The following is a 72089-nucleotide window of genomic DNA, read 5'->3' as shown; positions in this document are numbered from 1 at the left end:
ATGGATACCCCGAATCTATCTCGCATTCCTAAACTCTCCCAGAGTCAGGATATGATAGCCTTTGCATTCGAGCACCTCATCAACTCTGCTTCTACGACCCGAGTAAGCAGTGTGAGACTCGCACGTCATTTTGAGAGTCTTTACTTTCCTGATCCTATCGAGCGACGTCGGTATATGTGGTTCTTTGGAGGACGATGTATTAATGTCAGTACCAGTCAGCGTCAGAGGCTCAGGCAAAATATTTCCTTAGCCATGATTCTGATAAGGCTAGGGCTTGTTCAGCATGTACAACTCTTTGCCACTTTATCCCTAGAAGTAGAATTATAGCACCTCTTTCTATAATGAATCGTGTGTACCATGGTATGTCTCCTTTGCACTTTCACTTCTTTATGCGTATGCGATTGAGGCAGTGATTTTGGGAGCCGTGATGCTCTATGTATATATCGAAAACTTTTGATAATGAACGATGTTTTGCAAAAAATTTCCAAATTGTTTTCATGATTATGAATATGGTTAATAAAATTATCAGAGTAAATCTTGTTTCATGAAGTATGATGAAATAATTATTTGTTTAAAGAATAAATCGTAAAAATTAAATAATCATAAATTTATTGTCAAAGTTAAGTTGACAAAAATCTTGTTTTGTCAGAAATCATGAGGCGCACGGCCCGTGCAAGGCAACCGGATCCTTTAACCGATGTGACGAAGAGTTAGATCCGGATGTTCAAAAAGCCCTACACAGATCCCAACCTGGTCCCTTCAAGGGTGAAGGGGAGCAGTTAGGTGAAGTAGTGGAGAAGTGGATTGAGACTATGGAAGAATACTTTGATGTAACTAGCTACAATGAGAGAAGCAAGATGGCTCTCGCCAGGTTAAAGATTGTGGAAATGGCCAGGGTTGCTTGGAGGAATCATTGCGAGACTAACCGTCTCGACCAGAATACACAGACTTGGACCGATCTTAAAGCTTACCTCAGAAAGAGGTTTTGTCCTCCGAGCTTCCTTGAAACTAAAATGAATGAGTTCTTAGAACTAAAGCAGGATAGCCGGACAATGATAGCCGGACAATTGAAGAGAGTACCATCAAGCTTTTGCCCCTCTCCTCAAATATTCCCCGCAGTTAGATGAAGAGCAGCTTATGGCCAAATTCATTCGAGGAATGAACAAGCCATTGGACACCTTAGTGAAGAATGCCAAACCAATCTCAATGGCCGAAGCTGTAAGAATGGCAAGGGACTTTGCCAAAGACTTTGTTGTTAAGGTCTGCACCCTCTAACTTTAAAAGATTCCAAACCTCGGGAAGTACTTCAAACTTTCCTCCCCCAAAGAGGTAGTAAGGCCCAAATCAGAATCAAGATACTGGGAGATTCAAAAGTGAAGGAAGACCCACAGAACACTTTCTCAGGAGCCCCACCTCTTTCAAGGATTCAGAGGGATGAGCTTAGAAGTGAGAACCGGTGTTTTGGATGTCAGGGTTTTGGTCACCAGAGCTGAAAGACTGCCCGACTCCTACCATGTCAAGGGGACAAGGAAGTCAAGGAACGAGAGTGCAGAGACCAGCCCCTTCCTATCAGTCAAAATCAGGGTGGTCCATCTCGTCAAAATCAGGGTAATCCCAAAAGAACTCTAGCTCAGCCATCTGCCTCTATCCAAAGTAACCTCAGAACTCCTTCCCAGAACTCGGGGAACCAAAGAGAAAGAGTTCCACCTCAGGCTGCAACAGCTAGACCAGTCACAATAGCTGAAGTAGTGGAAGAGGAAAGAGGACAGATTTATGCACCAACTCCGCCATTCATACTCCAGCTGAGTATCAGGGTAAGCCTTTTAAGCTTTTGATTGATTCAGGTAGTACTCATTCATACTCCAGCTGAGTATCAGGGTAAGCCTTTTAAGCTTTTGATTGATTCAGGTAGTACTCATTCATACTCCAGCTGAGTATCAGGGTAAGTCTTTTAAGCTTTTGATTGATTCAGGTAGTACTCATTCTTTCATTTTCCCAGGATGCTTGCGTAAGCTAGTCTTAGAAGAGAAATCAGGGAAACCTATGCAAGTTGAATTGGCCAGTGGGAAACCTATGCAAGTTGAATTGGCCAGTGGGAAGATTCTTTTCTCACCTTGAGACAGATCATATTCAGTTCAATCTAGATGGGAATTTAACTGACTGTCAGTTCCAGAGTTATACCTTTGGGAGTTTTCGACGAGATCCTTCACAAAAATCAATTGAAGAGTACCATCAAGCTTTTGCCCTTCTCCTCAAATATTCCTCGTAATTGGATGAAGAGCAGCTGATGGCCAAATTCATTCGAGGAATGAACGAGCCATTGGACACCTTAGTGAAGAATGCCAAACCTATCTCAATGGCTGAAGCTGTAAGAATGGCAAACGACTTTGCCAAAGCCTTTGTTGTTAAGGTCTGCAGCCTCTAACTTTAAAAGATTCCAAACCTCGAGAAGTACTTCAAACTTTCCTCCCCCAAAGAGGCAGTAAGACCCAAATCAGAATCAGGATACTGGGAGATTCAAAAGTGAAGGAAGACCCACAGAACACTTTCTCAGGAGCCCCCACCTCTTTCAAGGATTTAGAGGGATGAGCTTAGAAGTGAGAACCGGTGTTTTGGATGTCAGGGTTTTGGTCACCAGCTGAAAGACTGCCCGACTCCTACCATGTCAAGGGGACATGGAAGTCAAGGATCGAGAGTGCAGAGACCAGCCCCTTCCTATCAGTCAAAATCAGGGTCCATCTCATCAAAATCAGGGCAATCCCAGGAGAACTCCAGCTCAGCCATCTGCCTCTATCCAGAGTAACCTCAGAACTCCTTCCCAGAACTCAGGGAACCAAAGAGAAAGAGTTCTGCCTCAGACTACAGCAGCCAGAGCAGTCACAATAGCTGAAGTAGTGGAAGAGGAAAGAGGACAGATTTATGCAGCAATTGAAAACCAAGGGCCAAATTGCCAATTCTCTGTCATTCATACTCCAGCTGAGTATCAGGGTAAGCCTTTTAAGCTTTTGATTGATTCAGGCAATACTCATTCTTTCATTTTCCCAAGATTCTTGCGTAAACTAGTCTTAGAAGAGAAATCAGGGAAACCTATGCAAGTTGAATTAGCCAGTGGGAAGATTCTTTTAACTCACCTTGAGACAGATCGTATTCAGTTCAATCTAGATGGGAATTTAACTGACTGTCAGTTCAGAGTTATACCTTTGGGAGTTTTCGACGGGATCCTTGGAATAGATTGGCTCCACAAAAATCAAGCTGACATTCACTCTCATAATGGAACCATTTCCTTCCGTGACCTTCACGGAAATAAAGTTTAAGGAACCGAAATTTCAGTATCCCAAGTCTGCAATTAGTAAAGGCTTCTAAGTTACTAAAAGGACTTAGAAAGAAGCAGCTCATTTATGTTGTCAAAATGAATCCAGTAGACACAAAGTTAAAAGCTAAAGAACCTGAATGGTTAATAGATTATGATGATTTATACCCAGCAGAATCAACAGAGATGCCTCCAATTCAGGAAGTAGATCATGTGATAGAATTGACCCCCGGAGCTCAGCCAGTAGCCCTACGCGCATGTACAAAATGCCAATTCTTGAAGCCATCGAACTCAAGGCGAATAGTTTAGACAGCTGTTAGAACAAGGGTTTGTAAGACCCAGTGTTTCACCTTGGGGTGCGCTAGTTCTCTTTCAGAAAAAGAAAGATGGAACGCTAAGACTCTGTGTGGACTACAGAGGCCTCAATCAGCTCTGATAGTTAAGAATAAGTATCCTATCCCCAGAATTGATGAGCTTTTTGACAGGCTAAGTGGAGCCCAGATTTTCACAAAGATAGATCTCAAATCAGGATATTATCAGATCAGGATTAATGAGCAAGATATCCTGAAGACAGCCATCAATACTCGGAATGGGCATTATAAATTCACTGTCATGTCGTTTGGATTGACAAATACCCTAGCTACATTCAATCGCTTAATGTAGGACATTCTCAAAGAATACTTGGATGATTTTGTTTTTGTTTTCTTTGATGATATTCTGATTTACTCAAAGAATGCAGCTAACCATGAAGCTATTATCAAAAAAGTTCTTGAGATTCTAAGGAAGCACCAACTCTTTGCAAAAAAGAGCAAATGCACTTTCTCTACCGACCATGTTGAATACTTGGGCTTTCTGGTATCCAAAGATGGAAATTCTCCACATTCCGCAAAAGTCCAAGAAGTCATAGATTGGCCTGAACCAAAACAGTGAAAGAAGTCAGGGGATTCTTGGGATTGACTGGTTGGTATAGAATTTTTATACCAAAGTATGCTCTCATAGCTTCCCCCCTGACTAATCTTCTCAAGAAGAATATTCCGTTTCAATGGTCTGCTAGGTGCTAGAGTGCTTTTGATAAGCTGAAGACCACCTTGGTAACCAATCCCATTCTGAAGTTACCAGATTTATCTCTACCCATTGAGGTAGTAAACTGATGCCAGTGGTTTTGCCCTACGAGGTGCGTTGGGATTCCCCCTCATGAAGGAGGCGCCTATTTCACGTGTGGTGGAGTTTTAAATTCTCAAATATTGAGATATTTCATCTCTCCTCTCTCCTAATTCAAGTCTAGTTCCAAAAAGTAAGCTCAAATATTGAGATATTTCATCTCTCCTAATTCAAGTCTAGTTCCAAAAAGTAAGCTAAACTGACCCAAAAATGGTCAAAAATTGACCAAACTGATCTGGAAAATTCTAGAATCAGTTTGCTTGGTTAGAAGCTCACCTTTTCCTATAAATAGAAGCCTTCCCCTTTGTAGAAGCTTAATAGTGTTTTATACACTATTACTCTACTCCATCCCAGAGCCAAAAACAGTGAATTTATTGATAATTCATTAGTTTTTGACCTTTCTCTCTTCAAAAGAATTGGGGGCCACTCTTGTTGTTGCAAACAAGAGTAGATCCCTCAAACCATCAAGCCAAACAAAAGCTCACAGAAATTCAAGTAAGCTAGAAATCTTACTTTTTCTTTATTCCTTTTAATGGTTTTCTAATTTTTGTTTTCTTTAAACTGAAAAAATGATGTTATGCCTTGTTGGAAAGGCTTTCCCCCTCTCTTCATTCTTAAATTCAGCCTTTCTTTATCCTAGATAAATAATCAAATTGTTAGAATTAAACTTTTCATATTGTTTCTCTTTTAAAAGTGGAATTTGATTAGTTTAGAATGTTTTAAACCAATTGGGATAATTTTTAAGTAACTTGAGGCTGGAAAAAAATAAAAAATGGTTAAATTTTTCTTAAATTTTATAAAATAAGTTTTATCTTTTTTTCAAAAAGAGTAATCCCCACCATTTGTGTATTCTAAAAGTGTTATTTTCATTCTAGGCATTAAAAAAATACATAGTAAAAATATTTTTATTATAAAAGTGTTATTTCCATTAAAATTTAAATTCTATGCATAGAAAGATGCATATTGGTTATATAAGTGTTACTTTCACTAATATTGATTTTTATGCATAAAAGATTTTTTATTATAAAAGTGTTACTTTCATCAAAATTGATTTTTATGCATAAATAGATGCATAAAAGAATTTTTTTATTATAAAAGTGTTACTTTCACCAATATTTATTTTTATGCATAAATAGATGCGTAAAAGAAATTTTTTTATTATAAAAGTGTTACTTTCATCAAAATTGATTTTTATGCATAAATAGATGCATAAAATAAAATTTTTATTGTAAAAGTGTTACTTTCATCAAAATTGATTTTTATGTATAAATAGATGCATAAAAGATATTTTTTAATTATAAAAGTGTTACTTTTATCAAAATTGATTTTTATGCATAAATAGATGCATAAAAGAATTTTTTTATTATAAAAGTGTTACTTTCATCAAAATTGATTTTTATGCATAAATAGATGCATAAAAGAATTTTTTTAATTATAAAAGTGTTATTTTCATTAAAATTGATTTTTATGCATAAATAGATGCATAAAAGGATTTTCTTTTATATAAAGTGTTATTTCCATAGAAGTTGGATTTTATGCATAAATAGATGCATACAGAATTTTTATATCAAAATAAGAGTTCTCTTTCATCCTAAATCCCATGAATATTGGTAAATGAATAAGTAAATACTCTGTGTGAGAGAAAATTCTATCATTTCATATTCTCTAGGATGGTAATGAGAAAACTCAGAAAAACTATCGAAGTCAGAATTTTAGATAAATGATTAATTTATTCCTCATAGGAATTCATGATTACTTTTAAATTCAGTTAAGCAAAATACTCAATGAATGAAATTCAGTAAAGTAGTAATTGAAATATTACCCTTCAAGAAAGATAGTTCAGGAGAACCTTTCCAGACTCAAACCCTCAATCAGACTATGACCAAGACATAACTCCTTCATCAGTTTTTCAAGAAAAGATGATGTGACCAGTTCAAAAAAATTCACTCAAATCACCCACTGAATCTGAAACTAAGTTGAGACCCTTTTATTTTGATCTGAGGATCAAGGTTACAGAATTCGAGGAATTCTGTTTGGAATTCAGACATGCGATCAGAAAGTCTTGGGATATGGCTTTAAGATATACTCATTGTATTCAAAAGAAACTCAAAACTGAAAACTTGCATAGAAACCTTGTTTTCTTAAAGGACTGTCTTACGCCAGAATGCTGGAGGGAGCATTTGGTATATGTGTTAGGCATTAAACATAAGCTCTCACACAGCCAAGTGAGTGTGCATTAGGTTGTACATATAGGCCAATATATATAGGCCACCTAGAGGGAGGCACCAAGATCCACGATCTCCACCTCTCCTCCTACATCTACTCCACCTCCCCTACATCAATGGGAGGTGCCTAGGATCAAGGGGATTCCACATCAAGTTTCATTAAGTCTACTCTGGTAAATCAAGAGCTTAATAACAGATGTGCAACCTTCACTAAGACTCACACTAGGGCTATATGGATGCTAAATCACCCATATTTCTCAGCATTCTCTCTACGCAACCTTCACTAAGACATAGGGATATATGGATCTCAGGTCACAATTTTTTGCTTCTTATCAAGCATGGGTCTTCCTTAACTCATCTTTTTCCTTGACTACTTTCTTATCATATGCAGCTTGTAAGGCCTCTTCAGTGAGATGGCCATAATACGTTTTAAATTTACTCCCATTAAGGAAACCTATTGTTTCAACTCCATCTAGAGTTTCAACATGCATTGATGTGCAACTTAGAACACCTAAAAATAATTCAAAGGACAACCAAAACACGTAACAATGTTTTCATAAAGAAACTTAGTTGTGGCTAGCATCTGTCACCAACCCTCTTGCTTTTGATCCTTTTTTGATAGTCTATAGCTATTAAAATGTGTCTTTCTCTCATGGGTGCTACATGTGGCTAGACTGATGGGTCCCACAAAATCAATGCCCCATTTCATAAAAGGTTTTAAAACTTTGACAAAGTGCAAAGGTATCATGTCCTTTTTTTGTGGTTTGTTGGCACTCATCATATCCTCTGATAGATAATATGTAGCATGGGCCACCAATACCTAGATTAAAGTATCTTTCTTACAATAATGTCTGCCAATGAAGTGTCTACTAGCTAGCCCTAGTGTGCTTGTTCTAAGATGTATAAGTATTCATTCTCTTTAGGCAACATTTTAGTATGTCATCCTTACCTCTTCTATAAAGGGTTCCAATAATCAATTGGTAAATTTCCTTACTAGATCTTGCCTTAACTTCTTTAATTTTGAAAAACCATTAGCTAGAAAGTTAATGGTTTTCTCACTCCACTCTATTATAGCTTCAACCTTGAACAGTGTAACATCAGGTAGATCATCATCTACTCTAACTAGTGCTTCACCATTAAGTACACAAGATAGATGATCAACCATGATGTTTTTTGCCACGTCTCAAAATCACTGTAAAAGCAAATTTAAGAAGGATCTACAATTTCCTTACTAGATCTCGCCTTAACTTCTTCAATTTTGGAAAACCATTAGCTAGAAAGTTAATGATTTTTTCACTCCACTCTAGTATAGCTTCAACCATGAACAGTGTAGCATCAGGTAGATTATCATCTACTCTAACTAGTGCTTTACCATTAGGTACATAAGATAGATGATCAACCATGATGTTTTTTTCCACATCTCACAACCACTGTAAAATCAAATTTAAGAAGGATCAACAACCACCACTACTAGTGATTCTCCCTATAGGGCATGGTAATCTAGATGGTAATCTAGATGGTCAACATAGAAAACAAATTTATTAGCTAATAGGTAATGTCAAAATTTCTTCATCGCATGAACCATAGCTAGTCCTTCAAATTTCATGGTGGTATAGTTTATCTCAACCTCACACAATTATTTTCGTGAAGACACATCCAATAGTAAAGTTAGAAGCATCTATACATGCACATGGAATATAATATCCCATTTGGCACTTGCAAGATTGGAGAGCTAGCCAAAGCTTGCTTAGCATATCATAGGCATGTTGGCACTCTTCCATCCACTCAAATACAATGACAAACTTATATAGTTGATAAGCAATCTCGGCATAGAAGAGTATAAACTGTTTGTAGTAACCTACATGCGCCATAAACCTTTAGACTTGCTTATAATTTATAGGTGGGGGTAATTTTAAGATAATCTGTATCTTTCTCTCATCCATGGAGATCCCATTTTTTGACACTAAATGACCTAAGATGATTCCATGTCTTACCCAAAGTTGGCACTTTTTGAAAGTTGGCTAAGGTTTGTTTCATCAATGATATCCATTTTATCTTTCTTGCATAAGATGTCATTTTTCTTTCTCTCACAAGAATTCTGCTTGTAGAATCCTTTACTCTCTAGATATCTTTGCATCAATATTCAAAAATAATTCTAATTATTTCTCTAAATTATTTTTAATTAATCTACCTTTAAATTATTAGAAGTATAATGTTAACCCTTCTTATTCTTGTGATAATTTCAATAAATGATTTGCCATCCCACATGGCCAGTTTTGCTTACCAAAAATGGCCTACTTGGAGATCCCATTCTACATACATGGAGTTTAATAGAGCAACCTCAACTATGTACCTATTTAAAATTTGAGAATAGGTCAAGGGTATTTCACCTCATTGATACCTCTAATCATTCGCTTTACCTGATAAAAATGTGTGATGAGCTCCAACTATCCTGAGTGAAATTTTGGAGGGAACTAGCTACTACTACATAGTTCAATTAGTTTTTCACCCAAGTGGTGGGGGAGAAGGGCACTTCTTCTCCAACACTATCCGGAGGGTTCATGGGTGTTGCACCTAACAAGGCAATAGCAGCAAAAGGACCAGTGGTGGCAGCAGCAGTAGGCAGGGGCAAAGCATAACCCACGACACACGATGTGGGCACCACCTCGGTAGCACATGTGTGAAGGTGGTAGACTGTAATCACCATGGAGCCGTTGCCAAGATCAAGAAGGCACTATTTAAAAAGGGTGACCAACTATTGTAGAAACAGAAGATGCTCGGTGTGTAGAAGAATGCTAATAGTAGTGTGAGCCAACTTAGCATGATGAAGTGTAGTTTTGTAAAACCTTCATTGTTATTGCATGAAGCTTGTAGCATGTAGAATTTGGCAACTGTTTATCTAAGTTGGGTACCAATTCTTCTGTGTCACTATGTAATCTATCTTAAATAGTGTAAGAGAGAGAGAGAGTGTGTGCGAGTGTGATGTAGAATAATATGAGTTGGGAAACACTATGCATGAGCCTATCTAGTTGACCAGAGTCTCTAATGTTCCTCATGACCACATAAGGGTTGGTGATTTGAATCCAGAATTTCTAGCGAGAGTCTACTCATCTCCCACCATGGCATTGCCTGACTAGTCTGATACATCAGATTGATGTCCTACCATTCCACTATTAGGAAAAATAGCAAGAAACACCCAACGATCTTGCTAGGGAACAAAACCTCTACTAGGAACATGCTCTACTAGGAACATGCTCTACTAGTAAGTAGGTAGCATTCTACACTAGTAAGCAAGGGAGAGTGAAATCCACTTCAAGCAAAACCACGGTGAAACCACAGTAGTATGAAAGATTTTTTTTTGGAAAAATCAACATGAAGAGCTTTTCACCATAATACCCAACCAGATTCAAGCATGTTTCACACATGTTCATGAATTTAAAGAGGGTAAAAAGTAATGTCTACCAAGAGACCCTCGAGGAAGCTCACAATAAGGAGTACTTCGCACCATCATAACTAAGAAGACAGTGCGGAAACATCTGCTAACCCGCACGAGCAAGAAGTAGCATCAAAATTTAGGTACAACTTGGACCAAGAAAAGGAGTGCCAAGAACAAGAAGCAGTGCACAATCCAGGTCCAAAAGATTTGGAAAGGGTGGAGCAACCAAACCAAGAATAACAACTTAAAGGAAACCCCTGAAAACAGTTCAAGGGAGCCATGGCATCATTAGCCAGAAATTTCTTCCTATTCTCATGTGATAAAGGGGAAGATGCAGACCTGCATGTGAGGTGGTTTGAGCAATACTGGAAAGTGGCCAGACCCCGGGATTCAAAAGAACTAGAGCTGAGTGAAATCTACAGAGATGCCTTCATGAATACCTTCAAGGACAAAGCCACGGAGTGGGTGTCAAGATATCAGGACAACCATTTCCAGACCTATGAAGAAGTCATGATTGCCTTCCTAGGGAGATTTCACAAGATAAATTCTGCAAATCAACTTTGTGATCAAATGAGAGAGCTCTGACAAGAGGACATGGATGTGGAAGCTTATGCAACAAAATTGTTAAGCTTGAGGTAGAGAGTGGCAGAACAAACCCGACCCTTGATACAAATAGTTGTCGATTGGTTTGTCCAAGGGCTCAAGCCAGACATCCACACAGGAGTTAGCACAAAGCAAGCGAAAACTGATGAAGAATTTGAGGAATTAGTGGAGCTAGCCAAAAGGGTGGAAAAAAGAAGTCGGGAAAGGAGACCAAAAAGGAAGCCCAGGAAGATTATCACCATTGAAGAATATGACTCGCGTGACTCCTCACATGACACTTTAGTGGGCAAAAGAAAGACCAAAAGAAGAAATCTGGGAAGGTGCCAGCAAGTTCTGGAGAATTGATGCAGCAGATAAAGCAGCTAGTGTGTAAGAAATGAAAAAGTGCAAAGGCACAGATTTCTTGAAGAATGTGTTCTATTCCCAATGCAAGCAAGAAGGTCACCTCAAAGAGGAATGCACTATGCTTCTACCTTGCTCTATTTGTAACATGTACAACCACAATACATGGAATTGTAAATATAACATGAAGAATAGAGCTCCTATGTTGAACAACATAGAGGGAGTGGAAAGAAGACCCCCTGGAATGGGAAGGTATGGGAATAGAGGTCGCGAAAATTTTTTCAAGAGAAGAGGTCAAGGACGTTCCGAAGGAACCACCAACTTCACATGCTACTATTGTCATCAACAGCCCGGACATACCAAAGCAGAATGTGCCATAAAGAAAAGACATCATGAAGAAAGACAAGCAGAATTGATACAGCTCAAGGAGAATCTGCCAAGTGCCAACATGATGCAAGCAGAGGACGCACAGTTAGAAATTCATGATATCCTAGCAGTAAGAAGGGCTAAGGCAAGTGAATCAGGAGTGGTGATAACACCACTTGGTGATCAAGGCTCACCCAAAGGCTACAAAAAGGTAGCTGTGGACTGGGAACAATAGCAGAAGGTAAGGATTTAAATGGCCAGGGAAATAGAAAGAACGCAAGGTAAGAAAAAAGAGGATGACTCAAGAGAAGTCACTAAAAATTTTCTGGAGGCAAGTGGAAGCAAGCACATGGAGCACTTCGTCCAAGGAATGCCTAGAAGAAAACTAGAAAAATGCTAACTGGTTGCAAACAAATGTGATGTCAATGCTACTGGATAGATAGGTTTACTGAAACAAGTATTGGATTTATGTCCAAGGTTCAAAGCCAAAATTCTGATGGCAAGCATTAAAGGGCTGAGTAAAGAACTAAAGCACATGGTAGAGGAAGAAACCCTAGAATGTGGAAATATGCAAGAAGAAGAACCACCACCATCCAGAGATGATGAAGTGGCCAAAGTCACAATTCAACTCAACAATGTTCTCATTAATGGTGCAATGCTAGATGGAGGGTCCGAAGTGAATGTTGTCACTGAAGAAACTGCATTAGGATTGGGCCTCAAGTGGGAGCCCATCCAGTTCAACATAAGAATGGCTGACAACAAGGTGGTGGTACTAAAAGGAATCATCAAAAATGTCTCAATGGGATCAAACAAGTTGACTTCAAGATCCACTTAGTAGTTATCACCACAAAAAACAACACCAGGTGTTACTAGGTATTATTAGGAAGGCCTTGACTAAGATATGAAAAGGTAAAACATGACTGGGGCAAGAACAGAATCACCATCAGAAGGGGAAAGAGGAAGGTACATGTGGATCTCACTAATGCAAAGAAACTAGTGAAACCTGCTCAAGCTAGTCCATGCCAAAACTTTCAACATGTAAGGCCTCAAGTGGGAACCCATCCAATTCAACATAAGAATGGCTGACAATAGGGTGGTTGATACCAAAAGGAATCATCAAAAATGTCTCAATGAGGATCATATAGGTTGACTTTAAGGTCAACTTAGTAGTTATCACCACAGAACACCACAGTCGAGTCTTACTAGGTATTATTAGGAAGGCCCTAGATAAGACATGGAAAGGTAAAATAGGACTGGGATAGGAACAAAATCAGAAGGGAAAAATGGAAGGTACATGTGGATCTCACTGATGCAAAGAAACCAGTGAAACCTACTCACACAGAGGCCAGTCCATGCCAAAATTTTCAACATGTCAAAAGGCTTTGATGACGATGAAGAGACCAAAATACTTAGTGAACATCCAGATCTGGTACCCTTGTACATGATAAATGTGGGGGAAGCAATAAGGCATCATGCATAAATGAAGGGCAAAAATGCGGAAGTGGTAGATGATCAAATATAGAATGCAGAAGAAGATTCCGAGAAAATAGAAAAATAAAAACTAAGCAAAACATTTCAAAAGAAGGCCTCAGAAGAAATTAAGTGGGCCTGGAATCTAGAGCAAGCAGAAGAGATCCAAGAAACCCGGGAATGGGTGCAAAAGCAAAAGGAGAACCAGAAAAACAATGCTACAAAAATCAACCAAGACAAGTAACAGGAGGTCAATCTAGGGGAAGAAAAAGATGAAAAGCATGTGAAAATCGGTCTTGAGCTAGAGGAAGAGCTCAAAAAAGAGCTGGTATCCTTACTTAAGGAATACCAATACGTCCAACTCTATAAAAGAAGCATAGACAAGATACTACGTAGATGTGTTCTGGACCATGAGCAGTAAGCAGTGTTAAGAGAAGCACATTGCGGCATCACCAAAGGGCACATGGGTGGTGAAATAACAAGTAGGCCTGTGGTGGCCGACTTTGTGCCTATATAGCCGACAAAACAAGGTGCCAGATACAATAATCGTATCACCAGAAGTCAAATCATGAACAGTACATCTGTCATCCACAAATTTGACTACAAGTCCAAGTCTAGCAAGCGCAGAGACAGACAATAGATTCTTCTTTATCCCTGGCACATACAAAGCATCTGAAAGTGTGAAAGCACTGCCATTTGCAGCCGTAAGCATAATTTTACCAACGCCCTTCACTGGGTAAGAAGCATTATTGGCACATGTGACAATATTCCCATTAGGGACAGCCTCAAGAGAAGTGAACATATCACGATGCGAGGTAATGTGCTTTGTAGCACCACTGTCAAAATACCAAATATGAGAGTCAACAGAAATAGAAGCATCCGCTATTGTGGCTGCATTTGACTCTTTCTTCTTTGCCTCTTTAGCCTTTAGCTTAGGGCAATTCTTAATGACATGATCATTTGCCTTATAGTAGTTGCACCTAGTCTTTTTCTTGCCTTTATCAAGAGCCTTCTCAGACTTATTGTTGCTACCTGTGGAAGGAGAAGAAGTTGCAGACCTACTAATAGGAGAAGAAACAGTGGAAGGGACTACCTTACCACTTCTTCTCTGCTTCTGCTGGGTAGCAATAAATGCTTGATCAACTGCACGCTGCCTGGCCCTGTTTTGCTTGGACTGCGCTTCTTGCAAGAGCTTGTTGACTAAAGTATCATACTTGACAGCATCAGGTCTGTCCTCAGTAAGAAGTCTCCACGTGGAAGCAAAAGTCTGATATGTCTCAAGTAAAGCATCAAGAACAATCTGCACAAGAGAATGATCAGGAATAATCTCACCTGCAGAAATCAACTGTTCTTTGAGATCTTTAATCTTAGCAAGAAAAACATTCATGTCATCATCTTCCTGCATAATCTTCAATTCTAGCTCTTTACGCAGGTAAGCGATTTTTGCCTCGTTACGACTTGCATACAAACTAGCTAGAATATCCCAAGCCTGTTTTGCTGTTTTAGCTGAACGAATATGTGGGGTGATGTTACGTTTGACAGAAAGTGCAATCAAGGTATGAGCCTGTGCATCTTTACCATCCCAATGAGCTTGTTCAGCAGTGGGTAAAACAGCAGCAACAGTAGAGCTGCTAGAACCTGCAACATCCTCAACAGATCCTACATCCACAGAACCTGGATGTACATCCATACCCTCCACAATGTTCCACACTCCTTTTGCAACCAAAACATGCTGCATCATGTATGCCCAAAGTGGGTAGTTGCTGTCTCCATCCAATTTGTCATCAGCAGATAACATGCAAAATACATCATTGATGTTATCAGCCATGGCCACTAACTGAAACTGATGCAAAAGCTACTTGTAATGAAGCAAAGACTGAACAGAAAACAACTCGTGCTATGTAGCACGGTCCACAATAGAGTACGTATGCCTGTTTTGCAGAAAACTGCACTGTCGAAATTTCTGCAGAAAATGACGAAAACACCTGTGCAGAACTTGAAATGCAAAAATGGAGCTCAAAACGACCTCAGATGCAATTTTTGAGAACGCACAGCCTTACAGGCTAGTTTGCAGAGTATAGGGACCTGCAAAAGCGCTCATGAAAGCTCACCTTAATCGGAGAACGTGAGTCGGAGGGTGCTGGTGGCGTAGCCCTGAGAGCCGATGCCTGCTCTGATACCAATTGTTGGAATTAGGGTTGCAGGAAAGCACACAAATCTTGGAGAAGAAGAAGCAAGAATGCACACAACACAAAGTGTATTAGATTGTGTCAATGTACAAAAGATAAGTTAGCCCTAGAATGATGGGCGTATATACAAGCCGAGGGAAAAAACCTCCTAAAGAGGGAAAAAGTGCCCCGGCGGTCCTAAGTGTGTTCACACACATCACTGCCTATGTATATGGCAACAAATAAGAGCTTATGTGTTCTAGCAACCCCAATGGTAACTAACCAGCAGTCTTACCTACCACCTCGACAAGATGGAAACCCAAGCAACACTAAGCAAGTCACTCAACCACTCGTGCATTCAGCACCTACACAAGATCTTATGTGTTTAAGCAACCCCAATGGTAACTAACCAGCAGTCTTACCTACCACCTCGACAACATTTGAGCCAAAAATTGTCGTACCTACCACCTCGACAAGATGGAAACCCAAGCAACACTAAGAAAGTCACTCAACCACTCGTGTATTCAACACCTACACAAGAGCTTATGTGTTCAAGTAACCCCAATGGTAACTAACCAGCAGTCTTACCTACCACCTCGATAACATTTGAGCCAAAAATTCAAGAATCAATTCCCACATCTGCACGAAAACTTATGAGCGAATCAAAGACAAACTCACAATGCTCTTTTCACCCCTCTAGATGTGAAGTGTAAGTGCAAAAGCTATGCGGCAAACATAAGAACCTATCCTCTCAAAAAGGAGAGGAGCCACAAGAACTTGTTGCTTGCAAGGTGGTAACCCAAAAAAAAAAAAACACAAACACAAGGGAGTCACACATATCAGAAGGAACTCCCACAACGATCGTTAATATAGCCAATACAATTTTGTTAAGCTTATAGCTTACTATTCATTTGGCTAAGTTAATGTAGCAGTTGCTCCATGAGTACATATCCATACTCATGCACTGGAGGACATTTGCACCAACGCCTCACCATCAACAACTTTCCAAGTACATTTGTGGATGGGGGAGCCATCGTGGGAGTGAAAGCCTGGTCAATGGTACAACCCATTGTCTGGAATTTTTCTTCAAAATACAAACCTCTCCAAACGACACTATCATCTTCACAAATCAATGATCTCCAATCCTTAGTGAAGATATCTATATTAGCCTCGCAAGTCAACGTAATTCTTTCAATCCTCACCAACAAGTGGCTACTTCAACACATAGCAGTTCAATAAGAGCCTATATGACTTAAGTCTTGTACTTCATGTATATTTGCTCCATAAGAGCACCTAAATATATATAAAAACATAAAAAGCACATGGAAAGAAGCATGTAGGAATAGACCCTACTCAACAACATTTGACAAGAATCCTACCACACAAAGGGATATCATCGAAAGCTAATTTCTTCAAATAATGAATGTCTCTTCAATTAATCAAATGAGGAACTGAGAAACATAATCTCATTCTGATGATTATGTCTACATTCCTCCGTATCCTTCCTTTTCTTCTTTCTCATCATTAACATCTCTTAGCTTCCCCACCAACACAAATCACATATAACCTAGCTTATGATTGCCAAAAACAAAGTGAGCCGAAAAAAAAACCATGCTCACAAAAATATAAAAAATGTAATCATTCACAAAAACCCCACCTCCCAAACCTATTAGGAATTCCCAATAAACCACTAACCTTTTCATTTACTAACAATAGAGTCTTGCTCATACTAATCTCTCTCTCTAATGCATGCTAGTATGTGTGTGTGAGGTGAGAGGAGGGACGGGTACTCGTAGTGCAACACGGCGATGTGACAAAACGGGCGTGGTGGAATTTCTTCTCAAGGAGTTGTAGAGCTTGGAGACCTCAAGGGTTACGAGCTCGGCTATTGGAAAGATCCTCATGACAGTTCAGTTCACCAGGTAATCTCTTTTTGGATATGTTTCAAGGGGGGTTAGGGTGAGCCATAACAATTGCATCCCAAAAGAAGGCCTCCTTCTTGAGTTTGTCAATGAGGGGCGCTACCACTTGTGCATACCTCTCAATGAATCCTTTATAGAAAGAAGTTAAACCCAATAATCCTTTTAATTGAGTAGTACTTTCAGGTTTTGGCCAATTTCTCACACATTCCACCTTCTTGGTATCAACCTTCATTCTATCTTTGCTCACGATGTGCCCAAGGTGTTCCACATCAATAGCCCATCAAAGTGCTTTTGCTTTTCTTTGCATGTAACTGGTTGGCTCTTAATGCAACACTTCTTTTACATATTGCTAGTGAGCATCCATGTTCTTAGTATACACTAAGAGATAATCAAAGAATACAAATACCAATTTAAACAAGTATGGTTGTAGTACCTTGTTCAGCAACACTTGAAATGTAGCAGGTGAATTGCAAGCGGCTTCACCACATACTTTTGGTCCTAAATGTAGTTTTGTACTCATCACCCTCTATGCGAATTTGATGATACCCTGATCTCAAATCAATCTTAATAAAAATAATGGCACCTTTGAGCTCATCAAGTAGAGCATCAATCTTGGTAAACACACTTACACCTTTGAGCTCATCAAGTAGATCATAAATCCTAGGTATTGGGTACCTATTCTTAATTGTGATCTTGTTGAGATCCCTATAGTCAATGCACATCTAAAGAGATCCATCTTGCTTCTTCACCAACAAGATGGGTGAAGCAAATGCTGATTGACTAGACTCAACCCATCTTGTTTCTATGAGCTCCTTAACTTACTTTGCTACTTTATTTGTCTCTACTTTAGAAAGGTGACACGGAGGTTTGTTCACTAGTTTTGCATTCGGCTCAAGCTCCACACACCATGATCTACATCTCTCCTTGGTAGCAAACATTTAGGCATGTCGAATACATCCTTCTACTCTTCAAGAAACTTTTTCATGCCATCATGATTCACTGTTTTGGCCCTCATTTTTAGCACTAGCACAAAGCTATAATGCATATATATAGATAGCTCTGTTTCTTGAGCTCACGCTTGAGCTGAGCGGCATTAATCAATAGAAGCTTTTGCACACAAGGTGACCATTTCCATGTGAATATAGCTCATAAAACTTTTCTAATAATCCATGACAATCGGCCCAATTGATGCAAGCCAATCACAACCCAACACCACATCGACTGGTCCCAACTCAAGCACTCTCAAATCCACCATGCAAGTGTAGTCCTTTGAGAGCATAAGCTTTACATTTGGGCAAACCATATTGCATTCCAAACGATCATCATTAGCCACTTACACTTGTGACACTCAAGGTAGGCTAATTGTTAGAAACACATGGATCTAAGTATGGCTATGGTGGCTTAAAGATAATCACAACCATAATGATGAGATTAATTCCTTGATTAAAATTTAATTAAGCTAGTGACTAAGCACTATAATGGGACCATAAGATAAACACAAAACCACACATAATCTCACATTAATCACACACTTAAATGAGCCAAGAGTACATCATTTTATAGCTCTCATGGAGCTCCTAAATCACACTAGGTGTGCTACCTTGTGCCAACCATTCCATAAATGCTCACACTACATGTGTCTCCTTGCACTTTCCATGTGCTACCTCTTTGACCTTAACTTCAGCTTTTACATTAATCCATTCACTTCCCCTAATAACCTTATCTTTCATCCATTCCAATTTCATATCATCCTAGGATCCATCTACCTTACTCCCACATACATGTGCCCCATACATGACATGACATGAAACACCCCCCCTTGGTGCCCAAGGGGATCTTATCCCAAGAAGGTAATGTGACATACATAGACATGAAATCCCCCCCCCCTTAATGGTGGAGACACACACATATATCACTTAGCCTATATCATTGGTGGCTAGAGGTGATTACATCATCATGAACATACATCGGCATAACTACCCATTTCCAGCTTGTCTCACTCACACTGAGCTTAGAGGTTGGTATACATCAACCATACATTGTCATACAACTATATCATGGCACCAACATCATAAAAATCATGGACATTAACATAGACATCATCACGTCCACACACATATGGGCACATGTTGACCAAGGGTTGCACATAAGACATTAACATAGACATTATCACATCCACACACATATGGGCACATGTTGACCAAGGGTTGCACATAAGACATTAACATAGACATTATCACATCCACACACATATGGGCACATGTTGACCAAGGGTTGCACATAAGACATGACATGAAACATCATCACATACATGATCATACCTAGAAAAGGTGTTCTTATGGGGCATCCTCATGAGTTGCTTCCATCATCAAGTTACTTTTTTGCTTCTCCTTTGACCAACATTTCTTCTGAAGGTGGCCTTCATTTGTTGGGCTCTTTGACTTGTTCTCCACCTTGGACTCAGAGGCTTTTAGTTTTTTCCTTTTACCTCTGGAAGACTTAGTGGCTCTTGCCCATTCGAGATCTTTTTGTTCACTCTCACATACTCGCACTCATTCCACACGTGCTCATTTGGCCATGGAATTACCACACTTTTTGACTCGTGGTTGATTCTGTGCTTGCTCATATTGCATAATTTATAAAGGTTATACAAACTTTTGATATTTTGTCAATGTTAATGATTGTTGTCTCACCCTAACTCTCCTTTGAAACACATCTAACAAGAGATTACTTGGTGAACCGCAACTATCGTGAGGATATTTCCAATGGCTAAGCTCGTAACCCTCGAGTCCTCCAAGTTCTACAACTCCTTGAGAAGCAATTCCACTATGCCTCCCGCGAGCATTGTCACACCACCGTCGCAATTGCACTACGTGTACTCGTCCCTCCTCTCATCTCACATCACTCACACACACTCACTAGCATGCATTAGAGAGAGAGATTAGCAAGATCAAGACTCTATTGCACAATGGGAGAGTCCTTGTATTATGAGAGATATTCACTTATATACATGGCCATAAGTGTTCACACTCAATTAAACTATGGCCGGTCGGGCACTTTAGGCTCATAAGAGGCCTAATGCTATTACAATGACTACTCTCATAATATATCCATAAAGTACATCACTTGAGAGTTCATCCTAACTCACTACCACACGCTATTGAATTGGGAATTGCCATAGATATTCCATCAGACCATTACGGGCACCCGTCCAAGTTGTAGATTTGGACACCATTGCTTCATATCTTGAATGTATGACCTTTTGGTGTATCTACCTTAACTCCTTGATATAAGATAATGGTAGTAGCTCTAATTAACCCTAAGAATGGGTTAACAATGATGCACAAGATTCAGAATGATGTCCTTGACTCCTTTATATAAGAAAATGGTAGTAGCTCTTGTTAACCCTAAGAATGGGTTAACAATGATGCACACGATTCAGAACATGCTGATGATGTCCTTGTCAAAGACATGTAAATGGACCCCATGATAGCCATGTATATTAGGATTTTATTTCCCATGTGGACAAGGCCCTTTTTAAAGCCCTTTCACACTTTCCCATGATAGCCATGTATATTAGGATTTTATTTCCCATGTGGACCTTTTTAAAGCCCTTTCACACTTTCCCTTAGTGTTTATTTTCAAGAATGAAAGAGGAGAGAAAGAACTGCCTTTTATTGGTGGTGCTCAATGGCCTGTAAATCTATGGTAACATGTGTATCTGCGTTGAGATTTGTGCACGGCTACCCACGCAATGGTGCTAATGGTGCACGGCTACCCACGCAATGGTGCTAATGTGATGCTTGCTTTTGTGATGATGCCGTTTTTGCTGTGCTATAGATTTAATGAGGGATACCTCTCTCTCTCTCTCTCTCTCTCTCTCTCTCTCTCTCTCTCTCTCTCTCTCTCTCTCAATTTGCTGTTAACTCAGCTCTACCAACAAGGAGGATGCGTTGAATGCCACTCTATTCTGACTCTGCACTTTTCTACCCAAGCTCCTATTGTTAGCTGCATGATATGCTTGATATGCACGATGTTGCCTAAGATATGCTTCTTGTTTTCTCGTCTAATGGTGGGCACCTTGTTGTTGGTCTATTTCTTGTGTCTTGCACATTGCAGATAATGCGGCCAGCACAACATAAGGACACCATACCAATGATCTTGTTGCTACTATGATGCCAATATAAAAAATGCGATGTCTATAGAGCTTGTTATACTGAGATGAAGACTATGTCACGAACTGCACGATAACTCCTCTTCTTTCTCTCTAAATACAAGAAGGAAGTTAATGAAATGGAGGCTTAATCACATGCTAACTAAGACTTTAATGATAAGAGAAATCCTAATCTTATCCTCCTAACCATAGCTTATGGACCACCATGGCTATGATACCATGTTAGGAAACATATGGATCTAAGCATGGCTATGGTGGCTCAAAGATAATCATAGACATAATAATGAGATTAACACCTTGATTAAAATGTAATTAACCTAGTGACTAAGCACTATACTGGGAGCATAAGATAGACACAAAAGCACACATAATCTCACATTAATCACACACTCAAATGAGCCAAGAATATATCATTTTATAGCTCTCATGAAGCTCCCAAATGTGCTACTTTGTGCCATCCATGTGTCCATAAATTCTCATACTACATGTGCCTCTTTGCACTTTCCATGTGCTACCTCTTTGACCTTTGACTTCACCCTTTACATTCATCCATTCATCCATTCACATCCCCTAATAACCTTAGCTTTCACCCATTCCAGTTTCATATCATCCTAGGCTCCATCTACCTTACTCTCACATACATGTGCCCCATACATAACATGACGGGCACCATATTTCAACACTAATGGGTTGCATTCTCAACTTTTGCAAGAACTTTTAATTCAAAAAACTACGCAAGCTTCCACAATCAACAACTATATATGCCACTCTTCCATCAATGCTTCCCTTGAGATGCATAGTTTTATCACTTTTGTATCCCGCAAATGCTTCATAGGATAAGGCACATAACTTGGCATCTTCATACACATAGTTGGATATCCATCATCATAATCCGATTTTTTGTTGCATTTACCACTTGGATCAAAAGGAAATCTTCCTCCACCATCTCATAGCAATTATCAAAGATTTTAGCATCTTCTTCCACACATTCATGATTGGCTTCTGTGAGGATCAGGATCAATGACATTTCCTTTGCCTTGCAAACCTTGAAGTGCTCCTTATTCCACTTCTTGCCACATTCATAGCATAGGCCCTTGCTCTTTAAGTCATGGATCTTGTCTTCCTGAAGTACAATGCTCTTGTTAACCACATTTGAAAACTTGTGATCACCATGATTTGACTTTTGGGTAGTGCCACTAAATCTGAAATTTCCTTTGTCACCCTTACTATACGTTGTAGGGTGCTTAAGAATAGGATTATTTACATGAAAACCACTTTCCCAAGAGAGTAGATGATGAATCCCCTTTGATTGAGGCTTTGGGAACATAGAAGTGGTATACTTGTTCTCATAAATCTCGGCCAACATCATAGCTTCACTCAAGCTTTAGGGTCATTGAGCTTTGACATCCACCCTTATGTCCCTTCATAGCCCTTTGACAGAGTTCATCATCTTTGTTGTTTCATTGATGCCTTCCACCTCCAAAGATAGCTTAAAAAATTATTGTGAGTACTCTCTCACACTCTCATAAAGTTGTTCCAAATTGTACCATTGAGGAAGTAGATTCTCCTTTTAAAGCTTTGAGGTGAATGTGTTGCACATTTTCTCCTTGAAGACATCCCATGAACTGATCACGTAGTTGTTGGTGCTAAGATGTCACAACCCTAGTGTTAGCATAACCCCCAAGATGCAAAATGGCATACCACACCTTGGCCCTCTCTATACGGGGGTTAAGTTTAAAGTACAAGTCCATCTTGTTTCAAACTCCTCGTTTGTATTGCCTTCACCATTGAACTTGGGCAATACTAACTTGTCTTTGATGCCCTTAAACTCATCTTCATGGTCTCAGGTAGGAGCATTGTGCATCCTTGGATGTTGGTCTACCATTAAGCCTTTCTCCCAAGAATTATCTATTGGCTCAATCACTACACCCTCCCTTTGTTCCTTATTTACGAAGCACCACTTGGAGGGAATGTAAGCGAGAGATTCTCCTTGTTTGCAAACCTTACTTGGGAAGTAAATGTGACTTGTGGATTGAAGCCCATATTTGCATGGTCATCCCTTCTTGGCATCTCATGTGTGCAAGTTGCCTCAGCATGTTGGAGGGTGGGCTTTGTAATGAATGTAAGCCATCATGCAAATGATCAAAACCCTTCACCATAGTGTCCATCATAGCTTGCATCATTGTCATCATTGTGCAATGGTGCCACTTGTCCACTATTATTTGAAGGCCATTGACTCACTTGACCGACATCATGAACATTGTCATTTGGCTCTTGTGCTCTCTCTCTCTCTCTCTCTCTCTCTCTCTCTCTCTCTCTCTCTCTCTCTCTCTCTCTCTCTCTTACACACACACACACACACACACACACACACACACAAATGTATACACACATGAACATTGTCATTTGACTCTTCTCTCTTGCCAGCTTAAACAAAAAGTTTTCAGGCTTCCTACTATTGTTAAATGTTTTCCTCCTAATCCAATTTCCTTCCTTTCTAGCAGCCATCTCATCCTCTTGTTTCAAAGCATTCTAACATCTAAAAAATTAAGTGACTTCCTCTTCAGTAAGACCATCAACTTGTCTTTTCCTTTGAAGATATTCCAACTGTCTAGTCCAATATCTCCTTTCATGTCTCTTCTCCTCAACTCTTAATTTCCCTACAACCCTAATGACTCCTTGCATCTCATTAGCAAACCTTCTCCATGACCCTGCAATCATTCCTATGACGTTTAACCTGTTAATGGCTTGTTTAGTATAGTCAATAAAAAGATTATCCTTTAGCAAGAGGTTATTAACTCTCAACTTTCTAGTTGGAAACTGATCCATCTCAGCCTTTCCCAAATCCTTATAATGCCAGCTCCACTTTAGAGACATATGATCAGACATCACTGAGCTTAAGTCAATTACCACCCTTAAAGTGTGTGGTACCCATGAAGCTTGTTGATTGAAGAATAGTTTATCAAGTCTATAAGAGGAGCTCAAATATTGAAAACTAAAATATGTGTGTCCAGGAGAATCCCTCCAATCCCCTAAAGACCACCCATCCACCAACCCCATTTCCCCTCTCAGCTCATCCCATTTACCTTTCTCATGCCCCATCAAAATGGAACTCCCTCCACTCCTATCTACTACAAGATTATCCACCATATTAAAGTTTAAGATTCATCCTTAGTATGTTTAAGATTCAATTTCCCTTTTGGCTTAACCCAATTCCCCTCTGAATGCCCCTTCTCATCTTCAGAAACTTTCTCCTTACCTTTACCCTCCTCCACTTGATCGGCAATAGGCTAAGTCTCTCGAACACTATTTTCACTCCCTACCTCTCCTATAATATTTCCCTCACCTTCAAGTTTTTCAAGCACCGCCTCAACATAGTTTCTAACAATGTGACCAAAACCCCCACACTTAAAACAGGCTCCCAAGAAAGGGCCAAACTTAAGACCTAGTTCCAACTTGCCCAACTCTCCCAAATCAATTTCTATTGACTTCGGAGTCTCAATCCTAGTGTTCCACAATATACAAACAATGTTGGCCTACCTACCCCCTGTGTTGTCACAAGGTAAATATAGAACATGATCCAGTGTTCTAGCTACATCCCATAAGGGGCCCATAAGGCAGGTCTAAGCTAGGGAGGAAGATCGGACATTTCCACCCAAACAAGGCAGGCTTCCCGAAGGCTCCTACTCACATCAAACAAAGGATCAAAAGGGAAGAAATGCACCAATCTATGACCCCTCCTCCACTTGACCAGCAATAGGTTGAGTCTCTCTAACACTATTTTCACCCCCTATCCTATTGTCTTTCCCTCACCTTAAGGTTTTTCAAGCACCTCCTCAACACAGTTTCTAGCGATGTGACCAAAACCCCCCCACTTAAAAAAAATAGGCTCTCGAGAAAGGGCCAAACTTAAGACCTAGTTTCAACTTGCCCAACTCTCTCAAATTAATTTCTATTGACTTTGGAGTCTCAATCCTGGTGTTCCACGATATACAAAACACTGTTGGCCTACCTACCCCCTGCGTCGTCACACCAGGTAAATATAGCACAGGGCCCAGTGCTCTAGCTACATCCCGTAATGTAGGTCTAAGCTAGGGAGGAAGACCGGATATTTCCACCTAAATAGGGCAGGCTTCCTGAAGGCTCCTCCTCACATTAAACAAAGGATCAAAAGGGAAGACATGCACCAATCTATGACCCATGAAAAGTGGCGACTTCAGAAACAACTCTAAAACAGATTGTGCTTTGATGAACAACACGTTAAAAAAACCTTTCCCGAGATAAAACACATAGGATACCACTCTATTATGCACATTCTCTTCTTGCAACCACCTACCTACCTCAGACTTAGCAGGAGGTTTACCAGGACATAATAAAATCATGGTACATTGCGAAAACAGAGAAACAGATCAATATGATGCTTGGTAAGCTCAGGATTCACCCTCAAGCATACCTTGCTTTCTTGAATTTGGGCATGCGCTTGAAGCCTTTCGTTAAGCTAGTCGGGAGCGTTCTTCTTTCTCTCCCTCTCACCAGCTTCTTCTTCGCGATGCCTCTTCATGTCCTCTGTCTCCTCAAGACCCTAATCCCCCTAGCCCTCGCCATCCTCCTCAACACCATGCATCTAAGAATCCTGGGCGTGCATGCACGCACAATGCATCCCCACAAGTGTCGAATTAACTCCCCACTCCCCAACTAATAATAATGATTACTCACCCTTCACACACGATAACACGTCCCCTCTTCTCTAAGAATTCTCTCCTCCTCCTTTCTCTCCCACTCGTAGAATAAGCCCTTTCAGGCCTTTCTGTAGAGAATTGTGAGACCTTTTACAGAAAGGATATGGGTGAATGCATGTAGATAGAAAAGGGTAAGGAGGGTCATCATTTCATTGACTTTTTCAAGCATTAATCATTACATACTAAATAAATTATGAGACCTTAAATAGAAAGGATGGGGATAATTGCATGCAAATAGAAAGCATGATTGTATTGACTTTTTAAAAGCATTAATCATTACATACTAAAATGAAACCTTAAAAAAATACTCTTATTCTTGAAAAACTAAAGTAATGTATTTAATGGAAATGCAATTTTATTTGGTTCCCTATTATTAACTGGTAGCATAAAGCTTCATTAAATTTTTTTATATATTTTATTGTGCAAGCGGTTGTGTGTTGTGTTGTACTTTCTAATTTCAGCCAATTTAAAAAAATAATAATTAGAGTTTTGATGCTCATTAGGCGATAGACGAGACTCGAGAGCGCGCGCCGCGAGAGCGAGCCATGGCGGGGGAGGCTTGCTTCTCCGTTCTGAGTACCCCAATTCCTCAATATTCCAAGCAGCTTTCCAGCAGCTGCTCTTTTTCTGGTTATTTGAAGACCTCATTGAATTCCGCTCTCTCTGCCCGACCCTTCATCGTTTCAGCTTCTCAAAGAAAGAGCAAAAGCAAGTCTACTGTATCTACAGGGTTTGGCAAGGCGTGTCTCTCTGTCTCTCCGTGCGTTTACGTGTATGTATTATGTTGTGTGTATGTATGTACATTTGTGTGTATGTGCCCACTTATGTATGTATGCGCGCATGCTTTTATGCATTTATGCGTACGTGTGTGCACGTATGTATGTATTATCATTACAAGAACCTGACAATGGATGTGTATGTACGTTCAAATTTAGCACTTTTTTTTCCACACACGCACAGAGAGAGAGAGAGAGAGAGAGAGAGAGAGAGAGAGAGAGAGATTCTTCATCTTTGGAAGACCCAAAAAACCTATGAGGCCAAGCAGTAGACTGTGGTACAAGTGTGCCATGAATAGGCTAAAAATCAGAACATGGAAAGAGGAAAAAAGGGGCTGCATACTACGTAAGCCCAGAGAGAGAGAGAGAGAGAGAGAGAGAGAGAGAGATGCATTTAATGCATTATACTGTAAGCTAGCTCTCTTATATAACCTTGGATCTGTGAACTTTGCAGAAGCCGAAAAAAGTAAGCACTGATGATGCGTGGGAATCTTTGTTCCAACAACTAGAGATAGATTTAGAGAATGACACCGAGGATGTTGATGGCGAAGACATAACAGAAGAAGATGTGGTGAACTTTGAAAGAGAGCTGGACTCGGTTATTACGGAGTTATCAAGTGCTTCAAGCATTGATACAGCTGACAAGCTGAATAATGTTGTACGAGCTCATGGCAAAGACATGGTAGAAGAGTTTGATAATGGTGATGATGAGAACAATGATGAGGAAGACAATGTGTATGATGATGAGGATGATGAAGAAGATTTTAGTGACGATGATTTCGAAGAACCCAGGAAAGTCAGTTTGCAGAGGTGGCAGCTCAAAAAATTGGCAGCTGCCGCAGAGCTTGGCAGAAGGAAAGTAAATGTGAGTCTTCATGCTTGGCTACTTTCAAGACCCTAAGCATTTCTTTGCAGAATAAAATTATTTTTCTTGCTTTTTGAAGATCGCTGTAGGCTGTCATGCACAGTAGGTACAATCAAGATATTTTCATGTAAAATACATCGATGGGGAGAAACTGGATGCCCATGTTCAATTGCATTTTTTGGCCTTTGAATCTGACTGTGCTAATTTTTATTGAGCAAGCTGTATATTGGTAGTCTCCATCCCTTTTATACAGATAACTACTTTACACCTCTAGATGCAAGCATTGAGGAGACTTTAGACTTGACTTTCGTAAGAACTGATCGCGATCTTCTGACTAGCACAGATTACCTGCAATCACAAAAGTCCCAATATCATCTTTGTAAAGTTTTCCAAGAGCAAAACATGAGCATCGGTTCACATGAATTTTATGCCAAGGGAGTGTAATATCCTAAGGCATCATGCACATGCCATAGGAGAAGGCTAATGAGAACTGAGAAAATGATTAGCAAAAATGGCACAATGAGGGTATAGATCAAAAGCCCCAATTTCCATTAGCTTGGGCCTCTTTAAATAGGTTCAGAGTACATGTGATTCGCTCAATGGCTTGTCTCTAATCGTGCTTAATTAGCTCCCTTGCATCTAGCCTTTACCTCCATGATTGTAGCCCTCATCAATGCTGATTGAAGACTTTCTGGCACCTACCATCCACTTGCACTTCACGAGTTGCTCCAGGTAGATTCCTGGCTGGGTAAATGCTCTGCTTGCTACCTTTTACATGCTAGTTTGACCTTTGGACCATACATTATCATTTATCTAATTCTTCTCTCCATCTAGTAAGGCTACATGCTCCCGGTTGCATCCTTCATCCCTTGACTTCTGACATGTCTGAGTATATGTGCAAAAGTGAAAAGAAAGCTTAATGGACAACAATTAATATCTCATTAGTGAATGTCGATGACCGGTTATTGCTGTCAAGTCCCTGTGACTCTGCATAAGAGAACACTGTATGTCTTTGTGAAGTTGCCTAAGGCAACTCTATGGGACTGTTCCAGATATCTGTTGGAGAAAATGCCCATCCTCAACCCCTCCCCTCAGCTTCTTTTTCAAGACAAGTCAACCCTGATTTTGGGGTCTCTTTGTGCACGATTCCATAAACTGGTCAGTGCTGAAAAGCTTATCCCAGGGGCAGACTGGTGTAGCGCTGAACAGAAAAGAGAAGACAAGTTGATCTATGCAGATGGAATGGACTCATATGTCTGCTGAGATAGAATTTGGATCAGGAACCAGTACCAAAAAGAGTTGCCGACCTGGTAGCGCACTACAATAAAGGGTAAGGTGAAATAATGCACAGCGGAAGATGGGAAAGTGGGAGCGGAAGATGGGAAAGTGGAAATGCAGGAGAGTATTGGTCGCCTGCCTCTTCCAGCTGTTTCTTATACAGGACACCATGATTGGGCACATTCAGGATGCCAAGTCCCCCAAGGAGGCGTGGGACACCTTGGTAAAACTCTATGAAACAAATACCAAGGCACGTAAGATACAGTTGAAGAATGAACTTCATACTGTGGAGAAAAAGAGCATGTCTATGAATGAATATGCATTGAAGATAAAGGGTATTGTGGAATCCCTTGCATCTATTGGTGTGTAGTGTTATAAAGTACTTGCTTTAGAGGGTAGTGCGATAAAGTACTCGCTCTAGAGGTGTAGTGCTATAAAGTACTCACACTAGAGGGTAGCAACACTAACACAAGATCCCTCTTGATATGAGTTATAGGAATGTGGAATGATATTAACCTAATTATGGTAAGCCGAGTAGAGGTAATCAATGATCTGTATTCACCCAAGGTCATGTTAGAGAGATACTCAATTAGTGATACGATCAGTATCCATAGTTTGCACCATCTGCATTTTGGCCTCTAATGACAGTACTTAATGATGATGATTTCAATGGACTTAATGGTGATTATTTCAATGGACTTGGTGGCAACAACAAATCTATCAGCTTAGCAAAGGGAGCAAAGGTTCCAGGTATGCATAAGAGAAACCATCAATAATCATCTCTTTGGGATCCAGACTTGTTTGGACATTGGTAGTGAAGGTTCTTTTACATTAGCTTTCCCTATGATGACCTTTGAGCTATTGAAGCTTTTATCCATCACTGAGGGACTTGAGAATTTGTAAGCGGCAACAGTGAGACTAGTGATATACATTTATGTTTTGGTATCCAAATACAATGGCTATCCTTGTAGTAGCCTTGAGCTTTCAATAAGTGTTTGGGGATCCATTTTGGGGTAACTTGTAACTTGGACTTTCTTCGGTCCTTTTTTGTTAGCATGTTTTGCACTGCAATTTATCTTTCCTCCGTAAGTTGTTCTAAAACAAACAATCAGTCAGCCAATTCATTACCATCAAGCTTTTCACTTACAACTACCCTTAAGCCAGGGATCATGAACTTCCAAGGCATTAGTGTCTCAAGTCCATACACCATCTTAAATGGCGTGCAACCAATTGTAACTTTGTATGATGTGCAATAGGTCCTTAAAGTTAGTGTGCTTAGACTCCCCCGGTTAGGTGTTCATAAGATTGGAGCACTAGCCAAGGCTTGCTTTAGCGCGTCATAAGCTTGTTGACACTTCTCGGTCCATAGGTTTGGTATTTTCTTCTTCCACTGGGACTATTGATTCGGGTACAACACGAGGTGTCTCCATTGTATATTGGGGACATGGCTTATGCATGTCAGCAAATGGTGGTAATCCGACATTGAGTTCTTCATTAAGGAGAGCTCTCATCGCTTCAAACAATTTAGGATCTCCACTCAATCAGGCGGTTCTAGTTGTACTGGTTTATGAGGTCATAACGTCTAACAATTTGGGGATATTTAGTGGTGCGTTTATGACCTCCTTTTCATAAATAGGTGTCGGTGAGACCGAAAAATCCATCTCGGAGATGGGCTCAGGATTTCCATATGGTAGTTGTTCCTTGAACCAATCAGGGATCAAATTATGAGAGGTGGAGGCCTCAGTCTCTTCCATGATGACATTCGGCACATCTAGAGGTTTGCGAATCTCAGTAGTAGACGTTAAGGTACTAGGGTGTATAGTATCTGAGACTCTCACTTGCTTGGGTTTTGGTTCAAGCTCCTCTTGTGTTTTTGTAACTAAATCACTAAATTCTTGGAGTTGCTTAATCTTCTTTTGAGGGTCAGGATAACAGCGAAGTTTTGTCATGTGTGATCTAGTTTCAGGAATTACCGGTTCCTGTGGGGTCTCCTTCCTCGTGCTCTTGGTTTTGGAGGGTATTTCCCTACCTTGTTCAGAATCGGCCCTTGTGTCCAAGGAGTCTGAGTCCTTATCTAGGTCCCTAATGAAGACTAGCTCATGAGGCATTCCAAGATTTTTCTTTTTGGTTTCCATTCTTAACGGATTTTGTCTCATGTCTCCCTTCTTCTTCCTAGATTCTGCTACCGAGGCCACAGATCATTGCTTGAGAACATGTTGGTTTTGGGCTTGTATAGCTGGGTGATAGTATTCAAAGATGTGTGATCTAGATTTTTTAGGATTTGCCTTTGAGTTTGATTACTTAACACACAAGAGAGTGCGAGACACAAGAGAGATGGATGGCTGAATTGTCTTCTATCTTCTTCTCTTCTCTACTACCATATAACTATGATGGGTCTCGTCGTGGACTTGTCACCACAATCTTCTTGGGGCAGTCTTTAATCCAATGCTCTATGTCACAACGGTTACAAGTAGCCGGTGGTATGTTTGAGGATACTGTTGAGGAAACTTCAGCAGGAATTCCGAAACTCGATGGGGACCTTGACAGTGGTAACATTGAAGAGGCATTCTTCTAGCTGTGTCGTTAATGTTCCGGCCCCTTCCCATCGCAGCATGCTTGCGGTCCCAAGACTGGTGGAGGCAATGACACATTGGGTGCATGGTGCATGTCCTTTGATAGGAGTTGTTACGTGGGATGTTCTTGACTTGTTACAAGACAGAGGGCTGCATTTGTTGCGGTGCCGGCAATGCTAGCTGTGGTCTCGTTGTATCAGCAATAGCCTGTAGGCGTGCTCGGCAATCTCGGGCTTCGTGACCATAGCGTCCAGAAAAGCTACAGTTACCATTGTAACAAGCTCTTAAAATTGGACATTCGCTAGTGGTATGTCATTGATGGTAAATGGAACACCAATGTAGATCTGTCCTAGGGTACATGTGCACATTGTCCGAAGCTTTGGTAGCCTTCATTTCCTCTTGGAGGGCTTTTGAGAAGTTAGTCCAAGTCATTTTCGCGGTGGTGGTGCTACGACCGCTGACGTAGTAGACTTAGAATTTGAAGCTCTTACTCCCTTTATCATCAAGTTATTCTCAAGTTGGATGGCATTAGTCGTGACGTCCTCCCAGGTGGTGATATCTCTAATTACCAAACCATTATGGATATGTTTATGTTTAAGCTTATGGATAAATCGATCAAGCAGTTGATTGTTGGAAAAGCGCTCATATAGAGCACAACGAGAGTTCAAATGCTTAAGACGACTAATAAAATCTCTCACTGACTCATCTTCTTTTCTCTTAGCTTTGTGCAACTGTGAAGCCACACTCCACATAGCTCCCTCACACACAAACTGCTTTAGGAATAACCTTCGATCTCAGTAAAGTTTAGACGTTCTTCAACTCTTAGAGTTCGATACCAGCCTCAACTCTTAGAGTTCGATACCAGCCTTGCCATCTAGTGTAAGGCTAAATGTGTTGGTCATTGCAAGCTCATTCCTCTCACCTAAGGCCTCACAAACTTGATCGAAGACCTCGAGATGTCTTCTAGGATCACTCTCTCCATTGAACTTGTGCGTAAGCTTCGCGATTTGTGCAGCCTTTCCAAAGCTACTCCGTCCGTTATCTCTCATGATTGGTCCTATACTTTCAACCATAGCTCTCCCCAATGCTTGCGCAAAGGCTACTGGATCAGTTTGGAAGGGTTGTTGCTGGAGGTATTGGTATAGCAGGGGCAACATGTGGTATGAAACGTGCTGCGTGAGGGTGTAATGGCATGAATCCCGGAGGAGTAACATGAGTCCGATAGGTGGGAGGTTGTAGACGAATTCCCATAGGTATCGATTGGCGTATGAGCCAAGGGCATTACTGGTCTAGTCATTTGTGAGGATATCCCCCTTGCTCTAGGGTGCATTGGCAAAGTAGAGAAAGATGCAAGGAATCGAGGATCTTGGGTGAAGGTTCCTTCTTTTGCGGCCCTAGCTAATGAGGTGGATGTGTTAACTAGGCCTCGAGCCATTGTTAGAGTGACTGTTGCAACCGTGGTTGCCATAGTTGTAACCGAGGGCATGAAACTAATGGGCAATCTTAGATGGTTGGTCACAGGTGGTGTCGTTATGAGTGGTGTAGAACCCATTACCACAGAATCTGGAATTGTGCTAACATCATCTTGGGTTGGTACCTTTCTACTACGGTCTTGGAATGTGAAGTCTGTGCTTGTAGATTCTTGGAGTCCTGTGTAACGTAGAGGAAGAATAGCAATAGTTGAGGCTTGGTCCATTGTGTAGTCGGGTGATACTACAAAAGTAGGATCCACTGGGCTCATAGGAGGTGTTACCATTTCACTCATCATGGACATTCTTGCTTTGGAGGTCCCGACTTGCACCATAGGTCTTTGGATCCTTTCATGTTCAATGATCCTATATATGCAATTGCAGATATCCTGTAATCGTCAGTCCTCTGTTATGGCCCCAGATATTGATTGGACAATCCCTTTTCAACTAACACCATAAGCTTGGTCTGTGGCAAAATCCACAAGTCTCTGTTGATGCGTCATACTTCCAATCATTTGTGAGAAGACGTTGATCCATGATTTGTAAGCCTACTCTTTCACCAAAGTAGACAATGTTATTGCTTGTGTCAAGATTGTCTGACACTACATGCGCAATCCTTGCTTGGGACTCGTTTTGGACGTACTGGGCTGTTTGGGTTGCTAATCACTGCTGTGCCACTTGCAAAGTCTCTTCTTCCTTTGCTCTGGCAACCTGGATTAGTACCTCTACTGTTTGCACTTCTTCTAATGTCGTACCATTAGGCATAAGTACTTGTGCAAGGGGTGGTTCAATGGTCACAGTTGTAGAGCAGGTATAATAGGAGCTGTATGGACATGGATATCAATATGAACTCTCCTTGCTTGTAACAATGAGAGCACACCAAGTGTCTCTCTGGAGTTTATCTCAACTCCTTCATCATAGGGTCTGTATGCAGTAAGATTTGGTTCAGAGGTAGCGGTTGAGGCCGAACCTCTGAGGTAGCTAGCTACGCGGTCAAAAAGATTGGTAGTTGACTTGACTGGTGAGGCTTGGTTAGGGTTCTCACTTCTTGGGACTGGGGAAATTTGATGAAGCATCATTGATCCTTAGTGCAAGTCCTTGTACAATGCTAAATTGGGTTCCGACGACCGAAGGTCTAGAGCCTAGTGTAGGTTGGTACGCACCTAGCTCGATAGATGCACTATCGCCTAAATAGGCCTCTAATACACTCCCAGATCGTAGGTGCATGTGAATATGGGGTGTTTGAAGACCCTACGGATGTTCCGGACAAGTTTAAGAAATTTTGATTTTTTTTCTTTATATATATATACATATATATATATATATATATATATATATATATATATATGTATATGTATATGTATATATGTATGTGTGTGTGTGTGTGTGTGTGTGTGTGTATATATACACACACACACACACACACACACACATACATATATACATATACATATACATATATATGTATATATATATATATATATATATATATATATATATAGATATATAGATATATATATAGATTTTTTTTTGGATTGTTCAAAACTTTTCCGAAACACATTTTTGGTGTTTCTTAACCCGTCTGGCACAAAAAATACTTTTTTCGGGTTAGTCAAGTGCTCTGGGCGCTGGCCCCCATTGTTAAGAAAGCTTCTCAACTATGTAAAAATGTTTTTTTTTTAGTGTCACGCAAGTTGTGTCAACACGATCGCAATAGCCTAAAAAAACATATTAGGCAAGTTTGTGCGTGCACTTTCCCAAAAATTTCTATACTCTCTTTTCTTGTCCTTGGACCTTTTACCTTTGCTCTTTTTTCCTTTTCTTATTTATTTATTTTATACTTTATTTATTTTTTACTTTTTACGTTTTTTGGTTTATTGTTTACGGTTTCAATTTTCGGTTTACCAAAAAAGGGTTTTCCTAGAATCTTGGACTTAGGCTTTCACGTATTAAATGCGTCCAGTCGCTCAAAATTTACCCGAAAATGAGTATTGACAGACTTTTAGACTTTTTGGGCTAGTTGTCTAAAAGCCTGCACGCATTAAATACGGACAACTAGTCAAGATGATCATATTAGAGAGGATTAAGTTTAATTAACTTGCGTTAATTACACTAATGCAAAAATGCAGAATGTGTAGAAAACACAATTTTTTTGTGTGCCACTTATGGGAAGTCCTTGCACCATAGAAAGAGTACAGGAAGAAACCAATGTCGTGGGGCTTTGCCCAACCACACTTGGGAGCATAAAACAGCTCAACCGAGAAGCCAATATGCCATGGCCTAGCTCACAATTGCATGGGCAAGGTGTGTCACTCACCTCGTGAATACTTGTGATCGGATTCTCGTAGAAGACAATGTTGCCGCATAGTCACACTCCAAAGCTCCACTCTGCCGTCGCACTCCAAAGGAAGCTCGACCCTCCTCTCACTTAATTTCTCTCTCTCACATACACTCACATATACACAATGAGCATATAACAACTCTAATTGAATTAGGCAAGGGCAAGCAAGACACAAGAGAGAAAGAGAGTAGAGAAGAATAGCACTTTATTAGTTGCATAAGAGAATGAGTCATGAGAGTTACATTTTAGATTTTGTAGGTGACCTCTAGGGTTCACACTCTTGGGCGGCCAAAGTTAAAAGTTTGGTTGTCGGGCTCATTTGGCCACTCTAGCTAGTGTAGACACCTATTCTAATGCTAGCACTCTCCACCTAAACTCCTGTGGTGCGCCTTTAATATACAAGCGACGAGCACACACAAAATATTCAAAACATGGTTTTCAAGTGAATTTCGTACATTCCTGCGCCAAGGTGGTGAAAATGATATGGTGACCGGCATCAACGCCCTAGAGGTCTTCAGCAAGGGTTAACAACATGGTACCAAGGTCCCTTTGTCTCTGATAGGGCCGACGAGATCTCTTGGCATCACAGGCGTCGTGTTTGGCTCTCCCCCTCCCCCCTCCCCCCTCCCCCGCCCCAATTGTTCGAGGTAGTTTCCCGCTGAGAGTGGCCAGCCATGGAGGGAACACCTCCACTAGCTTTTCTCTTTACCTCTTTTGAGGGCTCTAAGCATGTACATCTTAGCCTTGGGCTGATTGTTTTTAACAAATGGAAGAATCTTTTCTCTGATGAAAAAGGAAAAGACTAGCTGTATGTTTGCCGCATCAACATCATCATAGTGAGCATGCAAATACATGTGCAAGTCCACCTCCATATCAATACAAAGGAGATCTCATGTGTGTATGGTGTCATCCTCATGCATCCAGAATATCCAGCATAGGGGAGTCTACGATGGTCAAGAGGCTCACCATGTCCATGAGAGAGAAAGAAAGAAAGATATATTAAGCGTCTGCTAAAGACCCAATGGGCCTATGAGACCAAAGTGATACAATAATGTCCATGGCATATCTCATCATGGAATGGAAAATAAAACAGAAAGAAAACATAAACATAGCTATCTCACTGGGGTGATACAAAACTGTCCATGGAAACTCATCATGGAATACTAAGAACATAGAAACATGAGAGCAACATCAGCTCTGAGTAGATGGTATACCACACTCCAAAATATCAAGCATGGGGTTGATGAGTATGGCCAAGACGTCTCCCTTAGGTATGTCACGTGGAAAGGTAGCTCGATGGTGGTGGAGCATGTCCTGGATCTGGAGCTGATGAGGTGATCGTGGCCGACGGGGGGGTTGAGGATGTTGGGCACGTTGGAGTGCAGAGGCTCGGTCCGACATAACTCCTCTCGGGCGAGGTAGGTCTAGAGCAGCTCATGGAGGGTCTTTCTCCTCCTCCTCGAGAGTCTCATGTATGATGCTCTGTGGGGGTTTGTGCTTCTTCACCACCTCCACCCAATCTTTTTTAGTGGTCTGCAGTTCTTCTTGCAGCTTATCACTCGCAGCTTTCAACTGCTCCAAGTCAGTCCTTAAACCCTCCTGAATATTCAGTTCCCCTTCCTGCACTGTATGGTCCTTGACTGTAGCCTTTAGGGCTTCCATTTCTGCCCGGAGTTCCCCTATCATTGGGGCAGCCTCTGGCATTCCTGTTTGTTGCAGCTGGGTCTCTTTCAACATCTGAATCACCTCTTCCTGGTGGTTCACCTGGGCTGCCAGTTCTTCAATCTTGTTGTTCTTTCCCTGAATCTCCTTGCGGAGGCCTTCCAACTGTTTTTCATGTTGGTTCAGAACCCTGTCCAGCACCTTCTTTTGTTCGCCCAATGACTTCTTTATGTTATCCTCCACTGTCTTGATGTATGCCTCCAGCTCCTGTAGGTTCATTGTGGCTATTTCCCCCTGGTTGCTTCCTTGGGGGCCTGAGCAAGGGTGGGTCGCAAAAGGCAGGTGGACACAGTGTACTCAAGTCAGGGCAGCGTGGGCACGTGGGTACAAACAGGCGCGGGCGAGGAGAGACCACCAGCGCGCAGCACGTGCAGGGAGGGGGGCTTGCGCAACGTCACGCCATGAGCAGCGGAGAGAGAGCGGGAGTATTGCAGCACGAGCAGGGCGAGAGAGACCACCAGCGCGCAGCGCGAGCAGGGAGGGGGGCTTGCACAACGTCACGCCATGAGAGAGAGAGAGAGAGAGAGAGAGAGAGAGAGAGGTACTCCTTTGATTGATTTTTAAGTTTTCATGAACTTCCTTCTTTTTTTGCTACAGATTAAGAGCCTAGCTGCAGAGCTCCAGCTTGATCGAGACGATGTGCTTTTCTTTCTCAAGAGCCCCCCGCCAGAGCTGCTGATGATTGCTCACAAAGAAGAAGAGGACACAAGTGAAGATGAAGAGGAGGAAATTTCTGATGGTGAAGACACTAATGATGATGAAGAGACTGATGAATCTCTAGTATATTCGGTTTCTAATGCGAGTCAAGAGGCGCCTACAACAAATGATCATTCACCATTCAATGGCATCAATGACCCGAAAAAGAGGAATTATGGTCCCAGAGATTGGATTAAGGGAAAGAGACTCCGAAAAGTGCATACAGCAACACTCGAGCGTGTTTACAGACGCACAAAACGACCAACTGTAAGTTTGATTTATCGCGCTACAATACATTTGTCATATACTGGTTTATATGGATGCCTATGCATGCAATTCTTAATACATCCTCACGCTAACTTTGTGTTTGGCAATGCCTAAGGATTTGATCACGTGCAATAAATCCAACACTCAGGTATGCTTGTAGACCTGTGCATACTAAGTTACACTTGTCAGAATCAAATGTTATGTCTTAGGTGCACACTCCTATTGGTTCATGTGGTAGCACTGTGACACAGCTGTACTTTCAGGGACATTATCGGGAATAGATAAGCTACGCATGCTTAGAAACTTGTGGGACAACTAGTGGAGTAGCCGGCTGTGGGCAGGGTAGGCAGGATGCTGACAATGGGTAGAGTTGGGTGTGGCTGATCCACCAAAGCTGACCCCACCATTGACTGGTCAGCAAGGCAACCACTTTTCTCTCCAACACGTAGGAACTTCTTTCCCTTCTTCACTGGTGTGGGATCTTGGCCTTTCAGTGAAGGATTTGGAGGGGAGAGGTGCCTTTTTATAGGGCAGCAGGGGCACATTCTTACCCTCCTTCGTAAAGGGGTTCCTTAGGCTCTGTAGTAAGGCAGTTCATGGGGCAACGTTTCCTCCTTCCAAGGGCTTATTTAGAATCTTGCCTATGATCTAGGATGCATCTCACCGATACTTTAAATAAAATACGCCGCCGCCTAAATGGTGCACATCCTTGCTATCCTCCATGGAGGTTTACAGACGAGAGCTGCCTATACAAAGGATTTTAACACCCCCTCTCAGATCTTGGTTGTGGGCCAACACCAACTTGCTTGAGTTGGTGCTCCAATTGATAAGTCACCTACATTGTTCTTAATGTGACAATATTCCAGGAAGAGTTCATTTGTGAGGTCCTCTCTTGAAGAAAATGGTATTCAACCTTGATGTACTTTGTCTGAGCATGGAACACAAGATTCTTGGCCATTGTCAAGCAACTCTGATTGTCAGTGTAGTAGTAGCCTCATTTTGTTCACACCAACATCACCAAGAACTTAGAAGTCCCCTAAGCCATATAGCCTCACAAGTAGCTGGGCATGATGCCCTGTACTTTGCCTCCATCGATGTAAGAGCTCAGTTAATTGCTTCTTGCTTGTCCAGGACATAAGGCCCGAACCAAGTGTAAAGCAATATCCTATAGTTGAATGTCTAGTATCTAGATGTCATGTCATCCAAAATCAGCATAACCCTCAAAAGGGCTCCTCTCATTTAGGTAATGCCAAGAGATCTGAGAATTCAGAGACCTTTTTAATAATTCTCTCCTAAAAATTAGAACTCTTGTTGCCTAAGCTATAATTGATGTCCAGTCTGGTGTTGGCTAAGTAGATCAATGAGCCAACTAATCTCATGTAGAAGGTGGGAATTACCGATGAAGAAGCATGTGCTGAAAGTTCCTGTTGTGGATCCATGGGTGTTGAAATGGGCTTGCATTCAACCATCCTAAATGTGTGCAAAACCTCTCTCTAGTATTTCTGTGGATCCATGGGTGTTGAAATGGGCTTGCTTGCATTCAACCATCCTAAATGTGTGCAAAACCTCTCTCTAGTATTTCTGTGGTGCCACCTCTTTATAGGCCGTCTTAACACTAACAGATATGGGATGTAAAGCAACAAGTATCGTAAAGGTGGTGTTGCACTCAAACCTATGAAATGAACAATTGCATACATTTGACATGGATGGAAAGCCAGTAAATGTGAATGTTTTGCAGTATTTGCCAGGCAAAAAAGCACTTTGAAGATTCCACTTCAAATCCTTCGGCTCGATCCCCAAGCACTTTTGACTTGGTCACAAGTAGGGCAGCAGACATGGAACTAAGCATGCTTATTCAAATACATGGTTCGTGCTTCCGGCATATGTCATGGATGTTCACCCTCCGTCGATGCAAGTTGTGACAAGGAAAACTTCTATTTTGAAGACAATCTTGAGTGGCTGGTATTGTCTTTGGTCTGAGCCTAGCAGTCCTTGATACCAATTGTAAGACTACAAGTGCAAGGCATGTGTGAACAGATAGAGTGAACAACAAATGACTTAGATCACACAAGCATTCTCAAGTATCCTATTCTAATCTTAGCATTAATGATGATGAATACTTACAATGATTGTCTGAACAACTCCTATAACCTATTCCCCCAAAAAATGCTCTCTAGCTCTCAACGCAAGTGTTTTAGACTCTTGTTCCTCAGCAAAACGCTAGCTGCAAATGTGATTCCTAGCCCTCCAAATCGCATTTGTACTTGCGCTCCTGATGGAAAGACTCCTGGAAAATTGAATAACGAATTGCATGCCCAAACGGTCTATTTATAGGAAGGGGAAGGGGAAGGGGAGGGGGGGGGTGTGTGGTGGGGTTGGCTTGTAGGACTTGTCAGCCAGGTCCTACCTGCTTTTTTCACATTGTTTTCACATGTGTGCCAAATCCAAATTGACACCTGTGTCCACACTTGGGCACCCATGTCTTGCTGGCATGGCTTCACAAAAGATCTGTCCAAGTTGGTCCATACCTGAAGGTGTAGGTACTAGGCACAAAGATGTCCTCTCCGAGCGAGCTGCTCAGCAGGTCCACTTAATAGTTAACTACAGTAGGCAAGCAGGCACAGGTATGCAAGACTGAAGACCGTAGTGCTAAGTTAGTTAATCAGCATGCGGAATTCATGTGTGATTTTGTTGTCATACCTTTGGTAGGTGCAGATGTGATTTTGTGGAATTTCTTAACCTCTTGGGCTGACTTTTTCTTCCTCCAAGGGCTCCCTCAAAATCTTGCCTATAATCTGGGATGCATTTCACTTATACTCTGAAAAAAATACTACGCCCATGACCTATGCCTAAATGGTGCATGTTCTCACTGTCCTCCATGGAGGCTGACAAATGAAAGCTGCCCATACAAAGGATTCCAACATCCCCTGTCAAATCGTGGTTGTCGGCCAATACCAACCTGTGTGAAGAGGTGCTCCAATTGGTTCTGAGGCAATGCCTATGTGAACAAGTTGGCCACATTGTCCTTTGTGGGACAATATTCTAGGAAGACCCTATCTGTGAGGGTCTTTTCGTGAACAAAATGGTATTCAACCATGATGTGCTTTGTTCAAGGATGGAACATAGGATTCTTGGCCATTGCCAAGCAACTCTGATCTCTTTAGTGTATAGTAATTGCCTTATCCTGGTCACATGAAACATCACCAAGAAGTCTCCTAATTCATATAGACTGCACATGCTGCCTTGTACTCTGCCTTCATCGATGGTAAAGCCGTTGTCGGATGCGTCTTGTTTGTCCAGGAAATGATCCTCAAAGCAAGTTTGAAGTGATGTCCTGTCATTGAATGTTTGGTGTCTGGTTGACTCGCTCAATTTGGTTAAGTAAAACCCTCATATTGAGGGCATGAAGGTGGTCCTGGGTTCTTGTAGGTGTTTTGGAGGCTTACAACTAGTGAATAGGGTATGCTTACCAAGTATGATTGGGAGGATTTTGAGAAAGATTGATAAGCCATTTATGTTCTTTTTACACTAGGGAAGGAGACCCTTGCAAAGGTCAAAGGAGATTTACTAGGATACAAGCTAGGATAGTGCTTTGGCCCTTGCCTATGGAACATAATCAACCCTATGATATGGCATGATGACATGGCATTGACAGTCTGTCATAGTCGTTTTCATTTTTCCCTTCTCAACTGGTTTTATGGGCTATCATCAGGATATTTTGATGACTATGATTAGACCACATCGTTTGCCAAGGAAGTGAATTGAAGAGAAACGTGCAGCCTAAGGCAACCAAGCATCAATTTTTGATAAGGTTACACACCTGGTGTAAAACTTGTGGGGCTTGTAAGGTACTAGAAAGCACTTTATCACAAAAATTTGTTCCACTTGACTGGTGTGGATAAAATCTACTTTGTCTTTATGATGCAGAATGCTATGGTTCAAAGTCTGGTTGAGGTCACGAATCTTCCACGTAGACGGATTTTGGAGTGGTTTGATGAACGGAGATCAACATCAGGTACAAATGACCCTCCCAAACTTGCTGCTACTTTAAAGAAGCCTTGGAAGAAACCAGTGACTCACACTTTTGCAAGACTAGAGTAACATGACAGTATGAGTTCAAGGAGGATTGTTGCCACCACCAGGTGGCCTGTAAAGGCACTTTTGAAAGATGTCAAAAAGATGGAAAGCATTTGCCTCTACTATCTTGCTCTCAACTTTACATAATAGCTGTGGAAGTGGTCTATGTTTTCAGAGTGAAGGAAAGAGTTGAGTATGAACAATTAAGGGGTTTGTTGCTGCTTAATCTCTCTTTTGGTGCACAGCCTTAAGCACACAAGATTTTCTGTTATCTTGGTCAGCATTTGGGTTGTCTAGTAGATCAAGTAATTTGGTACACTCAATAGGGATGTCTAAGAAAGCAAACAGCAGGAGAGGTAATAGAGTAGCAGCAAATTATGTTCCACCTGTCATTTAGTTCACAGTGGTCGCCAGTTAATCAAATGCAAGCATTCAAACAATGAGAAATGAAAAGTAAATGAATTGAAATGATATATTAACGTCTTCAGAAGGCCAAAATGACCTATGAAAGTGGTCGCTAGTTAATCAAATGAAAGCATTCAAACAATGAGAAATGAAAAGTAAATGAAATGAAATGATATATTAATGTCTTCAGAAGGCCAAAATGACCTATGAGACCAAAAAGGTTACAACAATTGGTGGATCTGATACAATGTCTGTGTAAGAAAAGCTAAAAACAACTAAACAACTAATTGAAACTGAAACAACTATGAGGAAAAGTACGGTACTAGGAGCTCCTAATGGATAACATCTGGGAGGAAAACTCCAGCAACAAAGGTAAGCATCATACACATCACTAATCAAAGATGTCTCTCATCGATCGATGGCGGATATCCTCAATGTCCTCCATGGTGAGTACTTTGATTGGACGTCTCCCATGTCGTGCTAGTATGGTCTTGATCCTCTGTTGTAGTCTCCGTCGGTGTCGAGATGGGCCTCTCATCTTAGGGTGCCTGGACCGCCCCAGCACTATAGCGCGATCAACAGTGTACCTTTGGTGCGGCTATACTTTGGGGCTAGCTGCAATGCCTGCTGGCCTGACTGCTCAATCTTTGGTCGAAAGAAGTCTGTAATATGCCTCTGTAGGTGTCTCTCCCTCTCTGATCCCCTCCCTCTCAAGAGACCCTCTCTATGTCTACGAAGCTCCAGCAAGCATAATCCGAGGCATCTCTGATCCTGGTATCTCATGACTCTAGAAAGTGGTCCGAAACCCTCTCTGAACAGGCAGTGAAAACGGCCTCGTATCTCATAATATACTGGACAGTGACATATGTAATGTAACTCTGTCTCACTGGCTCCATCTGGCACAGCTGACAAATCCTGGCCTCAGCTGGTACGCCTCTGAATCTGCTAGTCTCAATCTCTAGCTGGTGTGAGGATGTGCGCATCTGACCAATAGCACACCGTACCCCATGAGAAAGATGAGTATCCATGTAGTTAGGTCTAATCACAAACCCATCTTGCGTGAGCTGGAGAAGATGATCTCTATAGAAAGCCATCTTCGTACCAAGCTCGTGTGTCGGCTGTATCCATGTCCTCCTAGGGTCCAGCTGAATCAAGTCTTGCCTGATAAGTCTGGTAATCTTTGCCCGTGTGAGAGAGAGGGAGGGTGCATCCAGGGAGTACTGAAATGGAGGTAGCTTGTCCATACTAAAGCCATGCAGCTGGAACCAAGCTGTTATCTGTGCATACCAACATGATCCGTCTCGCTCTGATGCCAACTGTCGTGAAGACTCCAGGGCTAAGCGAGCATATCTGTCTCTAGGGAGAGCCCAAGTGCTATGTATAAAGGAGACTGATCGAGTGAGTGCCTCTACTACCAATGGGGGGGCAGCCATCTCTGCACGGATAATATCATGTGGTACGGAGGCCTTGGCCCTAATCATCCGGGAAATCATAGAAACCAAGGGCCTCTCCATACATTTCCATCCATCAGTGCTACCAGCTCGGCTGTGGTTGGTGATCCACTGAGGGTCCCCATACCTCCACTCCATACAGCATGGCTGAAGTGACCAAAGTGTCAAAGAGCCAGAGCTTTGTTCGAGGTTCCTGAAACTGAACCTGCGAACACATCCTCTCTAGTCTCCCCAATGCTGGTCAATCTGGTCTCCGTTGCTCTCCTCAAGGAAAATAGTGGGCCACTAAAAACCACACCAAGGTAAGTATATGCATATGTATACTCCACTGTCTCTTGGCCATATGTAAAGGTGGGTATTGACCTCCTAACCCACTGTGCTGTGGTGTTAAGCACCATCACCTTGGTTTTACCAAGGTTAACAGACAATCCACTGTCCTATGCAAACGTGTGCAATGCATCCAAATGACGCTGCATCCCCTCTGGAGAATCTGAGATCAGCACAATATCATCAGCATACAATAGCAGCGGAATCCATGTCCCTGCTAGCTGTGCTCCTCTGTCACCCTTCCGCTCTACATAGTATGAAACCTCATCCACGTACATCCCAAATAAGGTGGGAGAAAGGGGACAGCCCTGTTTCACCCCAATAGTGGAGTGAACCATCTCAGATATACCCTGAGTAGTACGTACCTGCCCCACAATTGTCCTGTATAAAGCCATGATTCCCCAAATCAGCTCTGTGGGCACTCCCATCTCCTGTAGTCTGCGCATCAGTCTAGCTCTCGGTACTGTGTCAAAAGCTTTGCGGAAATCCACAAAGCAACAATAAATCCTTTTGCCATATAATCTGCCCTCCTCAATAATAGCTCTGAGTGTCAAGCATTAGAGAAAAAGGGAGCTCATTTTGGGGCCTGTAAGAAATTCACTATTTTTCGATTTATTTCTCTCCTAAAAGATCTCAAAAATAATAAAATATGGAAACGTGGCTCAGAACTGTCAGTAAGGACTACTGAACTGTCAGTTCAGAAAAGAATAAGATAATCTTTTATCTAACTAACACGATTTTGCATTAAATATCTCCTTAATTTTTTTTGTTTCTCGAAGATTCTGCATCTCTTTTGACGACGTGTGCAGGCCTCTCATAAAGAATCCATCACTGAACTTAATGATTGTATGGATACTGTCACACTTCCACAATTCATGTTACAAAAAGACTATGAGATTGACAAGCAAACTTTGCAACCTCAGAAGCACAAAAAATGGCCGATACTAGTGAGTTACAATCTCAGAAGAAGCAATTACACCATCTTCACATCGACTTAGAAGAACAATATGCTCCAGCACAAAAAAGACGAAAGGATACGGTGCTGAATGCTCAACAACGGGAAAATATGAGGAGAAGGGCTCCAACATATTGACTTATGGTGTGATGGAAGTATATATCAAAAATGTCTAGTAAAAAAACTCTACACCTCTATTTGTCAATCCAACCACACTACTGAGGTTTGCGGGCGATGGACAAAATGGACTTCTTGGTTATATTTCAGCACAGTCTGCATTTGCAAAAACATATAAAACAATGTACCTACAAGAAAAGGGGGCCAGGATTCAAGAGATAGCTATTCGTGCAAAATTGGAGCAGCAATTGCAGAATGAAATTGAGGAGCATTCAAAGAGTAAAAAAGAGTTGACAAGATCAAGAAGAAGAGAACCGTGCTTGGAGATAGACAACGAAGCAGGAAGATTAAAAACATTGCAAATTTGAAGGCTGGGATTGGTGGACGCAAGCGAAGAATTCAGGAAGCAAGGTTAGTTTGTAATTTTTTATTTTTTATACTAAAAAATGCTCTCAAATGACTAACAGGATTGGAAGTGTTGAATAATATAGGCATATTGTGTTGTTACTATAGGAAACTATTGGAGCCTGCAAAAGAAAATATGGATCCCAACCTTCTTCCAGTTAAACAAATGAAAGGATTGCTTTCTTGTGGTGTAGCAAAAGGTTTGATTGAAGAAAAAAAATACAAAACAATCAAACGCAATGTTGTAGAGGACTTTATATCCAATAATCAAGTTGATGGTACTACAATCCAAGAGGCTCTTGATGTTAGTGGAGTTAGCAGGAAGGGATATAGTTCAATTTTCCATGCGATATCCTCAACTTTGAGAGATCAAAGGATTAAACGAGTTTTACTGCCAAATCCAGCAACAGTGTGGAAGATAAGAGGTCATTTGAATGAAAGCATAGATGAGTTTATTGGACAATATATCCATATTGAAGAAATATTTCATGGTGGTAAAGGAACCACTGTGTATGACCCTTGGAACAATATATTTGTAGATCTACAACAACTTCAAAGAAGAATGGTCGAGTTTTATGGAATAACATTTGAAGAGTGCAAAGACGTTTTGAAATTTGTTATCAAACTGGATGAGTGTGAGGTTGTAAAGGAAAAGAAAATGGAAAGGATTACTATCACATTGATGAATGGAGCACTTGATACATCATTGACTGAAGCGAGTTCGAAGTATTTTAGTGTGCAGTCGGAGAAACACATATGGTGGTTGGGCTCGTTCCAGGTATGATCATTTTTTATTTCGTACTTGATTTTAGTCAATGTTTTCAAATCTTTTATAGTAAGACTTTTGTTTTGTATAATCACAGGTAAAGACAGAAGACCATGAAACACTAAATTGGGTGTTTTACCACACGGAAATACCAAGAATAATTAAAAGATAAGTGTAAGGAGAGAATCTCCATGTTGCAGAAAAAGGTGATTTTCAAGTAGAGTGGCACATGGCGGGGGATCTTAAAACACTTAAGTGCATGTATAACGTTAGTAAAGGAGGTAACTCAAAGTCTCCTTGTCTTTACTGCAAAGAATCAGCTCAAGTAATGGATTCCAAATGGTGGAAGAGAGCACCTAATGGAGATAAAGTTGACCCTGACTTCAAGGCCATTCTCGACATTCCACTATGTAATGTTCACATATGCACATTGCATGCTCTATGTCGAATTATTGAGAAATTGGTATTTTTGTATATTGGATTTGCTTGGAAACTCCTTCCCGAAAGAAATAGAAAGGATGCTCTTCATGCATTGGAAAAAGTGTTATCCGATATAGGTCTGCATGGAGGTGATGTTCATATCACAAAGGATTTTAAAAAGTCTACCAATGGCAAGGAGGTACCAATCAAGCCCTCTATTGGTGGTGTTAAGGCAAGAAGATTCTTGTCTCGACCCAAACACAGTAGTAAGCAAGTAAGGCAAGGTAGAACAGTTTCAAGGATTAGTTATGGATTGTGGAAGCAAGTCCATAATGCCGTGAAAGATCATGAGGCAGATGGGGAAGCACGAAATGTGAAGGCAGAGGTGTGGAGGTCTCTTGAACAACTCTTTATGTTCTGTGACAATGTAACATGGACAAAGAGTGATTACAAGAATTTTGAAGAGGCAATTAAACATTTTGGGAAGTCAATGAAAGACGCGTGGACAGCCTGCAATATAACTCACTACATGGTAAAGTGATGTCTTCTTCTTTTACTTAAGTGTGATTCTCTTTTCTTTTATAACTTACTATGCATTCTTATGTCTCTGTGAAAACAGCATATCATCTACAACCACCTTCTCTATTTTGTCAAAAAGTATGGATGCCCAGCAATTTGGTCTACCCAAGGCATGGAGAAGTCTCACTACATGGCACGTAATGCATTTTTCAGACACACACAACACTATGGAGGGAGTCAAAAGGCAAATAGTCTGAAAAGGAAGTCTTCCAATGGTTTTACCGAGGCATTCTACAAAGGCTGCATGCTAAAAGAAAAGTTGCTAGTTCCAAAGTCAAGCTTGCTTTTATTCTAGCCCAAAAGCAAAGACGAAGACAAACTTTGGACAATTCAATGGCAGCAAAGAGACATAGACAATGGAGGGATTCGAAGATATTTAGAAACCATAAATGGACAAGTAAACATGAATAGCAGTTTGTAACTTATTGGTGTTATGTCCACATGTTTTCAAACTCAATCAATAGATTTTTATTCTGTGGAACAAGTGACTCTTGGTGTTATGCCTATATGTTTTGAGACTCCATCAAAAGTATTTCTTTTGTGAAACATGTGATCTATATTAACAAGCATCAATACATCCATGAGCTACACACAAAAAATTCAATCAATACTACTTAATTATGCTAGACACACTATTGATCCTTACCAATAAGGTACTGAGTGTCAAACGCTTTTAGAAGCTACTGAGTGTGGGAAGAGTACTGAAGTGTCGTACGGTGATGGGACAAATGCAAAAGGGTACTGATCGTCCGTACGGACAAGGAACTGATGAGGATCAAAGACTTTGTACAAATCAGTTCAACTTCAACATAATGTTTGTGCTATATTTGATGACTAAATCCTATTACTCCCAAGGCCTGCCAGTCGGAACTCTCTTTTTGAACTTGATTGGACTCTTTTTCTTCCTTGTTGGCTTGATGTCGACTTTCTGTTTATCAATGCTTGCCTCTGTTGCTTGTCTGAGAGGGGTATCCTTGTCTTCAGCTATCTCCACATGTCGACTTTCTGTTTATCAATGCTTGCCTCTGTTGCTTGTCTGAGAGGGGTATCCTTGTCTTTAGCTATCTCCACATGTTCTTCTTCTTGGATTGTGTGCCCTGATGCAATCATGGGTGGCTCTCGAAACCTTATGAGCTTGTGTTTTCCATAGCCCTCCAGACATTTGGGCTCCTTAACACCACATGCTAATGCATAAGAAGTGTAAGACAAAAAGTAAGAGGCCCTAGAGGCCTGCTTATTCACATAATCCCCAAATATATCTATGGCGGACAACCTCTCTATTAAAATGATCTTTTCCTTTTGCCATGGAAGATCATGTCCACCTAAAACCCTAGACAAACATTTAAAGAAGTAAACAATGGCTTCTCCATTGTTGCTCAACTGCCTATGGTAAATCAAGATCTTAGCACTGCCTAGATCATGAATATAATGAGCTAGGCTTGACATTTTGCCAAACCCAGCTGGCCTGCTTCCACTTGTTCTCTGGAGGAATGTGTCATCCTCAATTTGTAGCTGCCATGTATCAAAAGATTGGAGTGAGACAATAATACATAACTACAAAACATTTAAACACAAGATAAAGTATTTGATTTGAAGTAATAATATCATACCTTCTCATTTTCATCAGCAACAAGAAGTTCATCTTTCCAAAGATTTATTCCTCTCCCCTCCAGTCCAGCCTCTTCTTTAAGCTTTTCCTTTTATGAAGTGCTAAGAGATTCATAGCTTCCTGGGTGAGCTGGAAGGCAGCTTCATCTGGCTCTTGGAAATTTTCAGCCTCTTTGAAACAAATAGTAAGGGCCTCTGTAGGATCAAAAGTTGTTTCCAAAGCCAGCAGTGAATGGTCATCCTCTATGCCAACCTCCTTGCTAAGCCTTGAAGCCTGGGCAATAAGGGAAATGGCATAGTCCTCCCTCAAATTGAACATACACTCTATATCATGGAGGAAAACATAATCTCTACCACCAATCAAGACACCTGGAAGCATGGGCACTGCATAGTTGCTGCTCTGAACATCAAAATCTTCAACTGGCTGTGCTGCCCTAAGAGTTTCAGTCCTCACTTGAACAAGGTCAAGAGCAGCCACTTGCAGCCCCTCATTCTCGAGGTTGATATCTTCTTCCTGCTCTGCCATATCTGTTGCCACAGGAATATCCTCTTTTACCTCCGCTACAGATATATCTTCTTCTTCAGCCACCTGCCCTTGCTCTTCTAGAGATTGCTGATGGAAGACAATGTACATAAGGAATGCCATGTTTTCCTTAAGCACTCTACACTTTCTGGTGTGCAAGTTACAGCTGAATTTATATTCCTCAGGCAGGCTGTCAAACCTTCTATTCACATGGTACCTCAGCCTGTCAATGGAGACAATATGATTTATATGCACAAAAACCTTTTCACCTTCCACAATCCTTCCTGCCTCTGTCAGTTGTTTGAAGGTATCCCAATGGTCTGAAAGAAAATCTCTGTGATGATCCAAAACAGAGCTCATAGTGAACTCCCTGTTGAAAATACTGTGGTATATGTGGAAGTTCCTCTGAGCCTTGCACTTGTGAAGAAAGTCAAATAGGAGAAAATCTGGAGATTTGTCCTCTTTTGGTTCCCTTTCTTTTGAAAGGGAAGACTCACCTTTCTGCTCTAGTCTCTTGCTTTTGCCTGAACAAAAATTTATATACCATGAATTATATATGCTGACATATGCAATCAGGTAATGTATAGGATATCACCAAACAACTCTCTTCATGAGCACACATGAATCACCTGGTGATTGCTGTGGTCTGAGTATAGCAGCAGAAAAGTCCAGCTTCCTCTTGAAAAGAGGGGCCTGAGAATCAACTGTTCCAAAGCAAAAACTTTTCTCATCATTAAGAAAGAAATCCCCAGGGACATAGAAAGCAAAACAATGAGGAAACAGTGAAAACCAAAAGGACACAAGAATTTGCAACAAAACGCGATGCAGAACCATTTGAAAAATATCAAGTACTCTCCTCGCATTTTGTTGCAAATTCTCCATTTCTATTGACATCCATCTCCAATCAAATGCTAGGGACATCTCACAATTTTCTGGACAGTAAATGACACAAGGAGGAATTCCCCAGGGTAAAAGAGAGCAAAACAAAGAGGAAGAAATAAAAACTAAAACTAATATCAGAATTTGTAGGAAAACGCGATTTGGACCATTTGGAAAATGTAAAGCACTCTCCTCGCATTTTGTTGCAAAATTCTAAGTCCTATTCATATCCATCTCTAATCAAATCCTAGGGTGATGTTCCAGATTCCTAGGCACTGAGATTCAAGAATTCTATAGATGGAAGAAATATATATCAGAAAACATTGAAAAGGGTATAGATCTCTGACCTTTCTTTTCCTCTTCCATACTGTTGGAGTTGCCCTGGTGATTCTCTTGCTTTCTTCCAAACTTGAGCTGCAGCACAGGTAACCTGGAGATCTGGCAGTGGTAGTAGTCTTCAGACAGGTTGCAGAGTGGATGGACTGTGTTGGGTAGGAAGTGATCAGAGGGGGAAGGAAAAGGATGATGGGAGGGTGCTGGCAGGGATGGAAGACGGGGAGGGAAGGGTGTTAATGGATCTGATTATGAAATCATGATTGGCACAATTTCCAAGGCAAAAAGTGACTTTCACACGTGTCAAATTTAAAATTCCAAAAGATCTGGGTGGGACCCACACGTGTTAAAAAACGACTACATTTCACACATGTGGTTTTTAATAGCTCCTTTATTTGTATTTTGCAATAATCTACTTTCGTAACTCAGTTCTCTTGCATCTCTACCTCCCTACTCTACACCATCAGCATCCAGACCAGCATCCCCAGCACAGGATACTCATCATTAGCACAACACACCTACAGATAGCTTCCAGGTCAGTAAGACACACTATTTCCTTCTCTTCTTGTTTAATAGTATATTAGGGTAAGGTACTGATTGATGTGACGTATGTTAGATATTATGATAAATATTATATGCATTTCTTAGATTTTTTCCACTGCATGTAGAAGCAGGAAGACTTTTTATTTGTTCTTGTTGAGTGAGAGCTTGATCACTTCTTGCTTTCTATAGACTCAATCCATGTTGCACCAAGCTGTATACACACTGAAATGACTAAAGGCATGCTCCAGTATGCTGCCTCAAGAATTTGCAGTAAAACGCGAGGAGAGGAGTTTAGAAATCTCAAACAGCCCAAATCACATTTTGTTGCAAATTTGAAACTGCTTCTTCATCCACCCCTTTCATTGTGAAACACACACAGGGAGGTGAAATTGTAAGTGGTTTGTGTGCCATTTTTAACTTTAAACTTCATTATTTGGATTTAATGCACACTAACTGAATTATATGTATTGCAATTGTATTAGAAGACTTCTAGATGCATTGGATCACTGTCCTCCTAATGTCAATCTTTTGGATTCAATAGAGCCAATAGATTTAGAGGTAGAAAGTTGTTCCCTCTACTGATGTCTATTTCATGCTATGCCTTTGAACTTATTGAATAATTTTATTTTGTTCAGATATTAACAGTTTCTAACATATCTTTCCAACTATCCAGACACCACAACAAGATGATTCAAGTAGCTGTTGGCTGGAGAGTGCTGATTAGTGTCAAATATATATATATACTTTCAAGCTATTTTGAGATAGGACAGCCAGAGCTTGTAAGAAAAAATAATTTTCATTTAGCTTCAAAAAATTTGATATTGGTACAAAGTGTTCTAAATCATCATATCTCATTGCAAATGAGAGAAGATAGCTTCAGCTCGAACTATGTGTATAGTTTCAGAGCTGATATAATTTGGAAGTTTTTGAAGTATGCCTCCTCCAAACCTATTGTACCAGCTACTGTCGAGTTGGGTGAGAGCTCTAAAGTCCGAGAAGGTGTCATACACCTTGATGACACAGATGATGCAGATGTGGTGCCACAAGAACAAGGACCTAGTGTGCTGATGAGGAGAAGCCACAAGAACAAGGACTTGCTGCTGCTGATGTTATTGAGGAGATGATGGAGCAGCAGCAAACAGATGCTCCAGGGACAGTAGAGGAGACAATGGAGCATCACACCAAGACATTGTACACCACAGGATGGAGCTGAATCAAAACTTCTTTCACCGATATCTTCCCTCTGGTGATTTTAAAATCTCATACTCTTCCCTTCCATGATGCCAAGAAAATGTTTTTTGTCTGGGGTCTCTTTCTTTTGCTAGGTTGCATGAGCATCCATGCTCCTTTCGAAACAGTAAACTTTTCCCAAGTTCCTTCCGTTTTGACTGTACTTGAATTCTCTACCGAAGAAATAGAAGGATGTGTGGTATAATTCTGCCTTCATAGCATTATCATCCACAGAGCGTCTTCCACAAGAACGGCCATAGTTTTTATTCACCATGGAGACCTTGTGAATCTGTAACCACAGCAAAGTAATGCAAACAAGATAACAAAGTGAAGTTTCAAGAAAGAGAAAGTGGGCAGACAGATAGTTGACAAGAAACATCTTACTCTAAGCCAAACAGGATGAAGGGAGTAGTTTTGGAAAAGAAGAGACTGCTGCACAATGAGGCACTGGTGTAGAATGGTAGACCTTTCGAAGGAAAGGCAGCACAACATTTCAAAGTTCAAAGGAAGGTGGAAGGCCCTTGTCAGAGAAAATGTCAGACTAGATTCTATCTTCATGTCCAAAGATCTTGTGAGAATAAAAAACCAATCTCCACATTAATGTAGCACGCTTGTACCTACGTAAAATATTGTTTCTTTTATCTATTTTCTCTTATTTTTGTGAATTTCCAACGTTACGTTGGCCCTCTGTTCATTGGTTGAGAGCTTATTTTTCCAAACCATAAAAGGCCCCAAAATGAGCTCCCTTTTTCCCTAATGATATGGTCAAGAGTGGAGAAACCTCTCTTGAACCCTACCTGCCCTGATGCATGTATGCCCTCTCTCTTTGCCCATCTACTCAACTCCTGCTCAAGAATAGATGCATATAATCTAGCCCATGTGTGACCAATCATGATGGTACGATAATTCCCAGGAAGCATGGGATCCCCTGACTTGAAGATAGGCACAATCGTGGACATATTCCAAGTCTCAGGAAAACCCTCACACATGGCTCGGTTAAACATCATAGCAATAAGCTCTGCAAGCATATCTCTGGCATGAATAAAGTGTTCTGCTACCAAACCATCATGATCATATGCTCTCCCAGTCCTCATCCTGTCAATAGCTTTCCTTACCATCTCAGTAGTAAAGAAAGCACATGTCTCTGGCCGATGGGTCTGGCAGGGGTGGCTGTCCTGCTGCAGTGTACAGGGATGCTGCATACTCACCCCAAATCTCTGTGGAGGTAATGGCTGGTGATGGTGAATGCTCATGGAATAGTCTCCATGCCTCTCCTGAGTCCTGACTCATAAATGATACAAATCCCTCTCTAAATGAGCAAGATAAGCTTCCGTCGCACTAGGTGCCGGAAGGTAGTCCGTGAGACTGTCTGTGAGTGGTAACACCCATGAGCACCTCTCTCTGTAATCTGATCCTCATCTCTCTGCACTCCTCATCATACCAGCTGTTTTGGGGCATGTTCCCAGATCGTCTCCATGTAGGCTGACTATGGGGCCTTTGATGCTGCAGCATGAAGTGTCTCTATCAATATTTGAGTGAGCTCATCTAATGGCCGTCTCGGCTCCTCGGCACATAAGCATCTGTATATCTCATCCGTGTACACAGTGTCAGTCTCCCTCGTAAAGGTATAACAAGTGTGTGTAGAGACTTGTCCCAATGGAGCGGTGCTGAACTGAAATGTGAGAGTGAAGGACAAGATAGCATGATCCACTGCTATTCCAACCGGCCTAGTGCCTACCATAAAGTCCTAAAAAGAGGGAATGAGACTAGGCTGAGCCATAACATAGTCCACTGTACTAGCACCATGCCGATGTGGAAAGCTAGTGAAACCGCCCGATGTTGAGAATCTCTGTAGGCCATTCAGGATGGCCAATCCATGTGCAGTCCCCATGTCTATCAAATACCGCCCATACACTGTATGTTCCTCATCCTGTGAGAGTCTAGATAGGCCCATATCCCTAACATCAAGCTCCCTCAACATCTCCTCTGAGGTATCATAAAATACTGTCTGGTTATGGGCGGTCCTGGCATTGAAGTCCCCGAGGAGAATGATGTCACCATCCCTGGAGAACTCCCAAATGTCATCATCCAAAATAGAAAAGGGAGACTGCCCCCTAGGTGATGCATACACTGATGTACTAGGAGCAAAATAGCATATAGCAATGTAGAGATATCTGCCCGTCTCTGCCCTCAATCTAACCCACATGTACCTAGCCTGCTCATCTCTGCGGACTATATGTATCAGTGGCTGTAGCTCCTCTCTAAACAATACTGCCACTCCTCCTGAGCCCCGTCCTCTATGCTCTGAACGAGTCTCCTGTCTACAAGCTGTCTCCCATCGGTATCCACTAACATGTGGCATGGACTGTCCAGGAGCCTGATACGTCCCACAGTAGAAGATGATGTCCCTCCTAGTGAAACTATCCTCAAAAGCCCCTAGAGAGAGAGAGAGAGAGAGAGAGAGAGAGAGAGAGAGAGAGAGAGAGAGAGAGAGAGAGAGAGAGAGAGAGAGAGAGAGAGAGAGAGCAAGCTTTGTTAATGTCTATGGAAGGCAATAGTGCCTAGTAGATGAGACTTGAGTGCTAGAGAACATATGCTTGGAACAACTCGATGTAGATTACTTGAAGTTTTAGGAATTCAACGTGTGCTTCGTTTTACGAATCCGCTCAATATGATTATCCAATCATATTATCGAAATCTCGCTAGTCATAATTTACTTTCTTATGCCGCATGGAGTCAATTGGGAAAACCTCATCTCGTCAAAAGCGCTTTAGAAGTAAAGGGCATTAACAACAAGAAACACCAACGTGCTTGGCATTTTGCACACTATTATATACTATGCTAACGGGCACTTGGTTGGAAGCCTTTTGGTTATGCCTGCCGATACCATGAAGGAGAAAGTATTTCTTGGACATACCTACATGAGAGAAGCACAATGTACAATCGACTGGGCAACTGGGAGTGTTCATGCATTCATGCACTAAAAGTATTTCTACCCTAAAACTCAATGGGACATCACTCCACACACAGCTCACTGCCACAACAAACTCTCACTAAGAGTTGCAAGAAGGGTACCTCACCAAAGAATAATTCTATCCCCTCCATTGTCCCAGCAATCACACCACCACCTACATCAACACCCTCCACAATCATTACACTTGCACCTTCCATCACCACACAAACCATGTTGGCATCGATGGCTTCACCGCACTGACACTTCCATACATGGAAGTAACAAGATGACCTCGCTTAGCAAGGGGAGAGTGGCTACTACTTTATCTTAAACTTCTCTCCTCCCAATTCAATCTATTTTTCTAATCCAAGGGAACTTGTAACATTATAGTGTATTTACACTAAAAACCTACACATTTTTTTTTCCAAACAACCAACTCGTAACCAAGGGAATTCAAAATGCAGTAGTGTTTCTTAGCTAAAGCATGTTCCTTACAGGCATTCAATATGGATTTGTGGAAACACGACAATCCTCCCATCTTTCATCCTGATTGTTTAGAGGAAGTGCTTCAAGGACCTTGTAGTATTCCTCCCTTCCAAACTCATTCTCGTTTTTTTTTAAAATGCTCTGTGTTGTGGAAAGGAATTTGTTTTGCTATGTTACCTACAGTTCCATGACACTCTCTATTGCCGAGTTTGCACGAGACATATGCTAGATGTTGCATCTTATCCATGCTGGGTCTGTCAGACATACTTTTGGCGATATGGCTTACCAAACTTCAGACACTTATAGGAGTCATTCTCCAGCCCAATGGAGTGAGGATTCAAAGCCTAAACTCACATTCTAAATTATTTATTTTACTATTTGGTATTGTCCCTTTTTCTTTTCTCTTTTTTGTTGATCTAAAGCAACCACCAAAAGAGAAACTCTAATTGTGGCCCCTCTAGTAGAGAAAGAACATACTCTACTATATCCTCCATGGTGTGTGTGTGAGATACATTGCAAACTCGGTGAAAAAAGCTTGTACCAAGTGATCGACACCAAATAAAAGAGTTGGACGTTGTTGAAAATTGGCTTTGTGGCTCAAGATTATATGGACAAAGATGCCTGCAAGAGAGTAATAAGGTTGCTTTTGGTCTAAAGGGGAAAGTGGGCCAGTCCATTAAGTCATGGTCAATTCTCTCAAAGGTGTAGCTTAAAAATTGAAGGTACTTTGACAAGTTCCTCAGTGGGGGCACCAAACTTATTAGGCAAGGTTTTTAGTGAACTGGCCTCTAACACTCACACTAGACCTGGACTCACAAGGGATAATGATCAACATAAAGGTGGCATAAACAAGGGATAATGATCAACATAAAGGTGGCATAAACAAGGGATAATGATCAACATAAAGGTGGCATAAACAAGGGTTCGTTTCCTCTTTGCTCTTGGGTCCTTTGTCTCAAAGGAACAATCTCTACTCGGGCTTGCACTTGTTGACCTACAATCTCAAACTCACACACGCAACACAAACACACATACACATGTACATGTACAAGCACTCACCCTTGAGGTTTATCCTCTTAATGGCACTAGTGGGTTCATTAACCTTTCCACTCTTAGGGCTACCTCCCTCTTAATGGCAAACACTCCAACATCACTCTTGGGATAACGACCCTCCCAAATGATGTATGCATACACGTGTAAACGACCCAAACAAGCAATCCCAAAGAGTGCCCACTTGTCCAAGGGTTCCACCAAGCGAGAAGGGTCAAAAGAGTCCGATTTCTGACGACTTTCCAACACACTCCCCATTGTTAAAGCCACACACAACTCCCCCCTTGTGGAGTGAGGTGAGGAGGCGTAAAGTGTGAGAAATTTTATGGTAGCCAACCCATTTGCAAGAATATCACCTTATACGCACGTGTATTCGGCAAGACTAAGATTGGGAGATTTCTCTTAGTCCAAATGATGGTGCTGGCTCATAGTAAGAGCTAGATGTAGGAGATAACTATGATAATGATGGGCAAAAAATAGTAGTAGAGTAATATCTTCCAGAGATGAGAGGTGGTGGGTGGCTACAATTTCTTGGTGATGAAAAACTTCGAACTAAGTATCACGCCATAAGAGATTTGGTGATAGAGATAGAGAGACAAGGGGGGGGAGAGGAAGGAGACCCATACAACTTTGTTTTACCATTACAAACTTTTGGGGAGCAAAGAAATGAGCCTTTGGCATTTATGGAGGGGGCTACCTTAGAGATGCAGTAGCAAAATGTTAGAGTGGGAGAGGGGATGAGGGATAATAACATCAATTTGAGAGCCTTACGGTTATTTGACAGTGAGTGGTGAGATTCACAAGCTATGGTAAAGGTGGGAAGAGGGCTAGCATCATGGGGTTGGTTTGGTTTAAACTCACAGAGTTGGGTGTGATATATGAGCCAGGTATCACCATGGTTGAGGATTGGAATGAGAGGGGAGAGTGACAGAGAGAGATGGTGGTTGCTTAGAGAGCTTCTAAGCATCGTGAGGGGTGGAGTAGGAGAATATTGCTGTTGTGGTGGAGAGGGGAGAGTGACAGAGAGAGATGGTGGTTGCTTAGAGAGCTTCTAAGCATCGTGAGGGGTGGAGTAGGAGAATATTGCTGTTGTGGTGGAGAGGGATTACTCTCATCATAGGGTTTCTTCCTCAAATGAGGGGCGAAGGTCTTTTAATAGGTGGGGAGGAGGGCTCCCCTCTAACTTCCCACTTTCTCCCTCGATGAGGTGGAGAGATTTTAGCAATCTTTAGCATAATTTAATGAGGTGGAGCACTGTAAAAGCAAAACCACCCAAGGATGAGATAAGGGTATTTGACACATGGAATTTTGAATGTGATGATGTGGAGAGAGGTAAGCGAGAAAGATGATGAGGCTTCATACAAGATGATGATGTGGAAATTATGGCAAAAACATTGATGACGAGGCTCATGTAGGGTGGTGACAAGGAGGATATTTTCGGAAGAGATTTTAGGCACATGGAGGAGGGTGGAATATATTAACATGGTAGGCTAGATGACCAACCCAAGTGTAGAGGGTTAAAATTTGAGTGTCTTAAATGCCACCTTACATTTAAGGATTTTTAGTTAGGCTGATTCATAGAAGAAGGGAAGAAATATGATAAAAGACTTGCCTTGGAAAGATTTTAAAAGAAAGTGTGAGATGGGAAATCTTAGAAAAAAGTAAGGCAAGAGTTTTTTAATTTGAAATGTAAGGAGGTGTAAGTAGGGACTCATAAAAAAGTGTGAGGATGTACATGAAAGGGACATGGAAAACATAAACAAAGAGGGAAGCTTAAAAAGGAAGGTCTTAAGAGTTAATGTCTTTGGTCTGCATGGTGGAGTGCATTTGTTTAGATGTATCTTATATGCTAGAGTAAATTATTACATATAGATATGCATATGTTATTTCATATGGGAACTAATACATGCATTCATATATATTAAGGTAACTAATGTATACATATATATGTTTTCTTATTTCATATGGGAACTAATACATGCATTCATATATATTAAGGTAACTAACGTATACATCTATATGTTTTCTTATATACTAAAGGTAAGTGATATGTGTATTCATATATATTAACATATGGTTTACCTTATCTAGACCTATTCATATTAACATATGGTTTACCTTATCTAGACCTATTCATATTAACATATGGTTTACCTTATCTAGACCTATACATAGACTAGGAAGATATATTTATATATACAATTTCTAGGGTAATTTTATTATGTGAATACATTTGAGATAGCTTGAAAGAAACGAAAAAACTTTTATGTAGATATTTTCTTCTTCTTCTTTTCTCCTTTTCTTGGAGCAAACTAAGGGAAAAGTGAGAAGTGCAAATGAAAATGTAAAGAAAAGTGGTGTTCTTTCAAGTGGTTGGGGTCATGAAATAGGATCTTTATATTTTTTGATCAAAATTACTAAGTGCAAGGTGACGAGTGTGAGTGAACTGTGCATGTGGGTGCACAATAATATGCGTCTCAGTTAACTATCTCATAAGGATAGCTAAATCTATTAATTGTATTCTCAGTTAACTATCTCATAAGGATAGCTAAATCTATTCATGTATTCTCATACATGAACTTCGCTTTTGCTCTCGCAATTTTTGCTTCTACATACTTTGTGCAATAATTAGTTATGACTATAATGTAGGATTCTTGAGTTCCTTTGGATGCTAGACTGATCGGCCGCATATAATCCAAGCCCCATTTCTCAAAGGGTCTAACTACTACTATCAGGCACAGTGGATTCCTATGCGACAATTGTGGTTGTCTGGCTGCTCTTTGGCACTCATCATAACAGCTTCTTCTTTCAATAAGGTAGGCCACCGGAAACTTGCTTCTTGCATGACTTCTCTGGCTGTAATATCGGTTGAAAAGTGTCCTCTTGCAACACCTACATGTGCCTCTTGTAGTATCTTCAAGTATTTGTCTTCATTGAAGAACTTGCATTGCACATCATCAACTCCTCTTCTCTAGAGTTGACCTGCTACAAGCTACTAAGGCTCTAACATGCATGTGATCTGCATAGCTTTTGCTTTTGGTTGATCTGGATCCGTTTGCCCCATAGTTAACTACTCCACTATTTCTTTGCTCCATGTTGGTATTGAGTCAATAAAAAATAAGGTAGCATCTTGTAGATCATCATCCATATAGTCATTTATGGTAGTGATGTGTGTGAACACACTAGGACCAGTCGGGGCACTTTTCCCTCTTTAGGTTGTTTTTTTCCCCGAGCTAGTATACGCCCATCTTGGGGTATACTTATTATCTTTGTATTGCACACATTAGTTATCAATCTATCATCCTATTGTGTGACCCATGGAGCTTCTCTAAATTGTGTGCACATGTGTGTGTGCGCGCGCATTGTTTTACGACCCTAACCTTAATTCTAACATTTGGTATTAAAAGAGGATCTCCTCACTTTTGGTATTGTGGTCTACCTTCTACCCCGAGTTGCTTGTGTTTTGGATTTAAATTAGAAAACCCGTTTGCAATCAGAGAGAAGATCCTATAGTATGCAATACTCTATATTGTACTCTGTATTAAACTTTTAAAGTCAGATTTTTGTATTGAGTGCATTTTGGGGGGTTGTTCACGTGGTTTTTGGTTTTCACAGCAATCATATTTGCAATTAAGGTTTGTGATGTTCTTCATCAAAATTTGGAGTTATTTTATGAGATATTTTGCAAATGGGTGTGCAGACATACGTGGAAGCATGCTTACTCCTTCACCACACAAGCTACACTTCAATGACATCAATTTTTGCATATTACTAGTAACATTTATGTTCTCTTTCTTTCATACACCTTGCAGGTCTACAATGTTAATGATCTTGAACAACCAATTTGGTTATATCAAGGGGTCACTCAACACTTTCAGGTTGTGTGCATATTTGCTTGAGTACCATCAGAAAATGGTAGACAATGATGTATTTTAGACGTTGCCTACTAAGGACAAGCTTTATGGGACTAACTACACGTTTAGTCCTATATGATGAGGCATGTACTAGTTACTAAAGGCTTATGGAACGTAGTTTCCTGGTAAGGTGAAACGTCTCAGTTCCTCCGATGAACATTCTATAGAGGCACATATGAGGACACAAACTCAGTTTCACATGATATGCTACCACTCGACCATGTACCTCCTATGCCAGAATAGTCTAAATGGGATGGCAAAGATGTACAAGAACATGCATTGCTTGCATTGTTAGTCAAGAGGAGTATCATTGATCACATTCGGTCATGTATTTGACAACTAAAGATGCTTGGAATGCACTTGTAGGTGCATGCAAGATTGGTATCTATGTACTGATTGAGGGGGGAGTATACGTTAAAAGAGTTTGATGCAGATATGGTTGAATGTGGGATAGAGAATCAATGTACAGCTCCCTATACACATTAGCAAAATGGTGTAGCTCTAAATGCAAAGACATGTGTCAAATGGAGATGGCATGTTGTATGGTGAAACATTGGGAGTTACCTCATGGTTTTTTGTTAGAAGCAATCATGTATGCAACTTTGTATTGAATAGGTGTTCCACAAAGCCTTTGCAAACAATTATGCCTTTTGAAGCTTTGAATGGTAGAAAGCATATGTGGCTCATTTATGCATGTTTGGATGTCTTACTTATGTGATTGTGCCTAAGCAATATTGCAATTAGCTTAATAATAAGGCGACAAAATGATTTTTTATGAGGTACAATGCTAAAAGCGATGGTTACCATCTCTATCACCCTACTACAATGCAGATTCTTGTAAATGGAGCTTGTAAATGGAGATGTATTTGTGGAAAATGCAATTCAGCCTTTGTTTTTTTGTAAGGAGGATCAAAATGTATCATTGTAGGATATATTCAATACTTTCCTTCAATCATTGTTTAATGCAAGACAACTTGATGTTGAGCATATGGGTGCTCAAAGAAATCAACCCATGCAAGCTAATAATCAACATATGATTCAACTCACAGATCAACCTATTATAAGGAAAATGTGGATGATGCAATTTATGAAGAAAGAAGAAAATTTGAGGAGTCAAACCGTAGCTAAAAATGGTTTGTGTAGACATTGCGTGATAGCAAGTGGCAACTCCTTTGCATAGCATAACATGTGCAACTCCTTTGCATAGCATAACATGTGCAAAATCTCATCATACATCGTATTCTGATGTAAGTAATGCTCTTATTGCCAATTTATGAATGAAGAGGAACTTGTCTCCTTTGATCATGGAAAGAAATCAAAACATTGGATGAGTGCTATGTAATCTGAGTATGATTTAATACCAAAAAATGATGCCTAGGATTTAACAGACTTGTCTCATGGTCAAAATGCATTGGTATAAAATGGGTTTACAAGCTCAAATGTAGAGTTTTTGGTAGTGTTAAGGCTACAAAGCAACGCTTGTTGCAAAGAGTTATGCACAAGAGAAAGGCATTGATTATGAGATGAAATCTTTGCATCCACATGTATGACTACCATCGGAGTTTCATTGCATTAGTAGCACATAAAGGTTGGAATGTACAGGAGTTGGATATCAAAACTACTTTTCTAAATAATGATTTACATGAGGAGGTATATGTCGGATGGTTTTGTTTAAAAAGGTCACGAATCAAAAGTATGTAGATTGAAGAAAACTTTGTATGGTCTTAAGCAAGCTCCTAGACTGTGGTATGAAAAGATACATGCATACTTGGTTGCACATGGATTTTGCAATAGTCCAATTGATAGTACCCACTATATTAAGAGGATTGAGGACGTATTATTGGTCATCATTCTATACATTGATGACATGAGCAGCACTGCTCATCACAAGCCTTGATTTGACGATCATATTTCAGCTTTTATCACTAATTTAAAGAAGTATTTTGAGATATTAGATCTTGGACAAGTGCACTTTTATTTGGTCATTGAGTTTTGGCAGTGTAATGATGGCATTATTATGCTACTAGAGAAATACATAGATGCATTATTAAAGCGGTTCAATCTTAAAGATTGTAAACCTAGGGTGGCTACACCTATGGAGCCAAGTTTACCACTAAGTATTGAAGATCCACGAGATCCTTTTGATCTTAGATTGTATCAAGAAGCTATCGTATGCCTTATCTTCTTCTACAACACAAGACTTGACATTTAACATGTGGTCTCAGTTGTGAGAAGATTTGTGCATAGCCTAGGCACAAAGAATCGATAGGCTATCAAGCAAATGTTTCATTACCTAAAGGGCACTAAGAACTTTGGGATGTTTATCCAAAGGGGGAAAACAACATAGTTGCATGCATACACTGATTCAAAATGGGTTGGATGTTACAACCGGCAGGTGTCCACAAGTGGTTTTTACTTTTACCTTGGTGATTCATTATATCATGGCTCAACAAGAAGTGACCCACTATGGCCAAATATAGCTTTAAAGTTGAGTACAGGGTAGTGTGATAAATCACTTGATTTAATAACAATAGAAATACAAAGGTATAGTAGTTCTCTCAACAAGGCTATTGATATATATTAGGGGGACACATATAAGCACCTCGAGAGGTTATACAAAGGAGCTAGCTTCCACATGAAGACCCTGAATAGGGTGACCTGACCATGGCCTAGAATGGCAAGCCCTTAACTCTTGCTGGGAATAGTGGCCTAGCTATCTCTGGACGTTACAGCACAATGGGAGCAACCTTGGCATTTGTGTTGGGTGAGATGTGAGACATAGGAAATGGTTCTCTCAAAAAATACTCCAATGGGATCTACATGGGTGGAGGGAAGCCATGTAGCTATTATGGAGGTGATTCCTGCACTCTCATCATCTCCTTGTGTCTTACATGCTTTGTGACATGCCCCCATAACATTCCTTCCCTAATCTTGTGAAGATGAATCGTCATGTTCTTGTCCTAAGTTCGGAGAGTGAGAAGACAAGAAGAATCCATTTCTAACACGCACACACATGTACTTTATTTATATGCATGTTCTAGGGTTGAGCCAGAACGAGAACATGTTTATCTATCAGCCAACCCTCTCTAACCTAGATCTATACAATGCATTGTCCTGAATAAGAATGTATCCAGGTGTGATATCATGTAGCTAGAGAAGAAAGGCATCATGAGAATGAGAAGTTATCCAAATGTGATGTATCACAGCTTGAGAAGAAAGGCACATGGTGTTTGCATGTATCCTCATTGGGAAAAAGAGTGACCTTGATGTGTTGATGGAAGGTATTCAAAGAAATGATGTATTGAATTGAGAAGAGACTTTCATGTTCTACTTCTTTTGCAACTTTGTTTTCTTCATGGAATTTTTCTTATCTCACAAAGAGTCTTTTGAAAGGATTTTGCTTGAAAGAATAGTACCAAAGTTACTGGAGGTATTCTTTAAAACAAACCTTGCAAGTGACATCAATACCTAGAAGCAATTGTAGAGATAGAATAAAGAACACTTAAATTTATGAGTTTGTACAAATTAAAGTCTAGTATTACAATAAACTTAAAGAAGTTCACCATCACAACAAATTGGAGAGTCAATTTCAATTAAAGTCCACAACTACAATCAACTAAAAGAAGAGCAATTATAATGGGAGATTTACTGACAAATTCAATTAAACAAGATGAAATTTGAAACGATGGAAAATGGAGACTATCAATTAATGAAGTTGATAAAATATCACACTTATAAAAATATTAAAATGTCGTATTTAAAGCATACAAAAATCTAGACAAGCGAAAACATCCTAAGCATTGTTTCTAAGTATGTAGCTGACTACTACGCTCAATTCTAAACCTAAATGAGCATTATTTCTACATAGATAGGTGAACCCTAAGCTATTTCCTAAAATAAAGCTCAATCATCATACCTTAGAAAAGAAATCTTCCATTGGTGAATTGGGTCTCCATCTCTCCTCATGTCAGTAGGATCTCTGACATGGCCATAACGCGGTTATGTACTCACTCTCACAACTTAAGTATCAAGCGTGGTGTATGGAGAAGAGAAGTAATTGAGGATCACCTTTGCACACTATTCGACACCCATGTGGTTAAGGATGAAGAACATTTATTGATTGTAACTCACATCTGACTTCAGTTTCCCCATCTATTAGAAAGCTGTGCTAGTCTTTTGCAACTACTACAGGCTCATCCCCGAAGACTTGAGACTTATGCTTGAGTGTTTTTTTAAGAATTGAGTGGATCTAATTGATTGCCACATTAACCTGCCTTTCTAGGGCGGAGACTCTATATCGATTTTTGGTCCCATAGGTAATTATTTGGCCTCCCAGATGATAAAATATGATGATGATCATCATCATCATCATCTCTCTCTCTCTCTCTCTCTCTCTCTCTCTCTCTCTCTCTCTCTCTCTCTCTCTCTCTCTCTCTCTCTCTCTCTCTCTCTCTCTCTCTCTCTCACACACACACACACACACACACACACACACACATGTGGGTAGCTCCCTTTCGCTTTCTATATTTTCCTTTATCTTTCTTTCTCTCTCTATATCTCTCTCTTTTCCCCTTCCTCTCTCCCTGTCTCTACGTGCCCTCTTTCTTTCTTTCAAGAATTCTTTGATGCTTTAAAGCACCTTTTAGCAGTCTTTGGGTGCTTTGAAGCACCCATTATCATTCTTTGGGTGCTTTGAAGCACCTATCAGTAGCCTTTGGGTGCTTTAAAGCAAACTTCTTAACGGATTAGTACTTGCAAGCAATGCTTGGGAGATTTAAAGTCTCTAGGTGCTTTCAAGCTCCATTAGCAGTATTGGGTGCTGTAAAGCACCCATACTCAGTTAGCATCCACCATTAGTAGTCTTTGGGTGCATTCAAGCCCTATTAGAAGTATTGTGTGCTATAAAGCACCCATTAGGAGTCTTTGGGGGTGCTTTCAAGCACCCATTAATATTCTCTGGGTGCTTTAAAGCACCCATTAATAGTCTTTGGGTGCTTTGAAGCACGTACTAATAGGCTTTGTTGCTTTGAAGCACCAAATAGGAGTCTTCTTAGTTAAAACCATATGAAGCGAGATGCTTTTCGGATGCTATTAAGCAAGCTAGTAAGTAATTTTTGGCTAAAGAACTGGGTGCTTTGAAGTACTTTTTGGCTAAAGAACTGGGTGCTTTGAAGTACTTTTTGGCTAAAGAACTGGGTGCTTTGAAGTACTTTTTGGCTAAAGAACTGGATGCTTTGAAGTACTTTAGGGTATAATTTGGTGCTTTTAAGAACTTTGGTAAGTGCTTACAGCAATACTAAGTGATGAAAATCACCAACTTAATATTAAATATATAATGCTTTTAGCAAACGTAGTAATTCTCTTTGGGTGGACGCATATGCTACTTGTTAGATGTTAGCAGCATGTACCTAAAATTCCCTTAGGCTCAACTTTTTTAATGCAGGCACATTGTGAAAATTAAGAATTAGAGATAGAGTAGTTAAAAATAGAAAATAGAGCAATTCAAATTAGAAAACTATGAAATTTGTGTGTGTGTGCGTGCGTGCGTGCGTGCGTGCGTGCGTGCGTGCGTGCGTGCGTGTGTGTGTGTGTGTGTGTGTGTGTGTGTGTGTGTGTGTGTGTGTGAAAATTTAAGAATTAGAGATAGAGCGATTAAAATTAAAATAAAAAATTAGACAAAATGTGTGTGTGTGTGTGTGTGAAAAATTAAGAATTAGAGAGAGAGAGAGAAATTAAAGAAAGAAAAGAGAACAATTAAAATTGGAAATAATAAAAAATAGAAAAAATATTAAATTATTGTGTGTGTGTGTGTGTGTGTGGAGCTATAAAAACACGAGAAAAATTAGAGTGTGATCACTATTTAAATTGAAAATAATAAAATTTAAAAATTTAATAAATGTGTAAGTAGAGAAAAAATATGAATTAGACAAATGTGTGTGTGTGTGTGTGTGCATGCACAGAAATATACAAATTACAAAGTGTGTGTGGAGCTATTAAAATTAGAGGAATTAGAAACTAAAGAAATGTGTGTGTGTGTGTGTGTGTGTGTGTGTGTGTGTGTGTGTGTGTGTGTGTGTGTGTGTAGCTATTAAAAATTAGACAAACTAGAGTGTATTTGTGTATGTATGTGTTTAAAATTAGGAAATTGGAAAATTAAAATTAGAATGTGAGAGCAATTAGAGTGTCTGAGTGTGAGGATGGGTGAACTCTGTGTGTGTGTGTGTGTGTGTGTGTGTGTGTGTGTGTGTGTGTGTGTGTGTGTGTGTGTGTGTGTGTGTGTGTGTGTGTGTGTGTGTGTGTGTGTGTGTGCACATGAAACCATAACACCCTCTCTCTATAAAAATGAAAGATCTACAATAAAATAAATGGGACCAACATGAATCCAAATGTGTTGAGAATACTCACATAGAGTGAGTAAAATGATGGCCACTACTCTCTTTTATAAGTTTTAGAGTGCGGCCAACCCTAAACCCAAGGGCTAATGCACACCCACACTTTAACGTTTAGGTCTATTCAATTTAATAGAAGTAACTTTCTTTCAAGAAAATGTAACTTCCAATTTGCCCACGGTAAATGTTACTCTATCACACATTCCATTTTAGTATATCTTTGCTAAAAAATGAGGGTTAATAGTTGGAGCTTCAAATGTTTGAAAAATAATTAATCCTCTTTTTATCTATTGTTTTTATTTATTATGCAGTAAAAATTATAATCTTTAGATAAGATATATTTAATGAAGGAATTTTATGTGTAAGAGATAATATTCCACATTTAAGGTAAAATTTTGGAATGTGTAAGAGATAGAGTGTAGTAAATTTAATGAGTTAGTGTGATTTTAATATAAGTATAGAGAGAAACCTCATTAGTTTGTTGCATTGTCTTGATTATTGGTCTCTCTCAGAGCTATTATTTGCTATCAAGGCATTAGTTTGTTGCATTGTCTTGATTATTGGTCTCTCTCAGAGCTATTATTTGCTAACTTTCCCCATGGATCCCTATCCATTTCTCATATGTGTAGGTGGATTAGAGATCAAGCCAACAATTAGACATGGTGAAGGTAGATTTATTGTAGTGCATGCTAGCAATTTTCTCCCCACAACCTAATGTACAAAGCTCAATTAAACTTTTTGCTATATGTTAAAAGGTAGGTGCAGTAGATGAGATTATACCAATAGAGCAATGTAGCTTACCTTTGCAAACACCCTACTATGTGTTGGATAAGGAAATCTCTTTAGAGTACAAGGAAAAAGAAGGGTCTTCTAGCCGAGTATCTTTGAACTTGGAGTATCCCATTAGGAATGAGGTTTCCTAAAGCAGGGGTTATTGATTCCAAGCATGTGTCTCATAAAGATTTGACAGGAGAAAATTCACCTCAAGCACCCAAAGCACCTTGCTTATTACCTGATACAAGTCTTAGGATTCTTAATAAGCTATTGAAAGTGCATCTTATACTTGGATATTCAGCCTAAAGATAGACGTGAAGAATGTATATATACAAGCTTTGGGAGAGGCTCTATCAAGCGTGGGATTACATGGTAGAGTTTCATGACTCTTACATAGGACATAATAACATTAAGTACAATGCAAGATAATCTAAGAAAAATCTGTATGGGTGGATCCAGCTCAAGGAGTTCACTATATAGAAACCTTGCATGCCACGTGCGTTCAAGGCCTATTTGTAAAATCCCTTATTTGTGAATTTTCCATTAATTTTAAAAAAACCCTTTTTCTATTCAAATTTGTCTATTCTTTTGACTTTTTTAAAAAGGGAACCCTTATGTAGATGTATTTTTACTGATTTTACAAACTAAAAATGTCCTTTTGTTGAACCCACATGATAGATACAAATATGTTTAAGTGAACCCTCCAAGAAGGCAAGGCACCTCTTATCCCAACTATTTAAAATCACAAAGCCACACAGAGTTCAACACATGAAAGAAAATATGTGATGTAACAACTTATAAAGGGAATGACGCATCACTTGGACTTAAATGCACACATGTTTGGTCATCAATGGAAAACATGGTCAGATTATTAGAGAAGGATAAGCTTAGCAAGGATGAAATAGAAGCCTTAAAATCAACAATTGACACTTTCACATAGCACATGGTAAACACGTGGGGTGAAACACACATCACATTAAATGGTGCCAATTATTTATGTGCAACTCTTGTCTATGTGTTGTGATACATGAACTTTTTTGTTTTTGGTCCTCAATTGATTCTTTTCACCATATACTGTATGCACATGTGCCCTATTTTTGTACGAGCATGGCTTTATGGCTCTTTGGAGCACCCAAGGCATGGAGCAATCACATTATTAAAGCAAAGGTTGTTTATTTCAAGAACACAAGGGAGACAAAGTGCAACGTTCTCCACAAAATGTTCAATTGGTTCTACAAGTGTTTGGGTGGAAGAAAGCATCAAAAGCCGCACCTAGAGACAAGTTTGACTAGATCAGCGGCGGTAAAGGTTATCGATGCTGCATGATGCCAAAACGCATAGCATGCGTCAAGCAAGATGGAATGTGATGATGGCTAATCACGTGATGTCGTTTTTGGGCAAACGATGGGTCATTAGGGATTAAGCTTGATTTTGTATATTTTTTATGGAATATAATTGGTCATGTCTTTTCTTGAGCAAAATGTACTACAAGAGGTGGGAGAGGTGCAACTAACTAGCCTTTTTAATGATAGCATATTATGCCATGTACACGCCAAGCACATTACCCTTAAGCCCATAGGTTTTAGCTCTAGCAATACATCTTGGGAACAACCCCATGCATCATAAGATGCCAAGATGATACCTAAGGCCCCCCTGGGAGAGAGGCAGCATGATGACTGACCAGGCCACCTTGGCCCAAGCCGGGCGCCCATCTCCTCTTGACCACAAAAGTTTTGTATCAGATGCTTGATCTGTCCAATGCCAGAATGAGAAAAAGCCTAGCATGAAGTGGTGTGCCACATGATATAGCCAGCAACACCTGGTTTGCTTTTTGGTCGCCTAAAGTTGTAAAAGGCATGTGTGATTATTTGATTAGAACATACACATATACCACAGTTGAGTATAAGGACTCAAAGACCAAGACCAGCTTACAAAGTGACAAGGGGTCATCTAGCACATGAACAAATGCATCACTCCATAAGTCAAATTAGATCGATGAAATATCTCATCAAAAATATTTAATAGTGAACCAATTTGGCTGAAGACTTACCACCACCAACTAGAAAACTCAAACATTAGCAGAAATTAACAAGGCAAGACAAAACCTAAGTTAGTCCAATGCGTATTGGAGGTGCCACAAAACCACACCGCTTTCATCGATGTACATTAGCCCCTACAAGCTTGTAGAACCATGTCTAGTCCTGATTTAAGGATAAAAACAATTCATTATCTACAAAGTTTACAAGCCCAACACAAGCCCAAACTTCTAAGAAAAAAATCCATTGGATCTACTCTCTAGCAACATTACAAAATTATCCTGTGTTACACACTACAAAAACTAGGTATCACAATGTACACATCAAGACATTGGATTTACTGTTTAGTAACAACACAAAATTATGTTGTGAGAGTACATTGCAAAACTCAGATATCACAACCAGATACCAAAACTCGATTTCAATTTGGAACAGGCTCAAGACATTAGCCCAACAAAAAAGGCCCATGGAATGTGAGTAAGCATGTTAGCATTGACATCATAAACATGAAGATTATCATAGAGTTATTATAAAACAGGTTAGCATTGGCACCCCAAACCTGAACATTATCAAGCATAATCAAAACCAAAGGCTTTATGCAGCATGTCATTAGCATAACCAATACGACAACAATGGCCCAAGCAAAATAACCCCGTCAAGGCCATCCTTATTACCATCATGTCAGATTGCAAAGCATTCAATAGCTCAGGACAAAAAATGAGCCAAGCTGTCGATGCTGTTGAAGCCAATAGTGATTGTGAGATCTTACACAACGGGTCTAGTGCGATGAGAAAGCAGCACCAGAGATCCTCTCATATGAGAATCTTTACAACGGGTTTGGCACGATGAGAAAGCAGCACCAGAGATCCTCTCATATGAGAATCTTTACAGCAAGTTTGGCGCGATGAGAAAGCAGCTTGGATTTATTCGTCCGTCATCCTCGCCCTTTGCTGCACCTATCTTGTTTGTGCAAAAGAAAGACAAGTCCGCACGATTATGTGTGGACTACAGGGCTCTTAACAAGCTCACAGAGTGAAAAATAGGTTCCCAATGCCCAACATTGAGTATTTCCTTGAGTGACTCAACGGTGCTGTCAAAGATAGATCTCAAAAGTGGCTATCATCAGGTTTGGATCTTTACGGCGGCTGACATTCCAAAAACAAGAACATGGCCATTATGAGTTTGTGGTGATGCCATTTGGTCTCAACAATGTACTTGTGACATTTAACGAGATGATGTCTCGAGTATTTGTGGAGCTCATAGAAAAGTGTGTGTTCATCTTTTTAGATGATATACTCATTTTTTTAGATGATATACTCATCTTTTTAGATGATATACTCATTTTTTTTGCAACTCCAGAGCAGCATGTGCAGCATGTCAAAAAGGTCTTGCAACTTTTGCGAGACAATGTGCTCTACACTCAATGCAAGGAAGAGTGAATTTGCAGTAGAAGAAATCCATTATCTAGGATATGTTATCAGTTTAGACGGGATTAGCCTTGGCCCTAAAAAGGTAAGGGTAATTCTCAAATAGGGTGTTCCCAAGAATGTGCAAGAGATCCACTCTTTTGTGGGTCTTTGCCAAGCATACAGTACCCATATATGGATAAATTTTTTGACCTTGTAGCACCTCTCACCGATCTGCTTAAGGGTGTGAAGATGCGTCATCAAAAGGTGTTCGTCACGCGCAAAGCACTCGAGGCATTTCATGCAATGTATCACCTTCCTTGGAGGCCAACAAGACCACCAAAACATTTTCAGAGATCATTGAGTCCGTCAAAGAGCACCTTGCCAAAGCACATGAAGCATACACCAGGCAAGCCAACAAATCAAGAAGAGATGTCAACTTTTAAGAAGGGGACTAAGTATATCTCCGGATTATGAAGCAAAGGCTACATTGTCCAAAACTATCCTTTTGCACCTTCAGACCCTTTCCTATCATTAAAAGATAAATGACGTCTCTATGA

General features: G+C 40.4%; 1 protein-coding gene across 5 annotated transcripts; it reads left to right on the top strand.

Annotated features, from left to right (window-relative positions):
- The first annotated feature begins 26402 nt into the window (after positions 1-26402).
- On the top strand, positions 26403-42102 carry LOC147624509 (protein OVEREXPRESSOR OF CATIONIC PEROXIDASE 3-like). Of its 5 annotated transcripts, none has more exons than XR_015269104.1 (5): positions 26403-26656; positions 27147-27557; positions 37538-37903; positions 41616-41751; positions 41831-41954. XR_015269104.1 is itself a non-coding variant. In XM_086819530.1 (5 exons), the coding sequence occupies exons 1-5, from the start codon at positions 26462-26464 to the stop codon at positions 39666-39668; spliced, it is 1032 nt and encodes a 343-aa protein (XP_086675656.1). In that variant the 5' UTR covers positions 26403-26461; the 3' UTR covers positions 39669-40254. The 5 variants fall into 5 exon arrangements, 3 of the variants coding, with proteins under 3 accessions (XP_086675656.1, XP_086675657.1, XP_086675655.1); XR_015269105.1 differs by having other exon boundaries at positions 41616-41714; positions 41831-41942; XM_086819530.1 differs by lacking the exons at positions 41616-41751; positions 41831-41954 and adding exons at positions 38019-38051; positions 39642-40254.
- The last annotated feature ends 29987 nt before the right edge of the window (positions 42103-72089 follow it).

This window comes from Cibotium barometz, chromosome 25 (assembly GCF_041138505.1).
Source record: "Cibotium barometz isolate CiBa-2024 chromosome 25, ASM4113850v1, whole genome shotgun sequence".
NCBI classification, from domain to species: domain Eukaryota; kingdom Viridiplantae; phylum Streptophyta; class Polypodiopsida; order Cyatheales; family Cibotiaceae; genus Cibotium; species Cibotium barometz.
This window is presented reverse-complemented; position numbering and strand designations above follow the sequence as displayed.

Excerpts from the sequence above, each read along its gene's own strand:
- LOC147624509 (XM_086819529.1), top strand. The coding sequence starts at position 26,462 with ATGGCGGGGGAGGCTTGCTTCTCCGTTCTGAGTACCCCAATTCCTCAA. Across the intron at positions 26,657-27,146 it reads TATCTACAGGGTTTGGCAAG|AAGCCGAAAAAAGTAAGCAC; the intron begins GCGTGTCTCTCT and ends TGAACTTTGCAG. Across the intron at positions 27,558-37,537 it reads TTGGCAGAAGGAAAGTAAAT|ATTAAGAGCCTAGCTGCAGA; the intron begins GTGAGTCTTCAT and ends TTTTTGCTACAG.